We start from the raw sequence: 71,475 nt of genomic DNA on the forward strand, positions 1-71,475 counted from the left end.
GAAGAAGGTGCTAATCTAGACTCAAAACAGTTACTGAAACAAGTGAAGAAGCATCATAACCTTCAGTAATATGAACTTTTAATGACATGATTTACTGAACTCTGGCAATATATTGTCATCTTTGATACTCGCTGTAGATACCGACATGTGTGGCAGCTGCAAGAGACACTTGTTAATTAGTGATGTTTTTTATACTTTAGAACTACAAGGGGTTTATTTCTAATTTGTTAAAGATTTAATTTTTACAGGTAGATGTTCTTCTTGCTAGGCTCTACACCAGCCGCACCTCCACTGATGCCCACTTTGTTAACTGCAGGGTCATTAGCCAAGGACCGCTGCTCATAGATTCAAGATTCAGGATTCTTTATTGCCGTATGTAACAAGTACAATGGAATGCTTGCTCCCCACTCACTCCTGCAGTGTTACCTCTAGACATAAATACTAAATACTAAGTAATATAGCACAATAATAATTAGTACAAAAAAAGAGTAAGTAGGTAATAAAAAGTAACAGTATAATGAAAAGATAAAATGATGTTTGCCCCTGATCCCGGATCATCTCCTGGCGGTGGGGCAGTGAATAGGGACATCTCCCTGACACCCCCTGCAGCTAACCTTCTTCAAGCCAACAGAGCCAAAAGCTTGCCTTCTCTGCCTCCTCCGATACTTTCCTGGTTGCCTTGTGAAGTCTGGCTCCCAGTAGCCCCAGGTCCTTGAGCAGATGTGTCATTGAGTCTCCAACAAAGCCTCTAGCACCGGCCTCCACCGGTCAGGGCCTCACGCTCCATCCACCTTCCCTGCACTCTGCAACCAGGTCCGCATATTCTGGCCTCTTCCTTTTGTGGGCTGCCTCCAACCCCTCTTCCCATGACACTGTCAGTTCAACCAGCAGTTCTGATTTTCCGGCTGTGGTCCATAGCACCATGTCTGACGCAGTGTGGTGCTGCAGATTTCTCCTGGAAAATGGAGCTGCCTGCCCAGGTCTACCTCCATTCTCCACTCCAACCCTGATAACAGGAGCTTAGGTGCTGGCCTCCTGTTGGTGCTGGCTGCAGGGTCCCCCTGCCCAAGAAAGTGGATCCTCTGTTGGCTCCCTGCTGGACTCTCATTGTTTGCCTCTTGCGTTCTTTTCTCCACCACCTCTGCCAGCTTCCCGAGCACTTGGTCATGTTGCCATTTAAACCGACACTGTGTCAGTGCTGTTTTGCAACCTGACAGAATGTGCTGAAGAGAGGCATTGATGGTCCTGTAGAGGCCACAGGTTTGCTCTGTCCCAAACCACTGATGGAGGTTGCAAGGGTAGGGTAGGATATCTTAGGTTGCTCTGATGAGAAAGCTGAGTCTAGGCCAATTGATCACTTGACTTACGACACCCTCCCATGTTGTCCAGTGCCCCCGCTGCCCCTGTGCCACAGCCTTCACTCTGTACTCTTCCTGCTCCATCCTGGTAACCTCAGTGACAACAAGGTCCCTCTTCTCCTTCTTGCTTGATCTGGACCATAAGCTGGGTGGGTCGCCACTTTCGAGGCCTGCCCGCCCTGTCTGGACCCTGCCCACTAGCTTCAGGTGTGGCAGTCTGCTCACCACCTTCTGCACTTCTTCCTCAGCCCTCCATTTCCTTCCAGTCACCACTTGGGCATGCATATCCTTCACTGCCTTGTTAGAGGAGTCCCTTAACTCCATCATCAGCCGTACCTTCTCTTGCCTGTGCCTGAGGGTGATAGATTTCAGGGGTAGATGGAGTGGATTCCATCCGTACAGACTTGCTGCTGAAAAGCACCGTGGGACTCCTGGCCATTTGTGGATGAAGGACTTGGCTTTGGCATCCATCCTGCTTACGACTGATGAGGTGGCTTCGCACAGCTTCAGAGGCCACATTGCCCTTGCACTTTAAAAAAAAAATCTGTAATATAACAGCTTTTTTCCTTTTTATTTTACAGATTTTTACTGTATTTTTGAAAAACATGGAAATGTCAATAAAATGACAAAAATAGACTGTGTACTTACATATCTAATGTAAAATAATGTGACAATTTTGTAACCGTTAATTAACACAACATCCATATTTTTAAGGGAGAATGTTTTTTTTTCTACATCAAAATATTGTTAAAATACAGTTTCACTGTCACAGCTTATGATAAGTCTAGAGAGACATGAAAGGTTGTAGGCTTTCATACAGGATTAAAGAGAACTTGTCATGGTACACTGTAAACCTGAACACTCAAATAACTTAATTTTATTAATTTATGTAAACTTAAAAATGTGCATATAAACTCTACTGACTTGAAATTTTTGAGTTGTTATAACATGTAATCCAATTTTAAATTAAGTAAACTAAAAACTTTTGATTAATTTCAAATCATTTTTGGATTAAGTAATATGAAATCCACTTTAATTAAACCACTATAACTTAAAATTTTTTTCCTTTCTTTTCCTTCATCATGCCATGGTGCATTATGGGGCGCCTCCCCTTACTTTCGACCTAGCAAATATTCTACAGGGATTTAAAAGAGTTTTTTTTTTTTTTTTTAACTGCTCAGACAACGGTCACTACAGCAGTCATTACAATTACTTTGCATTTGGTGCAGTGCTTGGCTGAAAAGCCGATGGTGCGAAGCTAGCATCTGTGAGACAACGAACGTCTCTAAGTCAGACATTACTGAATTGGGATGATTTTTATTTGGTCACGACTAAGGCCAAATTGGTTAACTGATTGAGTTTTTGGCTCTCAACTTGCAGGGAGCTAAGGAGGTTGTGCCTCTGCTCAGCAGCTGAAATTAAGGCAGCATGTTCTTCCCTCCATGCAGATCTCACCCGTTCTGCCATATATCCGCATCTTCTGATAAGGCTCAAACACAGCCTCATCAATAATGTCTCCTACTCCCAGGCACCACAACCATGATTTGATCAGTTTGTCAGTGGGCGTGGTTTTTTATTGACATTTTGGGCAGACGTAACAAAAATTGCTTGCTGTAAACTATAAGTGGAAGTAACCGAAATTGCATGCTGTAAATGATAAATGTCAGTCGAGTTGATTATCAGAGCCACACTGTTTCAAATAAAATATCAATCAAATTTATGAAATTAATTGACAATTTATCACTCTATTTTTCAGCTCACATACATTTTTACCCCTCTATTTTTCAATTCACAGGCATTTTCATCACCTCCATTTTTATCAATGAATTTTTGTTACTCCCATCCTTGAGGTTACTTTCCTTTGATGATAAATGGCAATTTTATGTTGTGAATGATGAATGATGAATGAAACTGAAGAAACATGGCTCTGTTTTCATCATATCACGACTGTTTTAATCAAATCGGCCTTAAAATAATCAAATCTCTTGATAATTTATATCTCTATTTTTCATCTCACATACATTTCTACTTCTTTGTTTTTCAGTTCACATGCAATTTCATCACCTCCATTTATCAATAAATTTTTGTTACTTCCACCCCTCATAACTTAGTGGCGGAAGCCTCCGGCCTACAGGCAGCCGGACTCCACCCACCACCTGCCTTGCTCCAATCAGGATGACTTGAAATGCTGCTAAGAAGAGGATGGGGGAGATGGAACATCCCATTGCAATCCCTACTTCCAGCTGCTTCCAACCAGTGGTGATAAATCTAGATCTATAGAAAAATCTATAATCATTACACATATTACCATTTTATACTATGTGTAGTGATTGAAAAGGTGTGTGATTTATTGTATTTGTAGCATGCATGTGTGTTGTGTGTGGTGTGTGTGTGTGTGTGTGTGTGTGGTATTTAACTGGGTGGTTTTGTAGCTGTGAGATGTGCTGCCAATAGAACTCTGGTACAAAATTGTACATCTATTTTGAGTAACAGTTCTGTTTTTCAAAAGATAATAGGAATGGAAGGATGAAAGGGAATATAAAACAGGAGTTTGTAGGTGTACACATAGTCATCTAGATATGTATTTAAGATATTGATTATAACAATGTTATTAATGGATCTATGTATGGATTAAGATCCATAAAATAAATAGAACCATTATAATGGGTCTCTATATGGATTAATTAAGTTATTGAACAGACTGTAATATGAATGACTGTAATATGAATTATCATGTGGCCTAACATGATAAAGATCACTTATAACGAATTCTTCGCTAACATTATCTTTGAACTCTTTATTGCCAAGCTCTTATATTGATTTCAGGAATACATCAACAAAATAATTCAACCGCAGCCTCCCACAGATTTATCATCCAAACATCTTTTTGTTGTCCTCATGACGTACACCGTTACTGGTTGCCGCTATAGATATTTCAGCGGTGAATTACACAGTGTCCACATGCATCATTAAAGGCACATAAAAAAAAATATATATATATATATATATATATATATATATATAAACACAAATCCACCCAAAGAAAAAAACGCAGTCTGATCAGTTCCCTCAGTTCAGGAGCGGCATTACCTAAGTGGTCAAGAGTACATTTTCTTTTTAATGTCAACGCTTTGTTGTATTGTTTCCACAATGCATTTACAGAGCCTAATGACTCTGAAACAACCTACTCAATGCATTGACTTGCTTGTAGAATCTGTAGAATAAAAAGCTTGTGGAATATGCTACAAAGCCTATAGAAACACAATTGAACCGAATGCTTCTTCTACAAAAGACTATAAAAGTGTATAGCTTGCACTAAACAGGCCCTAGGTTAACTCAGATTGGCCTTAAAAGGATAAACACGTCATAATGTTGTAGGCTACGTTAATTTTACTTCTACTACATAGCATTGCCTGAAATGTGAAACAGCTGGATGACCCTCGTCACCACTTGATTCCCACCCAGTCTTATTCGGACCGGGTCCCGCATGAGTCCACTGCCTTCGCATGACCTTACTGATAGTACTGTGTCTATCTGTCAAGATTAAAACATTCCTGAAAGGACTTTTGTCAGCAAAAATGTTAACTCATCATTTTCGCTAGCTAACTATTAGTATGCATCAACAGTGGATTCACACAGGACTCTGTGTTATGTCCCAAATGGCTTCTAAGCTAACTGGTTTCTGTACGTGTCCACACGTTATGTTAACAGCAGTTGTGGTCTGTCACCAGATTCGTCACACATTCACAAACATATTAATCGCGATTCTCATGTTGCATCTCATATCTACTAGGGTGAACATGATTGTAAGTGAGCTGTGAGCACATCACAGTCACCTATGAAAAAAGTTACACGTACGAGAAGCAGTTAGCTTGAAAACCAGTTGATTTAAAATATCTCAAACATAGACTTAAGATATGACCATGGGTGTTCTGGTGAGGACTCTTTATCTTTATCTGCCATAGTAGGAGCCATCAGTGAGTTCAATTATTAAAGAAAAATGCAGCACGCATTTGACTGACAGCATTGGAGAAGTTTACTGTGATTGTTTTTTATCCCGTGACAAACACAATATGGCCTATTGCATTTTAGAAAAGAACATTGATCCGCTGACCTCAAAGCTTCAAAGTAATGAGTGACGAGAACCTTTGGAGTGAAAAGTGCAATATTTGTCTCTCAAATGTAATGGAGTAAAAGTCATAAGTTTCCAAAAAAAAAAAAACATAACACTCAAGTAAAGTACAGATGCTTGAAAAATGTACTTAATTACAGTAACTTCGTTACTGTCCAACCCTGGTACCACAATGATTGAAAGATGCCGTTTTCATTTCAATACAGATTTCAAAAGCTGTCATGTAATTTGAGGAACAATACAGGAGAGCATAAAAGGAGATCATTTAAGGTTCTTTCAGTATTGTTTAGCTGAAGTTTGATTGAAAGCACAGCAAAATTAACTTGACTTTAAGACCATCATATAAAATAATCCTGCTCTCAGACAGAATCAAGGCTATGTTGCAGTATTTGTTACGCATGTAGATCAGACAAGGTAGCATGAATATGTAAATCTTGATCTAAATTGATTCATTTGGGTCAAAGTGTAAAAAATGGCGATAATTTACTTGACGGAGAGTTAAATACAGCATAAAGGTTTTAGCAGAAACCAGATCGACTGTATCTTTGGAAAAACTGAGCTGTAGAAATGTCTCGCTTCTCATACTTTACTGGAACTGCAGCACAGAAGATTCACAATATTCTGGCATTCCTGGACCATATATTTAGGACTGAAGAAGAAACTAATGAGCTAATAATGGACTGTCGAAACAGACAAGTGATATCGCTATAAGAGAATTGTTAGTAAAGGTCAATGAATTTCAGGACACAACAACTCCAATACATGCAAGCACAATGTAAGAATACACATGTTACCAGCACTGTTTTCTTATGATCCTTTTTATTGAAAATAAGGCTGTTTGGATAGATAAACGAACAAATAAACATCAAACATCAAGTTCTTCTACTTGTACTTATATGTATAAGTACAAATATAAAAGTGCTATGGGAACTCTTATTTGTCATGGCTCTCAGCCAATTTGCACATTTATCTTCAAGGACTAAGGATAGTGTGTGCTGTTTTTTTTTTTTTTTGAAGAAAAAAAATTAAACATGATAATTATTGCATTCTTTTCACTTTAATCAAATAATCAAATTTGCGGGGTTTTTTTTTAAATCCTTGATGATATGCATGATATGCAGCATGATATGCAGTCTTTCTCAATATTGTGACACTGATAGGGATCATATATAAGAGGCTACATTGAATATGTATGTTTATACGTAAGCCAGGCCTTTTGGCTTCATAAAAATACCCAGCTGTTGTGTTTTTTTAGCCTTCTCCTCAGTCAATGCACATTGACAGCGGGCTTAATCTTTTTGGAGCTGTAGCAAAAGTAATATCGGAATAAGGGCCGGACAGCATCGTCTCTCAAGCCGTAGATGAGTGGGCTCAGACATCGAGGTAAAATAAGAACAATAAGAAAATTTAGATAACGCAGATCTATGAATAGACTGGTACTCCCAACAGTCATTAAAGCCAGTATTCTCTCAATAATTCCATATAGAAAAGAGGCAAGACACAGGCCCAGCTGAATGAGGTGTAGTAATACTGTCCTCTGGGCTTTCTTAGCAGATTCTTTATTGGTGGAGACAGACCTGGCTGTGACCATGATGCTGATGTACGTCAAAATAATGATGATCGTCACGGTTACAAAATAAAGAACATTGAAAACTTCAGCTTTCATAACCTGCCACTCAGCAATGATGATTTTCTCCCTGGTGCAAAATATCGTTTTTGCTGGAGAGCCAAAATCAGACATGAGGACATATATCAGATCGATAACAATGTCCAGAGAGCTAAGGCACCAAATCACAGCCAAGCCAATGCTTGTAGATTTTTTTGTGATGATAGAGGAGTGTCTGAGAGGGAAACAGATTGCCACAAAGCGTTCTATTGACATCATTGCTAAAGTCAGAGGGGCATTTTGGAAAGTGCAGCTAGAAATCAGCACTAAGAGGGAACAAATGGCTCTGGCTATGTTGAGAAGAGCAAGGGACAAGGCATACATCACTGAGGTGACACACAAGAGGATGGAATCATTGAGGAGCATGTGGGCAAAGAGGATGTACCGAGGTTTTTCGTGAAAGATGGGCTTGCTCCACAGCGCGAAAAGCATAATGCAGTTGATGTAAATGAAGAAGGCGGTCATCAGGAACACCACCGTAATCTTAATCAGGGTGACGCCATCAAAGTTCACTTTGAAAATCTGATTGTGGGTGAAAGACATCTCCTCGATTGTGTCATTGGTCGTGTCCATGTAGCTTCACATAAACAAAGAAAGACAATTAGAGCACATCACAGCAGAAAACATTTAATTTTTACATAAAGTGGATTAATATGCAACTTATGTTTAACATGCTTCCAACATATTTGGAAATAAAGTGATGATTGTTTATCTATGTGTTTAAATAATTCAAAAGATAAACTGTTGAGAGGGTGTGATAAAAGAAATATGAAGAAATCAGAGATCTTAGAGACAAACCTCTGCCAGTGAAATGAATGATACCGACTACTATGCTTCCATGTGTTTCAGTGTGTGTCTGAAACTCCTTGTCCCTCACCTTTGTCTTTATAGCCTTGGTGAACTAGATCAAAGTGCCAATCACTGCAGTAGTAAGTTCATCTGCGCGTGCACAGTCATGTCTATATATTTACACGTGTGTGTGTGTATGTGTGTATGTTGTTTGTCTCTGTGGTAATTCTGAGAAACTAGATCAAGGTGCCAATCACTGCAGTAGTAAGTTTATCTGCGCATGCACAGTCATGTCTACATATTTATGTGTGTGTATGTGTGTGTGTGTGTATGTGTGTGTGTTTGTGTGTGTGTCTGTGGTAATTCTGAGAAACTAGATCCAGGTGCCAGTCTCTGAAGCAGTAAGTTTATCTGTGCATGTTGTTTTGTCTCTGCATGTCCTCTTACTCTCACTGCGTCCTGTCAATGTCATGCCCAGTTCTTCAGGAAAATTCTGCACACTGCAAAAAATCCTTTTTTACAGATGGTGTGTTTGAGTAGTAGCAAATGCTATGCTTTCATTTACAAATCAGAGGGAGTCATGTCTGTACTTTACAGCTTATAACCATGACAAATAAATCTGATGTTTGTCATATTACGTCTTTCTAATTTGTTGTCAGGAAGGCAATAATACAACACCTGCAAAAAAGTGCTTCAGTGGTAGTCCTGGTTTGTTAATGGTTTGTGAGATTGATGCTCTGGCATAATTTCCAAGTCAGAAACCAAGTCAGAGGCAAAGATTAGATTAAATCGGAAAACTTAAATCACAAAAATACTTTTGAAAGACACATACGATGCACCCACAGCACTATCTTTCCCTTTGCCTTCAGTTTCATAGTGTTTAGTAATTATAGCTATAAGCACTGCTATACTAAAGACAAAATAAAGTGACCCCATATATCCCATTTCACAGTAGCCTGGCATTAGAGATTTGAGATTCTAGGCTGCTAGAGTTGCATGTATTTCAAATACCTAACATTTTGGGATTTTGGACTGTCCATGACAGGTTACATAGGGAACTGACAGAGTGACAGAGTAGTGAGAATTCAAGAACTGTATGATTGTTCATAGCCATTGTGATCCACACTTTTTATTTATGTTTTCAGTCAGATGTGTCTGGTATGATTGATCTAGTTAAAAAAAAATAACAGCATTAACAGAGGATTTTAATAGCATCATTCAAAACATTTTTATCTACTTCTGTTTACCAGCATAATACTAACGGATACACAAACTCAGAGGTCAAGACCTTGCCTTTAGACATGTGAAACGTTTAATGATATTAACAACCCTGACATCACTCCCAAACTACTTTTGCCCTGTCATTACATACCACCCTCGTGAATCCTTAATGATTCTCTTTAATGATCATGCTGTTGATTCAGCTGAGGACAGAATTCCACTGAGAAAATAAGGAACAGAATGATGGGACACAAAGGAGCCAGCAGCTATTTGAGGTGAGTTATACAAACAGCTCCACCCAGGGGTTCTAAGATGTTGATGAGCCAATTGATGAGTGGCTTGGTGCTTTACGTCCAGCAACTAAGAAGTTTCTCTATAGTTGTGGATAAAAGTAAAATAGAGTTGTGAATTATTTTTTGGACATTTTGTTCTTTTCATAAACATGTTAATATGTCCGTATATTGTGCTGGCTCTAATATTGTCTCAGGATTTGAATCGCAGTATCTTTACTGCTAGAAACAAGAGGGGTTATGAGGCCAAGAGTGGAGCAAACCAAACCTAGCTGTGTGGACTCCCACTGTTTCAGGCTAAGGATGCTAATTGTTAATTGTTGTCTTGAAACTCCTACTGATAGTGTTAAAAAATAAAAACCTTTAAGACAACAGCCATCATTATACTTACAGAAAACTGGATATTTAAACAGACAGAAAGAGTGAGTGCAAACATCTTTTATAACCCTACACAATACAACAAAATTATAGGTACAGTAGAAACTCTAATGCTCTTATGACATGTTGTTCTGTGTTGTTTTGGGAGACCTGTGCAACCCAACACCTCAACACACAGTGTCTAATCTCAGTGGATATGTACTGTTTATGCACTGTGTAAGGACAGAAGACATAAATGCGCTGTAGACATTGCAGGGGAATGATGAATATTTAATGTTTGTCTTAATGACTTGGCTGTTGGTTTGATCTGAAGGGATATCTCGACTTGGACTTTCGAGTCTTCCTATCTCAGGAGGTCCTCTGTCACAGTTTTGATTTTCCCACTGGGCAAATGCTTGTTTATTATAATTTGTATATCTTCAGAGATTTGGACTTCGTGAGGACGGTGCCGGTGCAATCATTCGTTTTCTCAGGCAACAACTTAACAAGATGTTATCAGCGCAACATAAAGCCACTGATTCGACACTCGTTGTAAAAAAGTGTGTATTTGCTAGGCTATACATGCATAAGTGTTGTAAGGACCCTTATTACTTTACCTTTATTTGTATGGAGTACCTACTTTTAATAAACACCTACACAAAACTTACGGTAGTCTATTTATTTACCTTTATCTGTATGGCGCATCAACCTTTAATGAGCACATACACAAAACTTACGCTAATCTATTGATTTATCATGTAAATTAACACGTTTAAGTGGTTCTGCGTGATGATGTTTTGGGAAATTAGACACGTTGGCAAGTTGCATTGTCCTGTGTTGCGTTGTCGATTACTTAACGCTTATTAACGGCGTATGATAGTTTTAAACATCAGACATCTCCTTAAGATGGAGAAAGAGATCTCCTTTATGTTAACCAACAACCATGAAATAACATGACTTTTACAAGCATGCTTAACTGCGTTGCTACTTGTCGCGAAAGGTAATGTCCTTTGTTCCACGATATCGAAATAACATTCCCACGCTTTCACCTGCGCCAGTTCCCAGCTGTACAGGAAGTTACAGTACATTACCCCGGTAAACTATAGACGGACACACCCGGAGTCACCCGAAACTGCCCGGAAGCTAACTCGATGCCTTTACCTCTGAGGTGCCTTACCTTTACAGTAAGGTAAACTTCAATACTGCGATGAATTAAGATAGGTGTGACATTTCAGTCTGATTTTTAAAACTTGCTAGTACGGTGAGATAAGGCTACTACTACTCGTGTTGTACGAATTTAAATGGGAGAGGCGCGACGAGATTTCTGTGCAGGTGAAAAAAGGCCCTTGCCGTAACAAACGGCGCACGGCAGACGTTGCTGAGACTCAGAATTACGAGAGAACACGGATACCGCAATAAAAATATGGATTCAGTGGAGTATGGAATGAAATACAGGCCTAAGTCTCTGGTACAGTATTTGTTATGCTCTTGTTGACAGCTGATAACTAATCTTGAATTTGTGTAGTTTACTTTAATCGTAATCGTAAATGTTTAGAATTTTTTGTTCCTTGATTTTAGGTAAGTAAACAGGCTTTTTGTTTTTTGAGACCAACACGATTTCAGCTATGGTATCAATAATTTTCAATCAAATCAAACAATTTTTAGTCAAATTCCAGTTGCTTTCCAAGTCATTGTAATATCAAAGTCAGTTATCAGTCAGTGTGACTAAAAACATGGCTGGTTAAGGAAGATGCCAGCAGGTATACGTTTTGCCTGGGTCACTATGACAGTTTTAATAGACACAGCAAGAACCGTTAAGTGCCTGAATGTGAAGGATAGTGTTTTTACTGTTTTTACTGTTTACTAAAGAAGTAAACACCAGCATATAAATCACAACTCTACAGTATTTGTCAGTGTCATAATCAAATAGGTTAATGTGGATAAAAACAGGTTTTATCCTTATGCATAACATATTTTAACGAATTTTCGAGGTTTATACAGTGTTGGTGTGTAGAGTTGGATGGCATAATAGAGAGAAATGTATTGTAAATGTGTTGTGTAGGCTGTACCCCATTCAACAAAGTGAACTCAGAAACTATTCTTACAAACTACACTTTCAAACAACTTAATATTACATCAGTAATACATCAGCAATACATCAGTGATCAGAAAGCCCAGCGAGGATTCATAGGTATGCGGAAAGTTTGGAAATGAATGTTATAATATTGACTTTGGAGTGATCCTTAGTAGCCAGTTTATTACTTTTAATAACTGTTTGGATCCCAGCATTCTCAATGGCATGAAGTCTTCAAGGCCTCAGAAGTGGCCCTCAAGGATGCAGATTGGAGTGAAGTGCATTCATTTGCTCAGAACATTCAACCCATCTCATCCCGGAAATTCTTCGCCGGATCAAGGATTTGAGTATCATACAGGTCACTCGGACTTGCTGTGATGTTCGTGGGGCTGTTCAGAGACAATATGTGCTTTGTGACATGCCACGTTATCCTGCTGGAAGTATCGGTGTGATGAATGGCAAACTGCAGCCCTCAAGGGATGCACCTGATCAGTAACAATGTTCAGGTGTGCTGTGGTATTCAGACCTTGTCCAGCCGCCGTCAAAGAACCTAATATATGTGGGGAAAACGTTCTCTATACCATTACACCGCTACCACCCATGTTTACCATTGACACTGGGCAGGATGAGTCTATGAAATAGACCATCACCAACAGGAACCTGGAGTTCCAGAACCAGACGATGGTTCTCCACATCTCAGTTACCTAGTGTTGGTGATCATTGGAGTTGTTTGGAGATCTTTTTTTCTTGGGAAGTGAAGCTGTGTTTTCTTTTTTTTTTTTTTAGCTTGTAGAAGTTTAACCGAGCGTGGGGACCTGTAGTTACAGCACAGCTGTGATGAGGATCGATGAGCTGTGTGTTCTGAAATGCCGTTCTGTGCGCCACCGTTGAGCTGTGTTTGTTGCCTTCCTATTTACTTGCATGATCCTGGGGCCTCTCCTTTAGCCTCTCTCGTCAAAGAGTTGTTTCCGCCCATAAGGCTGTGAGTGGCTTCCTGTTTTTTTGGTTTTCTGTTTTTCACATCATTCTCAGCAAAGCCTACACACTGTTGTGCCTGATAATGGCAGGAAAGCAGGTATTGCTGAGGTACCCATTCCAGTACATCTGGTATGGAGAATCAGACCGTAATCAAGATTGCTTAAGTTACTTGCTGTCAGTCAAACAGTATATGGGTCCCTTGATACCTGTCTGTCTACTTTATTCAGAAAGCCACAGCCCTGTGATTCATGGTCTGTAGGAACTATCCATTTTTTGTAAATGCAATGACGTACCTTATGGAATTGTCACTGAGTCGACACTTTTATCAAAAGTGACATCCAATAGAGGCAGAATACTAACCAAGCATTATGGAGCTGTGTGTTCTGCTGCTAAGTTCAGTATTAGACCGGATTCAAGGGTAACTATGGGTAAATATGTAGTGCCCTGAATGTTGCTCTATGAAGATCTTGGATTAATGTTTTTTTTTCCTTTGTTTGTGACACTGGGAACAGAAACCAGTACGAATCAGCAGTAAACAAACATGTTCCGCCCATGTGCGTTCAGGTGACAGGTTTTCGATCATGTGAACAGAGGATAAATTTTCCTGTGCATTCTTGATGTGGGAGTGTTCTCTGCAGCTGTCTTCTAACAAGGCGTGAATTCTCAAGTTCAAATTAGACAGTTGAGAATTCTATAGTGCCTGTCTCCCATGATGAAACTCGACGTGTACAAGGCACAACTTGTTTTTTTTTCCAAAGCATTTTGAACTTGGTTACTCTGATTATTTTCCATGTTAAAAAACTGCTCACGTCATGGGTGAAAGTAACGTATGTCATACTAATATGTCACACAACCTGTTTATCTACCTGTTTGTGACTTTGATTTGGATTTCATCAGAACATTGTGGGCCTGTTTTACGTAAAGTGTTAATAACAAAATTATATTAGCACACATTAGCACACAGTCGTGCACATTATGTTACATGGCATTTGTAATCGTCTTGGGTATCAATAAGAGCAATGTATTGTGTAATGCTTGTTAAACAATATGCATAAATTCAAACGTACATTTATTCAATTGGTCATTTCATATATAATGTTTTCTGTCTGCAGGATGATGACCTGGGCCAGGCTGTGCAGTTCCTACCAGTCTCTGATGACAGAGGGCTGGAGAAAAAGAGAATGTCAAAAACACCTGGCTTTTGGATAGGTCTGGGGTTAGCAGTCATAATATTGGCAGTTGTGACAGGACTGCTTGTGTGGCATTTCCACTGTGAGTTCGGTCTTGGTTTTTTCTTACATTGCTATTAGACTCATATAAATTGTTATGTGCTTCAATGGTCCTGTGTTCATTTTGAGCTCAAAACTTCTCCCTCTGCAGTCAGGAAAACAGTGGTGAAGAAGATATACAGCGGCTCCTTGACGATAACCAACCTTAGGTTCTTTGATGACTACGAGAACTCTGAGTCTACCAAGTTTAAACAACTGGCTGCTGATGTTTTGAAGCAGGTTGTATTCCATTGATGTACTGTTGATATACTGTATGGTTTGCAGAATGATATCGATCAATATTTTGCTTAGCAAAAACTAATTCATATTTGGGGCTTTTCTGTGCGAGATTTACTTATACACTTTTATTACATGCTCCTATACTACACGCTTCAGTTAATTTCTAAATACTTTCATAATGTACTCTTATACTGTTCCGTTTCGTTTATTTACTAGATAGAGAGAGCTTATGTTATGACTTGCTTTATTTATCTGTGTGTGTGTGTGTGTGTTTCTTGTCTTTTAGCTGAAAATTTTATACAGTAAAGATCCATTACTGACCAAGTGCTACCATGCATCCAGTGTACAAGCATTCAGGTGTGTGTGTTTTTGTTTTTCATGGTCACAAATTGTGCATTCCATTCCTATCTTTATAGACAAAATGAACAAAGTACTGATAGGCCACACCAAACATACAGTGGCATTTTTTTCAGTATAACAAGTGGTCGTTATGAGTCCAAGTCATAAAACTGACCAGTAGAAACTGTGCGCTATAGTCTCTCTTATGTCCTACAACAATACAGTATCAGCCAACTTACATAATAACACAACAGCAGTGAACTTTTTTCTTTGGTTTCAGTGAGGGGACTGACCAGCATGTCATAGCGTATTACCTGTCTGAATTTGAGGTTGAGGTGGAACGATCATCTGAACTGGACAAGGCCATCAGCAGTGTGAAATTGGGAATGGACGCGCAGTCGCTTGGACGAGGGCGCAGACCGACCGCTGAGCTGCGTGTTACTAATGTCACGTCTGGAGGTACGTCACCATGGAGTTACCAATGCTCACGCTCTGTGTTAGCTCTGAACATGAAGTAAGTATGTCATTTGGATGTTATTAAGTATCATCCTTCTGTAATGAAATGGGTAATGTTGACTAAAACTACACTAAACTAAATGATGATTTGATCCCAGTTTGAGGTGAAGAGTCCTCAAACTTAGATGCACTGATTTTTACTCAGAAACCCTGAGCGTATCTGACCCTGTTCTGTTCTTTCATTTGATTTTACAGCTGTGGACATGCGTCTACTCAGTGGAATAAAAGGTTAGAAATCTGCTTATTGTTCTTCATCTTCAATTTATCACAGTCTACTCTCTTTCTGGCGACTATTTTACAGAGCTGTTTTTTTCATTTCTTTCTTAGGACGGCACAAGGAATCTATTCGCCTTCGAAAGGGTAAGAGGGAAGAAATCCGGTCTCCCGGATTCCCCAACTCTCCCTATCCTCCCAGTATCTTCTGGGAGTGGGAGCTCCGTGCAGACCCCGACTACAGGGTCAGACTGCAGTTTGAAACCTTCAGCCTGGAGAAGAACTGTGAGAAGGACTTTGTCAAAGTCTATGATTCTCTGGTGCCCATGGAGAAAAAGGTCTTGGCTGAGTGAGTGATTCCTTTCTGTCATACCTGTAGACAACATCATCTTTGTTGTCATATAGAAAGGTGATTGAGACATATTAAAAGTTATTTTTGCATTATTGTTATCCTGTTACCTCATTTTTCATTTTTTTATGATTTATTATTTTAGACGTATTGTATTAATTGTTATTTATCAATAATCAGTAATCAATAATCATATCACTTTGTGTCGTATCATATCACATTGTATATGGGTTGAAATGAAACCAGTAAAATTATGATGAAATTCATCATTTCACCTGTTCTGTCAAATCATCATTTTGGCAGGGCTATTGTTATCTTTCGACTATTAAAAGTAATTGTTTATTTGAATTGCCTTTATAATCATATCACATCCACGCACATTATATAGACAAATGTGATATCTTACAGAAGGGTATGATTTAGCTCTAGAGGTGCCACAAACATACATTTGTGTTTGAGAGCTTACATTTACAGTTATTTATTCAACTCTTAAACAGTGCAAAAAAAAAGGAAAAAGAAAAAGAAAAAGATTTCCTAAAATCTGAAACTGTGAAGTTGGACTTATATTGTGACTTTCAAATTGATCTCTGACTTGGTCTGAGCAAGACTGATTATCTAACTGTGTTTCCTGAGCAGGAAGTGTGGATCCTCAGCCAATCATAAGATGTCTTTAGTCTCCTCTGGAAATGTGATGTTGGTCACACTGCTGACTGACAAGGAGGGAAACTACCCTGGCTTCAGGGCACTGATCTCTCAGATTGAAGCAGAGAGGCAAGGTGTGCTTTTCAGAGTTATTATATAGATATTGTCCATATGCCAAAGTAATACACCGTTTATACACCTTTTGAACGGAATGCTTTTCAGTCACATTTCTGCTGCTGTTCTGACAATGAAATATGCAGTTAAATAAGCCATGCCTTGTCACTCACTCATCTGTTGTCCGACCAGAAACCCATTTTGCTTTTTCTTACTGGACCTTTGTGTTTCCAAGCAACCAGTTTATCACTTCCTTTTGCCAATGCACTGTCACATTCATTTCATTCTTTTGTTTTCCTCCTCAGTCTGTGGTGGAAACTTGACAGGTCTGAGTGGCAAATTTACCTCTCCTGGTTACCCCTCTTACTACCCTCCTCAGACACAGTGTGTCTGGAATATTAAGGTACAGTCAGTGTGACGTTTTAAGTGTCTGTAGGACAATGCGTTGTATTATTCAAAGCAAAGGATGGTTTGTTTAAATGAGAAGTTCATCCTTTTAAATATATGGGCTCAAGATGAAACGTATTAGAGCGTTTGTGGATACCTCAGACTGTGCTTCCAGTAATCACATGGAAATTTTGATTTTTTTTTTTAAACAAATATGTTCATTGTCTGTAAAAAAATATAAATAAATGCAAGAAACAACATACCATAAAATGAATGGTGGTGGATATTTCAGCTGTTACAGGAAGTCTCTGTAAGCAACAAAAGGAGGAAAGCTTACATTGCCTTCAGCATAGATAGAGTGTGTGTTATAATGTATAACATACATTAATCTAACCTCCAATAGAGTGTGTGTTATAATGTATAACATACATTAATCTAACCTCCAATATCTTCTGTCCATCTCTGGTGTCTCTCACAGGTCCCATAGATAGAGTGTGTGTTATAATGTATAACATACATTAATCTAACGTCCAATATCTTCTGTCCATCTCTGGTGTCTCTCACAGGTCCCATAGATAGAGTGTGTGTTATAATGTATAACATACATTAATCTAGCCTCCAATATCTTCTGTCCATCTCTGGTGTCTCTCACAGGTCCCATAGATAGAGTGTGTGTTATAATGTATAACATACATTAATCTAGCCTCCAATATCTTCTGTCCATCTCTGGTGTCTCTCACAGGTCCCATAGATAGAGTGTGTGTTATAATGTATAACATACATTAATCTAACCTCCAATATCTTCTGTCCACCTCTGGTGTCTTTCACAGGTCCCAGCAGGGAAGAAGATTAGGGTGACATTTAGAAAGTTCTCCATGTCTGAACCTCGACAGGGTTCGGGTGCCTGCCTTAAAGACTATGTGGAGATAGGTGGTAAAAGGTCAGCGCTCTGATAACATACAAACAAAAGGAAAAACCTTTAATATGAATTTTTATTTCAATAAGTAGAATTTTTGTTTGTGAGTTACTTGATTTGTAGGATCAGTAATAGAAACACAGTATCGCTGATTTAAAAAAAAAGTAGATGAAATGACCAATAATGTTGAATGGTAAACAATCTGTGTGCGTAGCTATAATTCTGATTCATGCTTTTTGTTTCAGGATATGTGGAGTCCAGCCTGACAACAGCGTACATGACTTTCAGAGTGACCGGGTTGTTGTCCGGTTTCACTCAGACATGTCCTTTGTGGATCAGGGCTTCTTAGCCGAGTATGAGGTTATTGAGCCTAAAACCAGTAAGTCCTAAGAGCCTTTCTGCCATCCAACACATAATCATCTACTACAAAAAATAACAGATTGTTTCATAAAGGATACACTGTTTACACACCTTTTGAACAGAATGCTTTTCAATCACATTTCTGCTGCTGTTCTGACAATGAAATATGCAGTTAAATAAGCCATGCCTTGTCACTCAACATCCGTTGTCCAACCAGAAACCCATTTTGCTTTTTCTTACTGAATGACAACCAGTCAGTTTTGTGGAAGGCAAGGAATAGTAAGTGCTGTGCTGGTGTGGCTTAATTTGGACCTTTGTGTTTCCAAGCAACCAGTTTACCATTTCCTTTTGCCAATGCACTGTCACATTCATTTCATTCTTTTGTTTTCCTCCTCAGTCTGTGGTGGAAACTTGACAGGTCTGAGTGGCAAATTTACCTCTCCTGGTTACCCCTCTTACTACCCTCCTCAGACACAGTGTGTCTGGAATATTAAGGTAGAGTCAATGTGACGTTTTAAGTGTCTGTAGGACAATGCATTGTATTACTGAAAGCAAAGGATGGTTTGTTTAAATGAGAAGTTCATCCTTTTAAATATATGGGCTCAAGATGAAACGTATTAGAGCGTTTGTGGATACCTCAGACTGTGCTTCCAGTAATCACATGGAAATTTTGATTTTTTTTTTTTAAAACAAATATGTTCATTGTCTGTAAAAAAATATAAATAAATGCAAGAAACAACATACCATAAAATGAATGGTGGTGGATATTTCAGCTGTTACAGGAAGTCTCTGTAAGCAACAAAAGGAGGAAAGCTTACATTGCCTTCAACATATATAGAGTGTGTGTTATAATGTATAACATACATTAATCTAACCTCCAATAGAGTGTGTGTTATAATGTATAACATACATTAATCTAACCTCCAATATCTTCTGTCCACCTCTGGTGTCTCTCACAGGTCCCAGCAGGGAAGAAGATTAGGGTGACATTTAGAAAGTTCTCCATGTCTGAACCTCGACAGGGTTCGGGTGCCTGCCTTAAAGACTATGTGGAGATAGGTGGTAAAAGGTCAGCACTCTGATAACATACAAACAAAAGGAAAAACCTTTAATATGAATTTTTATTTAAATAAGTAGAATTTTTGTTTGTGAGTTACTTCTTGATTTGTAGGATCAGTAATAGAAACACAGTATCACTGATTTAAAAAAAAAGTAGATGAAATGACCAATAATGTTGAATGGTAAACAATCTGTGTGTGTAGCTATAATTCTGATTTATACTTTATGTTTCAGGATATGTGGAGTCCAGCCTGACAACAGCGTACATGACTTTCAGAGTGACCGGGTTGTTGTCCGGTTTCGCTCAGACGTGTCCCCTGTGGATCAGGGCTTCTTAGCCGAGTATGAGGTTATTGAACCTAAAACCAGTAAGTCCTAAGAGCCTTTCTGCCATCCAACACATAATCATCTACTACAAAAAATAACAGACTGTTTCATAAAGGACACACTGCCATTGCAACTCTTTTTGCATTTTAGCCTTTTCTGTACTTAGAATCGAATTGAATTGAACTGAACTCCATTCAGTTCAGTTCAGTGCTGTTCAATTATAATTAAATTCTGTCCAGTTCATTTCAGCTGAGTTGGTCTGAGATGGGATGGGCTGAATTTAGCTGTGTGGAGTGGGGCTGGGCTGGGATTGGCCTGAGGAGGAACAGATTTGTCCCAGGCCAATCTTTAAATGCTGACCCCAGACACCTCGGAGGTGAGGTGACAGGTCATACTGTCCAGTGTGTCTTTCTGATGAAGGTTAACCCACAGTCACCCCCCCTGAGCCCCACTCCCACTCATGGCACCAGTACAGAATGCTTTAGCCACTAAATCTGTAGCATAACATATTATACAATAATAACTGGAGGTTTTATATTTTCTATTCTATCACATAGCTAGTAATACTGAAGCATAGGATAGGGTTGTATATCAAATTCATATTAATTAGACAGTGTTACATTTCACTTCACTTGTCATCATGAATGCAATATATCTTTCAAGAACTTCTCTAACTTACATGAAACCCTTACTTTATCAAAATGCTCTCAAAAGAACCCTATCAATCATAAAAAACCAACGCACAATATCAGACTGAATCCTCGAACAAGAACCGTTACTTCTTAGAATGCAGTGCCAGTGTGCCAGTTCATCTGAAACCATTCACACTGTTGAATGAAGTGGAATCCAGCCTTATCTTTAAGTCAACTCATGCAGTGAAATTATAGTTGTTATTCAAGCGCCTTCCTCTGCATGTTGGCACAGGTCTGATGTCTCTTTATAGCACGTTTAGTCAGCTAAACTACTGTGTGGTTTGTGTGGAGTCCTATGTTGCCTGACTTGTTTGTCATGAACATATTTCTTCAGCATGCAATGCATCAGAGATAACATGTAAGAACGGCCTTTGTAAATCCAAACTCTGGCGATGTGACGGGGTCGATGACTGTGAAGATAACACGGACGAGGAGAACTGCGGTAGGGTAGCAAGTGTACCGGTCTCTTAACTCATTTAGAGATTTTATGTGAGTTCAGCTGACTTTATTTTGTAAATGTATCCTCTTCGTCTGCAGGGGTCTGCAAAACTGGAGAGATTGCGTGTCGAAACGGCCGGTGCGTCCCAGAGCAGAAGAGATGTGATGGGACAGATAATTGTGGCGACGGAACAGATGAATCAAAGTGTGAGAAAGGTGAGTCTCACCAGACACAAATCTTTGTCACAAATCCAGCTGAAAATCAGATAAAAATCATACACTTACAGTCTGAAGCTTGTAGAATGACAAATATTTTGACTCTACCCAGCCATCGTCTTGAGATGTTCTGAGCACACTTACAAATGCAAGAACAACCAGTGCATCAGCAAAGAGAACCCAGAGTGTGACGGAAAGAAGGACTGCGTGGACGGTTCTGACGAAGCAGAGTGCAGTAAGATGACAGCACTAACGCAGAGAGGCTCTCCTGCTTTTACTGTGCCTCTAAGAATCAGATCCCCTGTAGCAGGCTTAACAGTGGTTAAAGTGTGTGTGTGTGTGTGTGTGTTTCCTTAACAGATTGTGCTACCAGAGAGAGGAAGGCCTCGAGGATTGTTGGTGGGGAGGACTCTAGTGAGAGAGAGTGGCCCTGGCAGGTCAGTCTTCATATCAAAGGTCAGGGTCATGTGTGTGGAGCCTCCGTCATCAGCGACCGCTGGCTCGTTACGGCCGCTCACTGTGTACAGGACACAAACACCATCAAGTACGTTCGCTTCTCTTCTCATCTCTTCTCTTCTCTTCTCTTCTCTTCTCTTCTCTTCTCTTCTCTTCTCTTCTCTTCTCTTCTCTTCTCTTCTCTTCTCTTCTCTTCTTCTCTCTTCTCTTCTCTTCTCTTCTCTTCTCTTCTCTTCTCTTCTCTTCTCTTCTCTACTTTGCCTTTATTGTTAATCACTGGTTCCAGTGCTCAATAATCACTGCTGTTGTCAACACTTGTCTTAGGTAATGTAAATCAACCCATCATAACAGTAATGGAAAATGAGCAATGAACAGTGAAAAATATATTAAATGCAGTTAAATGTAGTTACACTTATTGACAAGCATAGAGCAACACACTTTCTATCGTTCAGTTGATGCAGCCTTATGGCTCCGATATACTGCCATCTGTTAGACTTTATGTGCTCAGAAAATAATGTGCGATTGTGTTCTGTTTGGAAGTCTTCATCAGTATCATCATTGTGAATTATGGCTTTGAGATCCTAATGCAGCTTGTCAAATTGACAGGCAATTTGAAGCATTCCTTGGAATGAAAAGATATTGAGGATATTGATTATTTTAAGAATACAAATTAAATGGCTGTTAACAATGTGTGTGTGTGTGTGCGCGCACATGTAAGCTTTTGTTTTTCTTTTTAACCAGGTACTCCCAGCCTAACCAATGGAATGCCATTTTGGGGTTGCACAACCAAGTTAAGTTTAACAATTGGACAGTCACAAGGAAAGTGAAGCGGATCATCTCTCATCCAGATTACAATACTCTGACATATGACAATGATATAGCGCTGATGGAGCTGGATCAACCTGTTACCTTAGACGCTAGCATCTTCCCCATCTGTTTACCCTCTGCAAGCCATACCTTCCCCGCCGGAAAGGAAGTCTGGATCACCGGGTGGGGCAACACTCGTGAACAGGGTGAGTGATCAGAAATGTAAGGATTATTAGAGGAAATGCTTTTCTTTGCTCATCCAGCTTTTCTTCGCATGTTAGATTAATAGTGTTAGTGCATAGGCTTGATTAGATTGATTTAAAAAATTCTGCAGTTCAGTTAAAACAAAGACTCATAATAGACATTTAACGATACACATTTACTTTTCAAGCCTAAAGACAACTACATTTAAGGGTGCTTATTACTTTAAAATACCCCACTAAGGCTATGATTTCATGCTGGCTGATAAGAAGTCAGACAATACGCTTTAATGATGTAACGGTTTAAGTAGCCGTCTACTTGAGTGAAATGTTGTCTCATTCACTAATTGTGGGTGTGTCTTTGGCTCAGGTTTCCTGGCGACAGTGCTGCAAAAGGCTGAGGTTCGTATCATCAATGACACCGTGTGTAACCAGCTGATGAATGGAGAGATCACTTCACATATGATGTGTGCTGGAGTGCTGAAAGGCGGTGTGGATGCATGCCAGGTACAAAAAGAAAAAGAAAGAGAAAAAAACATGCAGTTCAAGGTTTTGTTTTTTTCTTTACGTGTGGCACAAAATTTCCATTGAGTCAGAATTGTTCAGAGGCCAAAAGGATTTTCAATCATTCTTTACAGACTTTTCTTGTGATAAGCTAATCGTATTAAATGATTTGTTGAGAAATGTTGAAAAGAAAAGCAGGAAACACTGTGGAGGCCACTTATTTTCAGCACTGTCAATGTAGCCATTGTGTTGGACACAGTGCAGCAACAGAAATTAAGTGATGACACTTGGAATAATAAATAAATATCTAAAAATCAAATAAATGTGGACATCGATAATAAAATGTAGTAATAAATACATATACGTTTAAAATAAATAATTAAATGTCTCACGTCCCCCAGGGTGACTCAGGTGGGCCAATGTCGTCCGTGGAGACCAGTGGACGGGTGTTCCTGGCTGGAGTGGTGAGCTGGGGGGATGGGTGTGGCCGCAGAAACAAGCCTGGTGTCTACACACGAGTCAGCCTTTACCGCAGCTGGATCAAGGCAAATGCTGGGGTGTAGTGGAAGAGAAAGAGAAAGAAAGAGAGAGAGAAAGAGAAAGAGAAAGAGAGAGCGAGAGAGGGAGAGTGGAGCAGCCAAAAGGCGGAGGGACTAAAGTTTGACCGAGATTTGTTCCTGATGTTATCAAAACTTGAGGTTAAGCCTGTTTTAGTGATGTGTTTACACCAAGCCTTGTTTAAATTGAATTATGTGAGACTACTCGCCTGCAGATGCTTACTTCTGGTTAAAATATGTCAGGTATGAAATAGCTTACTTGATGAGAATGTGTGAATATTCAGGTGTTTACGCTGCTGTTTCTATTGCTCTTTTTTAGTTATGAAAGCACACGTCATAATGTTGTAAGAATCTTTGTTTGTTTTGTTGACTTTAGTGAGTTGTGCATTAAGCTTTATGGATATTTTTCTCCTTTGACTGCTTCTAATGATTCCATTTTGAGTTTCTGTTTTTTAATTTTGAATTTTTGACATCTGAATTTGACATGTGAATTTGTTGTTTGAAACTTCAGAATTGTTTCAGGAATTTTTTTAAACAAAGAATGTGTTGTCTTCCTACCTTTTAATCATATTGGGTATTTCCACGGTTTTCTTTCCAGTCAGGTTAATTCAGTCAATGAATTTGAACTCAGTCATGTTCCTATCAGGTGCTGCATTTGCCGTGTGTTCCTCTCTTATGAAGGGGTACTGTACAGTATTTTGTTTCCTTAATACCACAAAATAACATATTTTAGTTACAAACCACTTAAACTCTTTTGGGATACATCTAAAATGCTGTGTCTTTATATCTGCAAAATAATATTCAAATGTACATAAGCTGAACAATGCATTTGTATACAGATTTCAGTGTATGTAGAGGGGTTTTTGTCTATATTTCTATTGCTCTTTTTTATTGTAATCTGCACTGCACTGAAGAATGTAGTGATTTACTCTTTTCATTCATGGACTATATGAACTGTTTGGAAACTTGGAAATTATGTTAATTGTTTGTAGCTCTATTTGACTTTATCTGTTTTTGTTTGTAATTGTGTGTGTCTGTCTGTGTGTGTGTGTGTGTGTGTGTGTGTGTGTGTGTATTTATTTGAATATATGTTAATGTAATTGTGAAGCTCCCTCCCTCCCCTGGGTTCGGCATCTCCACAATGTGCCTTATCTTCATTGAACTTCCCTAAACATTTGAATAAAGTGCAAGTTGTAGATTTTTATAACTGGTTTTATACTTGGTGTACATTTACATAACATTTTTTGAGACATTATGGCCTAAAATAGACTGACCACGTTTAATGGTCACAATGTTGAGTCTATTCTCATATTTATTCCAGCCTTACTGGGTTTGGTTTTCAGTTTTGTAAAAGTCCGAAGTATGCTCTGTGCAGAGTTCTAAGGGAATAAGTAGGTTGGCGAAACGTCCGGATGTTATATTAAATGATACATTTAAATTCTAATTTGCAGAATAAAGTTATGTATCCAAAATAGATTATTACCATACTGGTTGCATGGCTCTAAGAATGTATTAGAACATCGGAACTACGTGACATGGGGGAATCGGAAGACGTCGGCGTACTTTAAAAAACGAAACGGAAACGGAAAACGGTACGTCGTTGTTATTGTTCCTGTCTCGTGCAAAGAGATCAAGCACTTCAATTATCATAACGACATGGTAGGGCTTGCTCTCTTTATATGTGAAAATACGTTATTCTCATTATAGGTTAATTTGATTAACGATAAAGAGAGGTGCATCTACCACTTGTTCAAATGGACCGCCAACACCGTAGAATGAGTCAGATAAAGCCTTGCCAAATGAGCTTCTTAGCTAGATTTACTTAGCCAGTTGAATGACTGAAGTAACTCTTAGGTTGGCACTATTATGTCGGCAGTTTCACTTGCTACAGCTAGAGTTTTGAGTAGTTTATTAATACTGTGTCGATTTGTACTCCCAAACATATAGAAACTTCACTGCTTTCCGTAGTGCAAGAGGATAAGCATCTTTGTGCAATGACTCAACGCTATAAGTGGCTCAGTGTTATATCACTTTTTCAGATATTTCTAAGTAGTCCACGTGTGTGTCCTTATTTTAAGCTAAGGTGAGTTAAGGATGGAGGACGCTTTGAATCATATGCTTACGGATCCTTTGGACTCAGGGATGAGCAGTGACGGCCGTATAATGGAAGAGTGCATGTTGGGGAACTGCAGAATTCGGTTACCCGAGGATTTGCTGGAGGACGTAAGGGACTTAAACGTTAATGAACTCAGATAAACTATATGAAAATTTTCTATTAATTACTATGTCAGGTACTCGGTGTGCTAGAAAAGTTAGTTTGAGAAATTTTGTGTTTCATTAGTAATATAACCAGAGTGTCTCTCTCTCTCACACACACACACACTATATTGAAAAAACACATTTCTATATAAATGTATGTGTTAATGCACTTTTCTATAAATGTATGTGTTAATGCACTTTTCTATAAATGTATGTGTTAATGCTCTTTTCTATAAATGTATGTGTTAATGCACTTTTCTATATAAATGTATGTGTTAATGCACTTTTCTGCCTGTGGGCGTAGCCGGAGATCTTTTTTTCCGTTCTGAGTGAGAGTACATGGTCGGAGGTGCTGACGGATGCTCAGAGGCAGCGACTCCGTCAGCACTTGCCTCATTTCCCTGAGAATAACGAATCTGAGCAGGACCGTATCATCAGCGACCTCTTCAACAACCAGAACTTTTGCTTCGGAAACCCTCTCCACCTGGCACAGAAACTCTTCAGAGGTAACTCTCCGTCCCCGTCCGCCTCTGCTGCTCAGCGATGGTCCTGTGAGCAGATGATAAAACCAGATTGCTAATCTGTCCACAGATGGCTACTTCAATCCAGAGGTGGTCAAGTACAGGCAGCTCTTTGCCAAATCCCAGAAGAAGAGGTGCCTTTACTCTCTACAACAGTACTACCACAAATTACTCAAACAGATCCTCGTCTCCAGAAAGGTACCGCACTGATGTTTTCAAACAACAAGGATTTGTGATATTTGTATTGTTCTGTTTTGTCTGTATCATAGATAATCATATTCTCAGGACGCATCTGGAGTCATACTTGTCTATAAGTGTACTACATACTTAAAAATGATTGTAAAGCAGTGTTGTTGTTTTTTTTATGGCTCTGTATATACTCATTTCTGAAACAGGATTCTTTCTTGCTGAAAAACCAAACAGGGCCAATTACAAGTAGAATCAGCGATGATATTATTAATTGTGAGAATACCCTTCAGAGGCATGCCGCTATTAATGTGCCCTTATGTTTATTGTTGTTGTTGTTTTTCTTGTGAAGGAGTTGCTGGATCTGGCAGTTCGCAGTGGGCCTGAGCTGATGGCGAAGCGTCGTTATCCGCCACCGTCACACAAAGAGCTGCAGGAGCAGCGCGTCAGACTGAGGGTTAGCCGGATACTGCGGGAGGTGAAGAATGAATGTGGGGACAGTACCGCCTTGTCTGACGAAGACGGTGAGTTTTCTAAATGGAAGGGGGTTTGCTCTGAAAATTCCATTAGTTACATTGTATTTCCTCACTCCGAAGTAGTATAAATGTTTAAGAAACATACAAATACTGTCATTTGATGATCTGTTTTGGAAAAGAGATACACATCTCTGTCCACATCTCTACAGCTCATACTGTCATAAACCACATACTTAAAGTACTTGATAATTATCGGGAATATGACGATGATTCTACATTGCCCTCTAGATGGCAAAAGTGTACCGCCCAATGGTGCCCCTGTGCTTTATGTCAAACAAAACTGGCTTGAACCAATCTAGCTATTTCTAGATTAGCTAAAGCGTCCTATCAGAATCCACCGAGAGGGGATTTTGGTTTGACTGTAGAGCCGTCTTTCAGACCTAAAATCACAGCGTGGTCTGATCTGATCTCTTGAGCAGAGACAGGGCCTTGGCTGCCTGCCCCGCAGTCCCCTCCCTCCCCTACACCCACCATCTCTCTGAGGGTCCTACCCAGCCTCTCCACGCAGGACATGAAGACCAGAGGTGGGTTCGCAGGCAAAGCCCTTAGTAAGGCCAGGCCGTCCGTGGTGCAGATAGAGTCTTTAAAACGGTGTTTGGTGATGTTTCTCTACACAGACAAAATGGAGCTGGGAGAAAAAGAGATGAGAGACATGCTCAGAAGACACAGAGAGAAGAGAAAACTACAACCAGTTAGTTCATCTCCCTGACTTTTTTCACCCCCTTTTGACATATGGGCTCTTTATAAAACTGATCACACTATTCGTTGATCCGTCAGAAACTGTTTTTATGGAAAATTGGGATTTTTTATTTCTTTTGTATTTTCCAACAAAAGTGCTCATACTGACTAAAAAAAAAACACATTCAAAACACCGTTGATTTACCGGGCCATCACTTACTTTGATTTCTTTGAGAGCAAACTTCCATAGAAATGACTTATTGCCAGTTAAATGGGTCAAAGCAAAGGAGTGTAATTTTGACAGTGTCAGGTTCTCTGAGTGATGTGTTTGTGATTTTCAGTACTGTGTGTACTCAGTCTCACAGGAGGCAGGACAAATACAGTTGGGTTTTAAGAGAGGACTGAAAGTTGTTTATTCTCTGTCAGCTGTACAGCAGTGCACTTGCGAAAATATTCAATTTAAACCAGCAAACAAACGTTTGTACATATTTGTCTGCTGAAATAATGTGTCTGGAAAATTGAATTTATCATTTAGTTACAATGATAAATTGATCAAAATAACCTCATATGTCAACAGGGGGGAACTCCCCCATATGAAATTTGTGAATGCTACCATAACTGCTTGGGGTATTATAAGAGCATTAGTGGGGGGAGAAAAATAGGTGTTGACCTTTTTTTTCCCCTTTTTTTTCCTTTTTAAGAGTATGTATACAAGATACACAAAGTTGCTTTATAGTCTCTTTTTTCGTCCTCTTGTGTAGGATCACCCTGACTTGATGACCTCTGATCTCCACCTGGGTGACATCATGTCACGTGTGAACATCGGACGGAAAGGGTCCATGCTGGGTGAGAATAATAAGACACAAACATTGCTCAGGATTCACACTCTCCAAAACGTAAACACAGGGCATGTTTGTGCATCTGTGAGCATCAAATGCCATGATCTCTGTTTTTTTCAAAGAAACTACAAATAGAGTTCGAAAACACATTGAATGGTTTAAGAAATCAGGCATTTGGAGCATGCGTGCACAGTACGCTACTCTGTTAGCTTTAGCACTAAGTACTAGGCAGCTGTTGACCATGGGCCATTCTCAGTAGAAGTGATACTTCAAAAGTCAGCTAAATAAGTGAGGGACCCAAGGCAAAAAAGTGACGTCCATCCAGTCCTGATAATAAAGCACCAAGATTAACCTGTATCAGCTCGTCTTGGAGGATTTTTTTTTGGTCTTTTACTATAAATATTGCCACAACATATTTATCTATGCCACAGGTTATTAGGTCGATTGTGTGTCAGGAAGACAGTTAATCCCACACCAGTTTACACTAGTCACTTCCAGTCATTTGTGTTGGATCCATGTACTTCTGCCTGCTTAATATCCGTACCAAATATTCTGGCCACATTAGAGTTTTAATAAAACTTTTTACAGCAAAAAAACAGACTTGTGACTCGAACATCTTTTGGAACAATCATTACTACTGCATTTTTTTAATGAAATACAGTGCCACATTAACCGTTCTATCAACACCTAGTCATAGGAAGTTTGTGATTTTTTTTTTTAAATATGTGAATTATTAATTGTTCCAAACAAAGCACCCTCTCGCTAGCATTTATTCACTCAGACATTATGTGTGTAGCCTTATTTGACTTGGCTTTGCCCAAGAAGAAACTGAGAGAGGAGAAGAGGAGAAAAAAGATGAGGCCTATCAAAGTGGAAACAGATGACTTCGGCGATGCCCAGGTGCCAAATGCCTCCGCGGCGACCGGCTTGACTGACAGCCAAGCCCCTCCCCTGCCCAGCGTTAAGGAAGAGTGAGTCTGCGTGTGTCCGTAATGATGGCCGGTCTTCAGGTACAAGCTCTAAGCTGACCTGTTTTCATCTGGTCTTTTGCTTCAATCACAGGCCAATGGAGGAATCTCACAACAGCCCTGACACAGTGGAGGAAATCACCGGAAGCTTTTTCAACCTGCTCGAAGACATCCTTCGAGTCGACTGTCTCGCCACCACGTCCACGGTACACACACACACACACACACACACACACACACACACGCTCATCCTCCTTCAAAACAATGCCACCATGCTCCTGCTTTTTTTTCTAGGGGTAGAAAACTTATTTCCATCTATTTTGAAGGTTAACGCACTTTAATTTGACATTCAGTGGGGAATTTGGTTAGCAGAGTAAGGTATGGTTTTTGCTAAGGGGTTGGAGAAGAAGCCTTCATCTCTGGTATCTGGGTGTCTGTTAGAACAGTGGTCTGCTACTGTTGCAACAGTGTCATTGGACATAATCATAACATCCCTGCTAAAGTCGAGCGGGGCTTAACCTTTGCTTGGACATCTGACACAGCAAATAAATCCCCAGAGATACAGTATGTGTCAGAGGTGAAACAAAATACAAGTTCATTTCCTGTAATGGGGAGTAAAGGTCATATGATATTGTATTTATCTATATGACAGTTTGCTAAATGAGTGATGAATATGCCATAGAGCAGATAATACTGTGATAGTGGCTCACCCCTGCACTTTCGTGGTCCTTCTCCACGCAGATAGAGGACAAAGTGCAGCAGTGGCAGGCCGCCTCTGCCAGCACGCTCAACCCCTGGTACTCACTCTCCCCCTGCTGGTCAGAGCTGGTATTGCAGGGGCTGCAATTTCTGTCTGGAGAGAGCAAACGTGAGTAGGATGCTCACTCTTTCACACTCGTATGATGATAGTGAAAAAAAAACATGCATTGAGACTTGTTTTCTTTTCTTTCCTTTGTTTTCTCTCACTCTTTTCCTTGTTTCTCCTTTGATCATTTTTAGGTTATGAGTCTTGATAATGAGTCCAAATTTTTGGTTAATTTCTGCTTCATGTTTAGTGTTATTTTTAATAATTCCATGTAAAAATCTCTTTCTATCTTCTTACTCAAGTATTTTATGATGTGTCTCATCAGACAACATAAGAATCTAATACGGTCACAAAAATGATCATTTTTAAGGTGAAAAACTCAGTCCTTCTATTCTATTCATTTGTTTAATCATCTAATCCTGTAATAGCTGGTGTGATGGCTTTGCCAAGTGGCTTCACTCCTTTTGTGGAGTTCAGGGAGTTGTCCCAACAGTGGAAGTGGATAGGTAAGGTGACACTCTCACTATTATACCCTTTTAAACCTGTTTGCCTCCTCTTTTAAAGTAATAACTGCAGCTGTTTCATTATTTAAAGGCTCTTATTCTCTAGCCTTAGTGACTTGGTCTGAACTCCATGTAGTTCCAGGCTTAGTACTATTTGGGTGTGGCACGCCGTTAAAGTTTAGCCTCACAAATGAAAAATTTCAGCCTCACTTATGAAATATTTGCTTTAATTCTTTCATTACTATGCTCTTTGTGTGATTCAGGTCCGAGTCAAGACGCAGAGAAGGATTTGAGTGCGCTCTGTCAACTCTGGCTGGAGTCCAAAGACCATGTGGTAGTCAAGGTATTCCTCTGCACGTACCAGTCTGCCTAGCTTTTCTTCAGGCTGTCGCGATTCAGGAATGTAACTCTCTGAGTGACTGCGTGTGTTTGTTTTTGTAGCAGGAAGGTGAGGAACCGGCCGAGCTAACCCCTCCTACACCCAGAGTGTGAGTATAACCAAAGGTCACAGCAAGGAGCCTAACAGTCACTGTTAAAAGCATCTGTGCCAGTGTAGTCAAACTCTCTGGCCTATAGGATTGTACATGGTTAAGTCTTGACCGTTACTGTAAACACTGAAACTGTCAAGGCTGATTTGCCCGTGGACTTTATTGTTTGCGGTTCTACCTCATTCCATTGGAGGTTTATGGTCATAGGTGACTCTGTTGGGTAAATTTACCAGCAGTGTGGGAAAAATTTTGTAAATATGTTATGAATGCCTGCGATGGACTGGCGACCTGTTCAGGGTGTTTCCCCGCCTTTCGCCCTATGAGCGCTGGGATAGGCTCCAGCACCCCCTGCGACCCTTATTAGGATAAGTGGCTTAGGTGATGAATGAGTGGTGAGTGTTATGAATGCATACACAAACTCAACCTAGAATTGCATTTTGAAACAAAATCTTTGAGGCAGATGCCACGTACTGGCTATACCCACCCCAGCTGCTCAGAGATGACTCTTTGTTGACCGGCTTTGAAGGATATTTGTTGGTTATGTCAGCGTAAGTATCTATTCATAGGAACTTTCCTGTCATTTTACAGCTGGACAGATTACGTGGTTAGACCCAGCACTGGAGAGGAGAGACACGTCTTTCAGGAGCAGGTTGGTCTTGTACAGTCGAAGACTGCTGTGCCATTCAGTCAGGACGGCTGAGTGAAGTGTGTGTGTACGTGCACTTGTTTGTTTGTTTGTTTAGTGTGAAACTAACCCCACGGTGTGACACATTCTCTTCTTTCAGGAGCAGCAGCGTTATGATCAGCCTCATAAAGCCTTCACTTACCGCATGCATGGCTTTGAGTCGGTGGTGGGGCCCGTAAAAGGTGTTTTTGACAAGGAGACGTCACTGAACAAGGCCCGTGAACACTCACTGCTACGATCCGACCGTCCACCTTATGTCACCATCCTGTCCCTGGGTAAAAACCCTCTGCCCTCATACACTGTACACTGGTCTGAGATCTGTGTGTGTCCCCTCACTGATAACATCCAAGTCAGAACATGCATATTATTGTTAATATAGAAAGGAATGATACATGGCTTTGAGTTAGTGTTTTGTTTTGGGGCCTGATCTGAGATAAATGAATGAATATTACAGATAAAGTATATTGACTAGCCCATTCACAGTCCTGTCTAAAGTCCTTTACTTCAGCCCATCAGGGATTCAATTCTTGAATGTCTTGCTTTACAAGAGAGGATTATCATGCAGACTGTAGTTTGTCAGGCCAGAGTTCTCGTAAATCCAGGGCGAGTTAGCTATGGGGTGAAGTTAGTGTTGTGAGGTCTCTGTGTGACTGCTTCATCCTGCCCTGAGGGAGTGCTGGACTGTGGCCTATCACAGAGAAACAGTTTACCATGTGAAAGTCAGTGCTCAAAGGTATTAGACTTGGTAAGTGAAGTGATTGCTAGAAACAAAGCCATCTTTGTGTGTGTGTGTGTGCGCGCATGTGCGTGTGTGCCTGCACATGCATGTGTTCGCGTTTGTGTGTATGTTTGTTTGTGTATTTGTGCGTGTGTGTGTATGTGTGAAGATGGCCTGGTCTTGTCAGGTGTTTATACTGTAGCGTATATGGCGTTTATAATGTATTGGTTTGCTCTCAGTGCGGGATGCAGCTGCAAGGTTACCCAATGGAGAAGGGACCAGAGCTGAGATCTGTGAGCTACTCAAGGACTCCCAGTTCCTGGCCTCTGATGTTACAAGTGCTCAGGTCTGTCAGTCAGCGTCCACACATGTTTACACCAAAACAATAGTTTTTGTCCTGTCTCAGAGCCCCGTGTTTAGGTTTTGTCCTTCTCCACATGGTTTTAAATCCACTGTCTTTGGCTTATGTCCTGCACAGGTGAACACGGTGGTGAGCGGGGCGCTGGACCGGCTCCACTACGAGAAAGACCCCTGCGTCAAATACGACATCGGTCGCAAGCTGTGGATATACCTGCATCGGGACCGCAGCCAGGAGGAGTTTGGTAATCCGAGCTGTGACTCACCATACAAAACAAAGAGAGAATTAACTTAGGAGAGGTCTCCTAGCAAAGACCAGATTTGACTAACAAATAGGCAACAGCGCAGGTTTGGCCTGTGGAGGGAAACTGTGCCTCATGCAGGACCAAACAGGCAAAACTGGTTTAATCCCGAGGAAAGACAAAACGGCGTGACAGGATCTCTGCCTCCTCTGACAATAGAGGTGATGAGTCAGTACCTAGTGGAGTGCAGTAAAGACAAATAAATGTAGGGGAGTGTCCACTAGGTGTTATTCAGGGGTGAGAAAATGAATATATTAATCACCAGTGCCTGTCATCTAAATCCAACAAACTTGTGTTGAGTTTGGAGGAGCAGTTTTTGTTCAAAATTACCTTTTTTTTTTAGCATAGCTAGTCTTTTGGTTTTCTTACATTTGGGAAATAACTTGTCTTTGTTCTTCTTTTGAACCCATTTTTGAGTCATTCAGAACTGTGCACCTTTAAACAGTTTACCAGATGCACCCAAAGGATTGAAACTTTGGGGTTAAATAGTGAAATAGTGTCTGGGAATTTCGAGAATCTAATTACACTGCAGTGGAATTTCAGCAGCTTGTTGCTTTTGATGTCTTGTTATTGTATATCTTTATATCTTTGGATGGCATAACCTCTGCTGTTGGCATTACTTTGAAATGGGGGGGGGGGGGGATAAAAAAGAAAAAAAATAAATATATATATCTGTTTGTAAGCCTGTGAAAGCCGTGATCTCTGATTGGACGACTGTCGTTTGCTCTTTCATGCAGAGAGGATCCACCAGGCCCAGGCAGCTGCAGCCAAGGCCAGGAAAGCCCTCCAGCAGAAACCCAAACCCTCACCCAAACCTGTGAGTCCCATTCAACACAGCACATGTGTGAACGCACGCTCACACTGTACACACCCTCCCCACACCCTGCCCGCACAAAACGCAAACAATTCCCTGAGTTATTATCGTCTTGGAGAACACGACTGCTTCGTTGAGAAAATAACGACTCTGAAAAAGACTATCAAAGCCGGTCTTTTTTTCACGTAAAACTAGACAGTAAACGCATTTGAATTGTGTATATGGATTATACTGGTGTGTTTTCAATTGAATCGCCCTAGTTTTAGTGTCTGGCAACACTGGCATGTATCCTAAGTGTGCTCTCAGTTGATAGTGAAGGTTGTTCTTGCTTTGTTCTGCAGAAGTCTGGTAACAAAGAGGCAGGTGGAAAGACCTCTGGTGGAGGGGAGTCAGGCCAGGGTACTGGGAATGAAGGTGTGGCTACTTCTGCCTCCACCACTTTACCGCAAACGCCCATCACCCCAACACCAAGCACCCCGGGTACCCCCAAATCACCTCTGGCCCCAACAGTCACCACTCCCACCAAAGCAGGGCTGCCTGACCCTGTCAAATCCAACCCAAGGTTAGTACACAGAGTCAAACATTCCACCGACTAACATGTACCACAAGTTACATCCTGAACCAATAGAATGTGCAAGTTTTCACTCAAAATTCTAGTCAGTATATAGAGAAAAAATACCCTCATTTTTTTAATTTTAATAACCCACAAGTTGTATTTCTGAACAATTTAAGTTATAATTACACTCTAAGACTCTAGATTTAAGAGTCACCAAACACTGTCTTTTTACATAAAAACTTTATAAAATGGGTAGATCTGTTTCTTTGTCTTAATTGGTCAGTTTGAATGTGAGGACTTGTGGAGAAGTTTCTCAGGTCTAACTTCTTCTCTTAATTTCAGAAAACTCATCTCTTATTTTATTCCACTGATTTATCAAAATGGACATATGGTTCCATTTTGTAATCTCAGAAACAAACTAGAGAGCTTGTAATATTATGAAGATTAGCATTTCATGATGTCACATAAATCCAGCTTTTCCTGGTTCCTAGCAACGCCTCCAGTGTTAAACATTTTCTAAGTCGGTGTTTACAGTAATGCTGAGCTAATGGCCCTCTCTCTCTCTCTCTCTCTCTCTCTCTCTCTCTCTCTCTTTCTTTGACCATGCCATCTCCCTGCAGTATCTTGCTGGTTTCACCTCCCTCCATGCCTCAGCTCGGTGCTCTGTCCGCCGGGCAGTCCGCCCCTCAGGCCTGCCAATCTGCCTCTGTCACTACGGCAGCCAGGGCGGTGGCCCACTCCACATCCGGGTCTCTGCCTCAGGTACGTGTGGTCACATCCCAGCCCCCCGCCCAGCAGACCGCCCTCCTGCAGCAGAGCCCGCAGCATATCAGAGTCCCCGTTACCATGGCCCACGCCAAGAGCCTCACTCAGGTAAGTCCCTGCTTACCGCAGTAAGGTCGACGGTACAGTGGTCTGACTGGGTCTGTTAATGCCAAGCAGAGAAAAGAATGGAGAGAAATTGGAGGAGCTGAACGTCAGATACAGAAGTACTGAAGACAAAAGAAAAAACAGAATGAAATGAAATGAAGAGAGGAAATAGGAGAGGAAACAAACGAAATGGAGATTCAATGAAAAGGAGTCAGAAATATGTATTTGCTTTAAAAAAAAATCTACCACAAATGGCAAAAGCATGTAAATGACCAGTTTTAAGCACACCCAGCTAGTCCTAGGTCTTCCTCTCCTTTCCCTTACCAGAATTACAGCCAGGTTTGTTCAGGATGTGAAGCAGTTATTGCAGAATGGTATTGAGAAAGTGGGAGGGTATGATAAAATTGAATTTACTTTTGATCTTTGTCAAAAGTCCACATCTTTGACCAACTGTACAGCGTGCTGTGTTCTCCATTTTCCTCTTGTATTGAAACAAGACGGACGAAATAAACATTTTCTAAGTCACTAATAATACCCTGAAATATAGGCATGTGATGCCATATAGTGCACCAGAGACATTAAAACTTTTATAGGGGAAGAGGTATATATGTATTATATACATTTTCCACGTATTTTCTCTTGAAGTACACAGCTTTATCAGCCTTGAGTACTCATCACATAATGAAGAATATCTTTCCGTCTCTGCTTGTGTGTGTGTGTGTGTGTGTGTGTGTGTGTGCACGTTTGCGGAGCAGGCAGTGGTAACGCTTCCACTGAGGGCCCAGTCTGTTGGAAGCCCAATCCAGGTTCAGGCCACCAGAGGTCAAACGGGTCTCACCGTTTCCAGCCTGGGCTCTGCTGTGACGGTCACCAAAGCTCAGACCAGTCCTGCCACCCCAGGCAGCCCCGCACACACCCCACCCTCCCAGGCAGTGGTACAGGGAGTCTCCAGCCCAAGCATCATCAAACAGGTTAGTACTCCCACTAACAGGCTAACCCTTCCCCTACTGGTCTCTTTCACCGGTTACATTTGGGAGGTTTGAGCTTACATTGTCACCTGATATGAATAGAGGATATCTGCATTATTTAATGCAGTGATTACTTTGAACTGTATAAGAATCCTTAGTCATAATAAATTTTGTAGGCTTATGTTCCCTAGATATGATAATGATTTGATGTCCCTTGAATAGTCAGAGAAAGGTGTCTCAAGTTATTCTTCTTTGCTAACTGTCATTCTTTCCTGATACCTGGTTTTCATTCTGTCTGTTCCATTCTCTTTCTCTTTCTCAGGTTGCCATAACTGGTCAGTTGGGGGTGAAGGCCCAGGGTGGGGCGGGTATCCCGTTGACCGCCACTAATCTTCGCATCCAGGGCAAAGACGTTCTGCGTTTACCCCCATCTTCCATCACCACAGATGCCAAAGGCCAAACTGTACTGCGAATCACGCCCGACATGATGGCTACCCTAACCAAATCGCCCGTGGCAACCGTCAAACTCACGCCAGACATGCTGGGCGCGGCTACCACTGGCGCCACGGGCACCAAGAGCATCTCTGCCACGCTGCACGTGACCCCTCCCCATCCCTCTCTACCCACATCGTCCAACCCTGCCGTTTCCGCCATCGTCACGGAGACCAAGGCCACGTCTTCGTTGGGTACAGCCATGGGCACCGCCGCCACCCTGGTGAAGGTTCAACCCGAGCTAAAGGCAGCGTGCGATACGACCATACGGCTAATGCCAGCTTTGGCGGTTACCGTGGCCGACCCGAAAGCTCGCTCTTTCTCCACCGTCACCTCCACTGACTCTAAAGCGGGCACCACCATCCGTATCATGCCTGGGTTGGGGGTGATACCGCAGAAACAGGGCCAGGCGGTCACCACCGCCGCGGCTGCCACCACCACCAAACCCGCCACAGCCTCCTCGGGAGCCGCCACTGTTACCATAGCGACCAGCGGCGTGGTGGGGGCCAAAGGCGTGACGATCAGACCCCCTGCCGCCGGCTCAGCCATCACACTGGGCACAGGAGCCACCACTGTTAGACAAGTGCCAGTCAGCGCCACTGTGGTGGCCTCACAGCCGGTGAGGCTTCTCCTTACGACTCTGATGACTACATAAATGGTTTCATTTAAATCTCACAAATGAGTTACGGATTAACGTCGTATTTGTGCAATTTACATAGTTTTCATTTTACAAAACGTCATATTTTATCACAGAGATGATAGTGGTTTAGTTCCGTTTTTAAGAGAGAATTAGTCATTGAAAGTAACGTTAGACTCTCAGCTCCTTTCTTTTCAAAATTAGAATTTAAATGAACACTTTTTTTTTTCTTTTTTTGTGTCTGTTACCTTTACTCATGAGACACTCACTGTGGAAATCACCGGTCTTATTTTTTTTTTGTCTCTACAGGGAAAATTACCGGCCAGGATCACTGTTCCTCTCTCTGTCCTAAGTCAGCCGCTGAAAAACAAAAGCGTGGTCACTACACCCATTCTGAAGGGGAACATTGGCACAAAGTGAGCTCTACTCTTTCTTTCACTCCCACCTCACTCAGGCTTGTATTCTATCAGGTGTAGTTAGGCTCTATCATGCCAGTTTAGCATCTGTTATTGCTACTGTATACGGCCATGCATCATATGACGGGGACATAACTGTGTCTTTGATTTAATATAATTAGCACAACATGTCTTCGCTACTTGTGTCAAGTGATAGAGTGTGATTATGACACAGGCTACGGTTCAACACGTGGTTTTTACACAAGCTGTTGTTAAATGCCGGACCTTTCTCCATACGTGTTGAACAACATACGTGAGTGTCACAACTGTTTCACTTGCCTGTATTTTTAAGCAGCTTGGTACTGTAAAAACAAACTTTGAAAAATTCTTTTGTTTGACTTGGATTAAAAACACTACGTTGTAGGAATTTTAAACTATTTTGTTTGTGGATTGTGCAAAACCACATTAAACATGCTAACATGTTCAAATACCAAAATGTAACAGCAGGCACATCAAAGATAGGAGCTGATCTTGATAAAGTATGTCAATCAGAAGTATTCAGTAAAATATAAAACAATACATAGTTTTGGTGCATGTTTATTCGTGCATCAGTCTCTCTCCTGTCATGCTCCAGTCGGAATGTATGGTCAGCTCCACGTTACACAGCAAAAACTCAACGCTCATTGACAGTTTTAGTTTTAGTTTTAGTATGTTGTGTAGAACCAGCCCTCTCTGTCCAGCTCTGCTGGAGGTTTCCATGTTGTTTACTGCAGATTAATGATCTACTGAACTGTGCATACCAACATACCAGGGCATATTCTAGCAGGTGTGTCAAACATGAAGCTCAGTGTTTGTTACAGCTGTGTTATGTCACTTGACTAGTGTCACTTGACAGGATGTGATAGGAGCCAGATAAGAGTTATACTGAGTTTGTGACTCGGTCATGTTCATGTGTAGGGACCATGTCAAATAAAAACTTACCATGACTCTATCTACCAACTTGCCAACCAACCTGTTTTCTCTCTCCCTCTCTCTCTTTCTCTCTCTCTCTCTCTCTCTCTCTCTCTCTCTCTCAGTATCAGTAGTCTGGGCAGAAACATTATTCTCACTACCATGCCAGCAGGCACCAAACTCATTGCTGGGAACAAGCCTGTTAGCTTTGTGACCGCTCAGCAGCTCCAGCAGCTCCAACAGCAAGGCCAGGCCACACAGGTCAGTACATCACCCATCAGCTTTCTAGATCCTTCTCATGCTCATAGATATGAGGCGGGAAAAAAGTTTCAAAAAATCAATTACTGATGGATATCCACATTGTCATATTTTATATCACTGATGAGTATAGCATGAAGAATAGTGGATCTTGTCACAAATGCTGGATTTGTGGCAGAATTTTTTTTTTCCCCTGGATATTACATCTATATGTCTGTGTTGTCCCCCAAAAAATCTAGGGGGGTGTACTTGGGATTGTTATGTGGTCTAATGATACAAGTTATATAAAGGTATTACAAATGTCATGTCATGTGGTCTAATGATACAAGTAATATAAAGGCATTACAAATGGCATTACAAATCGCCAGAAAAACATAATGCTACAACACTTAATGCTATGAATACTCAGTCAGGCTGAACTCAGAGGTCAGTGTTGCTCAGTTGGCATATCAGTGCCACTGTCTACTCTTATGGACAATCCCATTCAAAACTGCTGAACTGAACTGTACTGAATGAGCTCTGGTCATGCCCTGCTGTTAAAGGCAAAATGAGCACAAACAGATGATGCACACTGTGTTTTAATGAATGTAACCTGATACCCACAGCCTTTAGGAACACTGAAATGTCTGCCGCTCTAAACAAGCCCTACTGAAAGGCAGTTTTTCAACTAGAATTTCCGTCGACAGCGTTAGCTATGTTAAATAGTCGACAGTACGTGAGCTGAATGACTTGTCGTTCAAACAGGGATTACCTGGGTTTGTTACCTCACAGCCCTGTCCTTCTGTGGCACCATACAGCTATCTGTGAATTCTTATCAGGAATAAGAACAGGTCCATAAAAATCCTTTTAAAATGAAAATAACAAAGCAATACAACTGTCAAGTGTGTGTTGTAGCAGTTCTTAGGGCACGATGCATTCCCTCTGTTTGAGGTGAAGAGCCAAAAATTCTAATTATATATGTCTGTGGCTTTGGTTTTGTGATTATAATATGGATCCACCATTTTAATGCTTATGAAATAAAACCGTGCTCAAACTGAAATGAGAGACAGTTTATGCAGAGTTTCTATATGAAAACAGTTAAGCCCAAAAAACAGTTCACTTACGTATCTGCAAACTACCATTTCTTAACAGTTGCTGTACAGTTGACAAAAAGCATACAGATTCATTTTAAAGGTAACATTGAAGATGTGGTTTTGTGGTACTCCAGCTTGAAGACAGAATTGACCAGTTAAGACCAATCAACCAGATCTGTTTTCTTATCACAGCCAGAGTTCTTAGTCCACAAAACGTTACTACATCTGATGTAGGGCACAGCTTCTCCACGGTAACAGTGACCTCACCAGAGGAGAGCTTGAAATCCACATTCGACTGAGTCATTTTCCATGATTAGCTCAGGAGCTATTGCAGTCAGCCGTGCGCAGTTAGGTTGCATGTTGTCCGTGTTTGTGGACATACTATGTTCATTTAAATAATTCTTATGTTTGGATAAGTTTTATGTCACGGATGGTTTATAAGTGTCTCTTTGAGTTCACGTTGTTTCGTTCAATTGTACACACATGATTTGTTTAAACACACAAAAAAAAAACAGTGATGGGAAGTAAAGGCTGTTCTGTTTGTCGACTGGTTTTCTCGTGCCGTTCTGATCACGGTGTGCAGTGCTGATGCAGAGCAGATGAACCTGGTCTTTTAATGACACACAGGCGCATAAAAAGAAACTTTATTACTGTTTGTTCTGTTTATGCTGGGTGTTGTCATTGAACTGCTTTTTTACCATCAGGAACAACTTGACTGTCGTAGTCTGTCAGCCCAGACAGAACATCCCTCTGTCCAGTGTGATTTTTAGTGTATCGTTGAGTCACAGTGTCTGTTTACTCTCTCACTGCGATGCAGGTTCGAATCCAGACTGTCCCAGCTCAGCAGCTGCAGCAGCGTACCACGGCTAGCTCCCCAAAATCAGTGTCCACTGTGGTAGTCACCACTGCCCCCTCACCGAAAAGAACACCTGACCCCCAGTGAGTCCACCAGTCAGACCTGAAGGACGTTTAGTCAAACACTGTCTGTCAGAAAGTTCTGGAACAACATCTCACAACTTGTCAACTGACCCCCAGTGAGACCACCAATCAAACCTGAAGGACCTCTAGTCAAACTGATTTTCAGAAAGTTCTGGAAGGGTCTCAGAGGGTCTGTCCAGAACATGATGCTTGGGGAACCCATCACTCAGTGGTTTTGATTGTGACATCCTCTATGGACATTGGGCTTTGGTTTGTTCATTACCATTTAAGGACTCTGATATGAAACAGTAAAGCAAAAGGCTTACATTACTTTTCACATTCATGTCATAATGGACCATTGTTCCCCTTAGGCAAAGACTGGTGTTGTTGTGTGTTGCTTGTGTCAGGGATTCTCAAGGGTTCCAGGATAAATGTTGTTTGTTTTTGCATTGACAAAATCTGTTGATATTCATGTTGGTTTTTGTTCAAGATGAAACTTTGTATTTGACTACTTCTGTTAATATAGCTTGTGTAATTGTGTATACTCAACGGAGATTTCTCAACTAATAAGAATTGTTAGATCAAAAATGGTGTGGAATTAATGGTAAATTCAGTCATTTGATAACAACAAAGAAATTGTTAACCTGGGTGTACTTTTTTCCACCTGTCTCCTAACTTTTACCTCCTAACATCTTTATAAAAATGTTTTAAAGCTATGTTCAACGTTGTTCATTTAAAGCTTCGCTTGAGAGTCAGGGTACTTGGCTCACTTAAGGATGAAAACCATTTATTTGCATTTGGACTATCTCACTTTTGTTTTGCATGTCAGCACCAATGCTATAGGTCAGCTCACCACTATCTAGATCAGCTCTAAGGATGTTAGGGGAGCAACAGTTGAGTGGGAGCAAAAGTTTATGTATGCTACAGCTTCACAGCCTAGCCCTTACCTAGCACCACGGGATTTCTTAGCAGCAAAGTATGTCACATTGAAAAGCAATATTTCAACCTATACACAGTGAGTCGTGAAAAGACAACGCTTTTGGTAAACATAGTATGGCCCCGCACAAAGCAGCAAATGGTAATAAGTAATGCTGGCCACATGTGAGTAATTTACAACAGTAAGTTTGACTAGGAGGCCAGGGCGCCGTTTTGGTTAGGTTTTTGTTTTAAAAATAACCCTGCTTCATTATTTATTGAGGCATCAAACAGGTCTGTCTGGTTTTGAAAGGGTAGTGAAGCCACAGAACAACACACTGACGACCAGCCACACATCTTGGATGTCACACACCAGCTAGGACACGTGCCGTTTTGAAAAAAAAACAAACTTTATTTACATAAACCATTCATTCAAACCAGCATTTTCATCTCACTGCACTGAGGAATATAGGATTGAGAAGATTCCACAATGATTTTTTTTGCTGTCTTTATTAAATAAAATCTAATGGTTGCATAATATTAGGAAGCGAGAAAAGAAGAAATGTCTTGTAGTCTTTGGCGTTGTTCATGACTTCATTCGGGTTATTTGTTTTTCTACATCGGAAGGTCCTTCTACTCTTCATCAGAGTCCTGGAGCAGAGCCTTCTGAGTGCTAGTGTCAGAGAGAGCGCTCTTTCGAAGTCCGATCTCGATTTGATCTCTCTGCCCCGCACCACGTCTCCTCATTGCACTGTGGAGAGTGAAAAGAATGAAATGATGTTTTAGTAGAAAGAATCTCCTGAATGCTATTATTATTATTATTATTATTATTATTATTATTATTATTATTATTATTATTTCCACAGGCTAAACAGAAACTTAAGGAACAACAGGATGGTGGGCAGCTTTAGTCTTAGTTTCACTAATTTCCTTTAGTCTCTGTCGAGACGTTACAGCCAATCACAACTTAGTAGATCACATGGATTTCACAATCATTTTACGTCTGTCCTGAAGGGGCAAATGTGCATGTCTCTGGAGTAAAACCCTCAGCAGCGTTTCCACTTAGCATGATGTGTGGCAAATCAGCCTTAAAGCAGTTGTGATTTTCCTCCTCTGGGCTTCAAATTCAAACACTGTTGCATAGCAACACACGCTCACCAAAAAACAATGCTGTAGTTGATGCCAACGATGAGCAGTGCCACGGCCAAGTGCCAGCAGTAACACATGGTGATGAACATGAGGTTTCCATGATCTTTTTCGTTCCATTCAGGTCCACGCAATGGGAATAGCACAAAGCCAATCTGAGAGAGAGAGAGAGAGTCACCTTTCATTCAAATCCTGTTTTAGCTGTAGCTGACACGTAATGAAAACAAAGAAATACCAAATTCTGATCTAAAACAATGTGAACCTGTTCCCTCCCTGTGACCATTAGAACAGTGGGCCAATGAGCCAGTAAGTCTATGTGTTTTTTGGAAATCTATCAACCAGCCAGTAACTAATGCTTTGCAACTTATTCAAAGAACCAATCTATGGTCACAGATTAATGTAGGGGTGCCATGAAAACCACCTGAGACTTACATTGGCCCCTCCCAGACCGAGTCTGGCCCTCCCCATGTAACTGTTATAGTTATAAAAGCACTTGCTGTAGCATTGACATTACTTGATAAAACCAGGTTCCCTGGAGGATGGCCAGACTGCTCCTGGTCAGCTCTAGGATTGGATGGTCCAGGATAAACACCTCCAGCATGGTGCTTGCCACTCCGCCAAACACGGCAAAAAGCAGCAGAGAGTGTATGTGTGTGTCCAGAGGGGGGCGATTGTGGACGTGAAAGTAGAAAAGGAATCCTGCAGCGAGTGAACATACACAAAGTATTTAGTTCAGCCAGAACGACAACAAAGAGTCATTAATCACATCAGCACTTTGGTTAGCAGTTTTGACTTTAGCTGGAGTACATATGTGTCGTCGCGGTACAAATTTAATGTACAAAAATACATTTCAACAAATCAACATTTTGAATCATTTTTACACTTTAAACATATGCATTTTGACATTTTCATCATAGACTGAGATTTTGTTTGGACCGAATGATAGACATCACTGCAGGGTTTTCTACTGCTGCACTTGGACAAACAATTTTCATGGAAATAAATACAATTGTTGAATCAGCACCTTCCACAAAGAGAGCCAGAGACAGAGCCATGCGATCCAGGCCTTTCGGAACTGGGAGAGAGGACGCACAGAGGACGTCTGCGATGCCAGAGATGCCAAAGAAAAGGTACATGGTGCTGTGTTGCCAGTTCATCAGTTTCACCCAACCGTCATTGTACAGGTGGGCGTGAGGTCCGTCGGGCACAAACTGCTCTGCCATGATGCCTAAAACAATGGCACCAATGTCACCATCAGTCAAAACCTAACCCACATAATGCCGTGTTTATTAAAGTCATTTATGAAGCAATGCGTAATCGGTATGTCTTTAAAATAAGCAAATCTTTTTTTGTTGAGTAGAAGGTGCACCCCTTACTTGTTACTATGTAACCTGTTCCATTATTCATTATTCCATTATTAATTATTAACTTCACAACTGCATAACGTAGAGGAGAAAGATTTTTTTTTCTTTATAACTAACTATTTCTTAAATGGCTGGTGATCAGTAAAGGGGCATTGGCACAAATATGTGATCTCTAACAGGTGTGCAGGAGGAATGAATAATTATTGCTGTGGGGACAGCCTTCATTTATAAAACAGGCACATTGCGTCATTGTACTACTGCCTGTGCAGGTTGCCTGTCTACATTGCTTTCATATTTCTGTGCTCATGGAGGTGTTGTGGACCACGGGTAAAAACTCTTGTATGTGACACCACACTTACATGAAAAGTGTGTTTCTTTCATGCAGAAATTGTATCTTGACTGTACGTCAGCTGAGAAAACGGAACCGGGAAATTTTCAGTGGACAGTTCACACTCACCGACAAAGGAAAAGAAGATCTTGATAGCTCCCTCAATGAGATCTATCCTGGTGAAGAAAAGCGGAAGTTTTTGTCTTCTCCCATGCAGGTTATTCTTCCAGCACTGACGCATGGGATACTTCACCGACCACCACAGGCCAAAGAGAAGGAAGAAACTTCCGGGCAGTGCATGTCCTTTAAAGTTAGCCATCTTCTCTTTCACCTCTGCACCTGAGATACTTACAGTGAAACAGGGGAATTAAGTCAAATGAGAATTCTGAGTGGTCAAACATAAGTCAGCCACTCTATCATGATCATAGCTGGTTGGGGGTAGGAGTCAAGTAGGTCATTTGACCTACCCCCAAAAACAAGTCAAAGTAAAAGTCAGTTCAAACAAATCATTTAATAATATAAAGGTACCCTTGGGGAAAAAACAAACAAACAAAAAACAAACCAAAAAAATGCCTCACTCCTTTAAGTAGTCTGGCCACAGCCCTGTCTTTGTCTAATAAAAATTTGAAAGTACACAAAACTTCATAAAAGCAAGATGATCTCACATCATCAGTGAACCACAGTGAATGATCTGTGACCACAATACCATTCACAAGCGCCTTTCTCTGTCAGAGGAGGAAGTTAAAGAACAACAACAAAAACACCAAAAAAAAAAGTGGTTCACTACTTTTAGTAGACTGGCAACAAAATGAATAAATTTGAAAGTACACAAAGCTTCATAAAAGCAAGATGATCTCCCATCAGTGAACCACAGTAAATGGTCTGCGACCACAACAGAAGAAGAAGAAGAAGAAGAAGAAGAAGAAGAAGAAGAAGAAGAAGAAGAAGAGGAGGAAGTGGAAGAAGAAGAAAAAGTACTTTCATTGATCCCTGTGGGGAAATTCATCCTCAGCACTTAACCCACTAAATACACACACACTAGGAGCAGTGGGCAGTCACAGTACACCGCCCAGGAACCAGCTCCAGTTCTTTTTTCCAGTGCCTTGGCCAAGGGCACTGACAGGAGTATTAACCCTAACATACATGTCTTTGATGGTGAGAGGAAACCGAAACACCCGGCGGAAACCCACACAAACATCGGGAGAACATGCAAACTCCACGCAGAACGGACCTGGGGTGGCCGGGATTTGAACCAAGGGCCTTCTTGCTGAGGCAATACCCCACTTCCTTTCACGTGCCTTTCTCTGTCACTACTTTTTTGTGTAAGGTTTAGAGACAATTTCTAACCAAAGAACAGTGAAACATTTCAGATGGTGTTAGAAATTAGTTGTGTGTTGTGGGCACACCAGGAGATAGTCGACTTTCGCTGTAAGCGACAGACTAATTCCCATCCGTGAATTTATGAACAGTTCTTATCTTATTTTCATGTAGGCTAAAATCAGCGCGTCTTTAGCTTCGTGTCTGAGATGCGTGCGATCAGGGCGCACGCAGAAAAAAGCATTCTAGTCAGTCGAGTTTTTCACGGCAGGTAGGATCCGGCAGTCCTGTATAGTCTACCTTACGTCTTTTCAATTACAATCAGGTTTAACGTGTTCATCTCCCGAGAATTGAGTCTGTGTCTCTAACGAAGACACGCTACATTTTCAATAGAAATAATTAATTAGGAGGTAAAATAATGCTAAATAATTATAAAATGTATACATGAAGCAGTACATGAGTTAATGAAGACGCAGATTCCAGAACAAACAATCCAGAAGAGTTAACGTCTTATGTAGCCTGTTGCGGCGATGAATACGAACTTTTCTATTTAATACGAGTCACTTCAAACAATTAAAGATATTTGTATCCATCATTTTGGCTGTTTAAATGGAAAACAAAGCGCAAGCATTGTATGTATTTTAAAGCTTGCATTTTCTGTCCTCGTGTTTTGCCAAATATTTGTCATGCGCCTATTTGCTAAAACACAACGAATCAATCACAAACTTAGAATTAACGACTTTAAAAATCTTACAATGAGCTTTAAGTTTTCTTCGCACAAATCTTACCTTGGTTAAGGTGTTGACACGGACGGACTCAGCCCTTATTGTCTTGTGGCGGAGATCACAAGGTTACCTGCATACTGCGCATCTACCTGTTCGCTTACTGCCTCTATGTTACAAGACTAGATGCCGCATTTCCTGTTCATGATATGCTGAAATTGACAGTCCTAGGCTTCAAGAACTGTTAACTGCAATAGAATAATTAACGGACTCTACTTCCTGTTACTACATTCAGCAATCGGATTAGGCCATCCATTTAAAATTAAATCGTTTCAAGACTGTTGATGAGATATCAAACATACATATAGCTGTATTATTCGAACACTTGGGATCGTGGACTTGTGTTAGAGTTTCACATAGCACCCGCACATGTGTTCACAAACCAGTTATAATGTAAAATATCAGTAAATATGCTGCCTGTCGCTACCTCACTGACATGATGAAAAACAAGGAAAACCTATGAATATTAGATCCAGGCTAACTGATTTTTCTCTTTTAACAGCGTTTAAATTGGATTAATGTTGTTCTTTTAGTTAATCAATAAACCACCTCTAAAGAAGTGAATAGACATGGTGAGGCTGGCTTGCAGAGAGGACTTTGCACTCCCTCCCGAGATATGTTTTTAATACTGCCATTACATCTGTCACGAAGTCTCAACATAAACATGTTCTTTTTTATTGCACAATCCATATACAAATATTAAACCACACCTACAGGTATGTAGAAAATGTATTTGCAGTACGAATGAGCCGTATGATCCAGAATTCTAATAATGCTTGAAAGGTAGTTTAAAAAAGAACAAAAAACAGAAAAATAAACAACAAACAAACACAAGGAAATATTGCACGAATAACTGAAGTGAGTTTATAGCGTGGTTACAAAATAACACAGAAAATCTTCTTCTCTCTGAATGGGTTTTCGGATGAAGGCACTGGGGTGACCAGGGGGTCCTCTTTGGCATGGGCTTCACAGAAGGCCAGGAGTTCTGCAGCTGCTTTGGACACCTGCACAGAGAGAGAGAAACGCTGGCTACGTATGTCCTCTGGTTTTACTGAGGCATTTTGGCAACACCAACTTGTAATGACAGAAAAAAGCACCACAAAACTAAAGTTGATGGCCTTATGTCATATTCTTGTATATGCCCACTTTGTTATGGTTAGTTTGTTTGTTATAACAATTACATACAGGTGTAATTTTAACTCAGTAGATATCAGAGGTGAAGAACTTAACATTACATCTGGAGCAATAAAGGAATGAGTACAATTAGATAACTATAAATAATCTGATTTGGATGCCATTTTCCAGTTATGATGTTTACAGTAAAACACAGACGACCATAAAAAAGACACTAGAGATCTCTATGACTGGTCACTAATATACCGCATAACAGCATGAAAGATCAGATCAGATCAGAACCTCTCTCAACTTCTCCATTTATCTTGCCATTCATTGGTTGCTCAGTTCCTGACAAAATCATATGATTATGAGAAGAATATTGTATTCCTGATAATACTTAAAATGTTTCTACAACTGTCTGGGCACATTCTTTCTTTCTTTCTTCCTTTCTTTCTTTCTTTCTTTCTTTCTTTCTCTCTCTCTCTCTCTCTCACCATCATCCTGTCGATGTTGACCTCCAGTTTCAGCTGTTCCACAGTTTTGCGAGCGTCTGCGATCTTGGCCATGTTGTTGGACATCCTGATCTTGTTGGAGCTGTTTCTTCAGCCCTGAACACAGTACCTTTACTGATGAAACAATGTATTTGAAAAATTTCCCCAACACCAATTGAATATCCTCTGAAGTGTTTACCCCCCCAAGATCGAGATCATACTTTGCTGTTAGACTCTAGAGTCTGGGTGGCAGTACTTTAAACAGTAATTGTTTTTTTTCCTTCTAGCTGGGCCTCAGCTGGTAAATGCACAGTTGTACCCTCAGTGGGAGATGGTACAGGACTGCAGTTGTACTCAAGAGACTGAAACTCACCTGCTTACCCTGTCCCAGACCTGTTTTTTTCACTAACCTTCTCATTAAGGCCTGATTTGTGCTGTTAGCTCAGCATGATGCCACTATTCAGTTGCGAACACCATTTCATGGCAGAATTAAACCAGAAACCCAATAAAAAAAGAGTAAGCAGCATATCATTGAAGGCCATTGTTAACATTTATGGACCATTTTACCCTCCATTTTAAATGAAAGAATTCTTGCAATGTTTTTGTCACAAGTAAAATTATGGTAGCATACTGTGCTAACAAGAGTTATCGTAGGGATTGATAAATACAAAATGATAACGTTTCATTAATCACACAGCCATGCTTGAACTATCCCATGCTATCCGTAATCTTGTCTGGCAATAAGAGAACAAGCAGATACAGATAGACTACTGTTTGCTTTGCTCACAAAGGAGCAGTGAGTGTGCAACATCACAAATCTATCACAGATACAGCCAACAGAAGTGTGTGTATATAGTATTATGTGGGTTTCCCGATAAAAGACTTACCACGCTATGTGAAGAAGATGCTAGTTCCAGGGTTCGAGCCGGTGGAATGGGTGGATTTGATGTTGGTGTCTCAGGTACACTCCTCCAGCCCCCAGAATGGAATGAGAGGAGACAGAGGAGTATAATGGAAGGAGGAGGGATGGGAAAGGTTGTCTGCTCTCCTAATTAGCTCTCTTTCCTCCCCTCATATCGCGCTGAATAGTCGAGTCCCTGGCTACATGGGGTGTGACCTTATATCTCAAACGCATGTCAGGATGTGTGACAGACATGTGGCAAAATGGGATCTGCTATCTGCACCATTCATTTTAGCCATGCCGGGTGGTTTAAGAAGATATTAACAGCTGTTTTCACCAAATTATGTTCTGTGAAAATTGAGTATTAGAGTAACTGACGTCCTTAAGCCCAAAAGTGATGGGCACAGTTTCATCTAAAAGGAAAAAGCATAAATCTAGATTTAGAGAAGAGTGTTGGTTGCAGGGTTGTGAATTTAACCATGAGGGCAATGGTTTAGAGTCTTATGCCATGTTACCAAGAGCCCCAGGGCTGGAAAACACCACCAGAGACGTGCCTAACCCCTCATCCCACACACAGTCTCTGCCAACAGTTATTTCCTTCTAACAACATGAGGCATCTGACAAGATTCAAGAGCTGCTCCTTTCCAGTTGATCAGTACATGTACAGATCTCAAATATGGATTTCATTCAGCCATTTAGCAACGTTCCTATTTATTTATTTATTTTTTTAAAATTAAAACAAGAGAGTTCTGGTACATGATTCTAAAATGATACTGTAATGTGCTACCAGGTTTCGAGACCCTCCCTTTTAGTACAGTCCTAACTAGCAGTACCTGCAGGGTGCACGGGCAGGGTTGCTGAAGCCACTGCAGGGGGCTGAGAGCTCACCTCAGGGAGTTTAATGTCAAGAGTCTCATTAGCGGCTCTTCTGGTATGTTTTTTAGTCTTTATGTCAACATGGGGTGGGGGGTAGGGGGGGGCACACACTTCAGCCATATCACTAAAAAAAGACTGATTTGGGCACTTATTGTCACTTACCGTCAAACAATTTTGATTGGATGATCTAAACTAATACATGATTGTACATGATGAGAATAAACTAATTCCACCAACAATTCTTAAAAGACCAAAAACGATTCAGAAATCTCAGTACATAATTAACTGAAATCTTCTCGTAATCATAAATTTGGCCGGGGGAAAAAATGGCTTGGTCTCTCACCTCTGATATAGCAGATCCTCTTTTTGGCATTTAGTGGAACACTTGAACGTCACATACAAATAACCTTTATTTCTTTCTCAGCTTTTTCTTGAAGCAGCAGATCTAAAAGGACCAAATTATAACTGAGTACAACATCAGTTCACCCTGGTCTCCGATCCAAATCACAGAGACATATAACTGAACCAATTTAATACTACACCAAGCATTTGAAGACTTGGAATATATATTTGGGCCAGGTCTGATTTTTGAGAATTTGTTTTGACCCTTTCTTCTCACAGCAAGTTATTCAATAATCTACTGTGTCAGTCAGTCACACTATTTTTAGTCATTTTTCTGGGAGGTAGCTGATAATATAACCTGTCAAGTAGCTGATTTTTTTTTTTAAGAAATACATAGCACGACACACTTGTACTGGGGAGTTATACATTATATTTTGAACAAAAAACAACTTAGTAGCTTTTTCTTTTTAATTATTTTTTAATGTGTGTTTCAGACATGGTTCGACAGCTGTTATCCAAGGTTGAAATATTTGTATTTGATTTTAACTGTTGGTTACAAAGATACCAATCTTTGGCCAATGTACATTTTTTTTAATGGAGCAATTGTGATATGTCCTGTAGAATTCGCATGATCCTGTTTTCTCAAGCAGTAAGTTCTCTGTCATTCACAGCTGCTTACTTCAGTCCTGTTCATAGCTTTTCGCCTGAATCGGTTTGGTTCACCTTCACTGCATCTAGCAGACGCAGTAATATGCAGAGATGTCGTTATTCCAGTTTCCAAAGAGACCTTGGCCTACGTCTCTTAGACGGGGCTGGATGCCCGCAGTGAACTTTCTCTTGCTTCCCTCCTTCCTGGCAAGGGACCAAACAGTGAGGGTACAGGATCTGGACACCACCAATGAGGAGATGCGGTTGTTCCAGCGCCATGGGATAATCGGCACGTCATCACCGGGGTAGGCGTCCAGGTACTCTCCTCCACAGCTCTGCTCGTAGTAATAATTACTGTCCTCAAACATACGGGCACAAACTTTGGCACCGCTGGCATCTACCAGAGTATTTGGTTCAGGGCACTGGGCATAGAGGCCCTGAATGCTCGAAACACAGATTAGCAGAGCAATGAGCAACCTCATGTTTTCGCTCGGACGTGTGAGTAATGCATTGCAACTACTGCTGCCTTATATAGCTGATCCTTGAGGCGATGTGGGAACAGAAAAAACGGCGACAGATGTCATGAAGGTTAACATTTTGGGGATAATATGCTGCTTTAACTGTTCAGATAAAGGTCATTATGAAAGAGAAGTGACGTGAATGAGAAGAAAAGATACCGTCTACTTGGAAGAATACAGAAGTTACGCAAAACTAAGTTGAACCAAGAATGAAGTGAGATAAACAGGCTACCTTAGTACAATATTTGGCTAGTGTGTGAGTAACCCATTGAAGAAGTCAAATACCTGCAACATGGACAGAGTATTGCACTTTCAACATATGATACATTTACCTTGTATTTTGCACAGCATAGTATTATTCAATGTCAATTTTTAATTTTGCAGCACAGTGGGTAGTGCTGTCGTCTCACAGCAAGAAGATCCTCGGTTCAATTCCTGGCCTTTCTGTGTGGAGTTCTTTGTTTCCTCCCACAGTCCAAAGAAATGCAGGCCAGGTGAATTGGAGATACTTAATTGTGTGCATGAACGTGTTTGTCTGTGTGTCTGCCCTGTGATGGACTGGCAACCTGTCCAGGGTGTTTCCCTGCCTTTCGCTTAATGAGCACTGGGATAGGCTCCAGCACCCCCGTCACCCTGCTTAGGATAAGCACCTTAGAAAATGAATGGATTTTGAATTTTTTTGGTTGTGAAAAATAATCTGTGCATGAGAACAGGCTGCACATCATCAGTATATTTCTGCTTATAAACATTATGAAGTAATCTTAAGAATTTTACAACAGCACATATCGTAAATATAAAATGCTCACAAATCATCTGAGGTAAAACACATAATCATACCTAGTATTCTAACTTCTATGATTAATATTTGAATAGGTGCAAATTATACAGAATGATGGGGAGTATTTCACAAACCAGAATTTCTCAGGTAGTTGGATTCTTGAGCCAATAATCAAGACTGTACAATAGGAATCCTCTTATATTAGACCTTTTGGCTCTAGTTAACTGAGAAAGCCTGCATCACCAAATCCACCCCAACATACATAAACACTGAACTGCAACAGGGGTAGTTTGGGGATATATTTGTAGACAATAATATGTCTCACTTTTCTATCTACAGGGTGCTTGTGTTTTGATAACTTTGAGGCCAGATTCAAAGGGAAGCTATGCCACTACTCGTTCATGCACTGTGTAAATAAGATTGGGGTGCAAACATTTCAAGGGCATCTCTTGAGACTCCACAACCTGTAACTGAAGACTGGGTGTTCTCACGGGGTAAATCTAAACAAGGTTAATTACCCTAAACCAGCCACACTTTCATCATTCTGATGTGAGACTTTCATAGACTTCATTACAGTAATTTTACTTGGTTTGAAAGAACAACAAAACATGAAAATAACAGTAAATTAAAATAGCTAGCAGAACTATGTTAAAAGCAACACAACACATTCTCGAGGACAAATACTGAAAAGACAACATATTCATGCAGTGGATTAAACCATCATTTGGTGACAAGTTTTTAAGTATTAAATTGTCAATGCCACTCTTGCTGTTAGTACAGACTGAAATGAAGATGACAAAGACAAGAGGACTGCTTTATTATCATTATTATTATTATTATTATCATCATCACCACCATTATTATTATTATTATTATTATTATTATTATTAATAATGAGAAGAAGAAGAAGAATTTTATATTGTAATATTTTTCCTACTCTTCAGCTGCGCCTTATAATGAGAAAGCGGTTTGCTAATTTTAGAAGTGGGCCTAACTGACCAAAATACACATCGTTTCTAGGTCTATTTATCTGCCGTATATCTTTCTGAAGAGGATCTCTGTAAATAATTTGTAACCATTTCCTATGATCAAAGAGAAAATCTGGAATATGAAACTAGAGGAAAGGACAGGAAAGCTATAGGATTGTGGACCAATGATGTTTTTTGGTATTGAGACTTTTGCATTGCTGCTGCCACTTATTTCAACCATAGGACTGTATGATAAAAGACCACACACTGTACAATCATTTGTGACAATAAAGACTTGGCTTTGCTGGACAAAATGTTCACTGGTGAAGAACAACTGAGCCATTCAACAATGGCTCAGAGGATATACTAACTGTCTTCCCTCACACACGACGAATACACTCTGTTGGTGTGTATGGTCCTGCAATGCCATCTAGTCAGAGGTGAAACTAAAAATTCTGAAAAAACTTCTGAAACATCCCATTGCAAGAGCGGATACAGACCCTAAAGATATAATCACAAAGGAAAATTCCTGACATCAGAGTGAGGCTGAGCGGCCTGTTTACTTAAATGTCACGTCCATTGTCAAGTTGCAAAGCTCACTATGTGTTCTCACACAAAAGTATGTATGTATATCCATGTATATGGATTTGTTTGTTTAGTTAAGTATTATGGCTAATAAAGGTATAAGTCCCTTGAAACCTCTCCTCTGCAAGAACAAATCAGTTTCATTTCACATGTACCTGAGCAACAACTTAATGTAGCAGAAGTATTTAATTATTTCTTATTTATTAATGGTGTAATGGATTTCCATCTAAATTTTAATTTTAATTTTTAAGTCATTTCCACTTTTGTCAAGGTGCAGGATGGTTCCACAGTATTGTCACTTACAGCTTGAGGCAGGTGGATGAATTGATGGTCAGATGAATGTAAGAGGGCTATCTGAAGGGTTGAGAGGCTAGGCCCACAGAACAAGGTGCAAATAAACAAATTATAAAGAAGTTTATAACAGTACATTACGCAGAAATTTTCTGTTGTGCTTGAAATTTTCTGTTGCGCTTGAAATTTTGATTGATTGATAGTAATAAAGCTGAAATATATTTTGTTTCAGTTGTTAGCACTGACCATGCTACTTCCAAACATTGGCAAAACTGGAGAAAAAAAGGTATCAGATTCCCATTAATTTTCTACGTTCAAGTTTACTATTTCACAACTGACCACAAGGTGGAGCTGACACAAAAGTATCAGTCCTAAGGGAAACACTCCCCAGTACACTTAAATAGTTTTAACGATAGTTTTTTCAGTTCCAGCCTCACAAATGGAATCCACCATTTAACCCATCTGCACCCAGTGATAGGGAAGAAGTAGTCTGTTTCATACTGTGCTTGTCTATAGCCATTCTATACCTGCTTTACAGTCATTTACACATTTATATGTCAGATTAGAATTCATAAGGTTTAGAGATAAGAGTTTGACGAATGATGATTAACAAAAAAGCTAAAGCAATTTACGTTCACTTTTATAATCTGACATTGAACTCAAATTGCTCCAAAATGTACATCATTACCACATGGTAACATGGCGTGAGGATCATGACAGAAACAGGGTATTACAAATGGTTAGTGTTCATCATGATCACACTGTGGTGATTTGTGGTCAGGTGAGAAATAGATATGGTCACACATCCCAATGATTTAACAGTCTGCGGCAGCTGGGGCTACGGACAGACTCAGATAAGCATCTTATGACTAGGAAAAGCTACCACTGCTCAGATATAAACTTTTGACACAGACCATCAGAGATATTCAAATGTTCAAATGTTCAGAGATATTCAAATCCGACGGTGGTCAAATAATGACACTTTCCAAAGTGCCACTTACTGCCACCTCATTATTTTGTACAAACACAACCACAAGAAACACATCATGGAAACACAGCAGTCACGAATGGTCTTATTTTATCTGTTGTACACAGACAGACTGAATAGTCACTCAGCAAGCACTAAACATGGCAAGTCATTGAGCTGACCTTTAAAAAGTTTACAACAAGCTAAGATGGACAGAATCTGCTTAGAGAGAAAGGAATGTCTTAGAGGAATCACTGTAATAACCATGACATTGGTACTCCCATTGAAAGCATGAGCAATTACAGATTAAAGCCTGAAAAAAAAAAACATACTATGTAACTGGACATGATGGACAAAAGACGAGTTGGACGATGGCCAGACAGGAAGAGACGGAACAGAGAGCTAAGTGGAGGCAGATGTGACACTTGTCCTCTTTTAGAAGCCAACACTGCCCACCATTGTTTTTACTTATACGTAACCCACCCATACTGATTTGCAGTGATGGAATGGACTCTCTGCAATGGAAGCATTAACTGCACATCTATCTAAAATGCCAAATGTCACTGCAAGACACTGCATACTAGCCATCTACGGCCATCTTTTGGGAGATCTATCTTCTCAAAGTGCTCTACTGTGTGTGCAGATCAGTCTTGAAAGCTGCAAATGGGTGAAATAAAAGTCACGGACACCAACGGGTTCACTGGCTGAACACATGTGTCTGACTATACCTTCCTACTCCCCTTGATCTCTGCCATTGATCTCCACCACAATAAAACATATTCAAAAACACTGAAACCCTTTTCTGTTCGTACACTGTACTTTTATTTGTCCATTCTTATTCATTTACTTATTTCTTTATTTTTACATCTGTTCATTTCATTAATATGTATGTAGGTCACAGCCACTTACCTACAACCAATGTTTCTTGTTCTTCTTGCTATCTTCTGTGGTGTGTCCAAAATAGTTACCTACATACATACATACACACAGGTGTAATTAGAAATTCTGTGACTGTATGTTGTGGCGTTGATGTAAAAATCAGCCATATAGCTTTTGGGAGTATACAACATTAATGTTTGACCATAATAATGCATTTGTAATTAATTTTACTGAATTATTGAAATGATTATTAACATATGTACATAGTTTTACAATCGCAGTTTTCTCCATGATTCTAGTAAATCATTCTTAAATCTACAGTCAAATTCGGCACTGGTAAGGTTCTCATTTCCTGTGTCCCACCGTTATTCTGGCCCGCTTCACAATCTCTCAATGGATCAATTTCCTGAAAAGCAGATTAATGCACTGACACTGACCATATGAACACCGACTTGTTTTTGTGAATTTTATGACAAAGGCTCCTGCAGTCAATAAAAGCACAGCTGGGAACACACATGCTACAAAGTATGATGTAGCTAGAAGGCTTGGCTGGTGTGACCCTCCTTCAGTCAGATAAAATCTCTTCCATTCTATTTAGTTTTTTTTTTTAATAGGTCGCTGTTACATGTGACTTTCAGTTTGAAATAATCCAGTGTTTACAGTGGGCTGAAAAAAAACAACTCGTAATGGAAATAAATCTGTGAGTCAAAGGTTTAGAAGTATGCTCATCATTGTTGTTTACGTATCTCGTTCATTGTCTATAGTGAGCAAACTGGAAACATTGTGTGGCGGCGTGAATAAACATGGAAAGTCTTGGGGGCTGAGTCCTCGACGAACAAACACATAAATACATATATATGACATGGAAATGTATACACACAGACACACACACACACACTCACACACACACTCACCGTACTCCTCAGCCATGTGTGAAGGCGTTTCAGTGCCCTAAATTAGCACACGCAGCAATTAGCTACTGATGTGTATGTTAAAAGCAACCTGAAATATCCATTTCAGTGGTGGAAAGATTAGTGGATCCAAGAGCTGGTAAACCTAACACAGGTCAGACATGAGCTCAATCACATTTTTCTGGAACAAGTAGTTTCGGGTGACCAGCAGTTCCTCTGGATGTAACCGAATTATGTAAGCTTTACAAGAACAACTGAAGAAGTTGTTTGGCCAACTTAATAATACAAACTGTGTTTCTATTTACATTCAGGAGCACTGGTACAGTATATTTCCTTAGCTACTGGCCATGACGGCAATGCATGTGCAGATTAATTGGTGTTAAGAAAATTGCTTATCAAATACAGGTCAGGGCAAGGCAAAGTTTGGACACAGTTATCAGGGCTATCCAAGGCAAATCAGAGAGCAGTCAAAGAACAGTCCAAGGGTAAGAACACACAAAAATAGCAAAGAATAAGCAGAGACAAAACTATAATCATAAACCACGGACCAAACCAAAGAACCAGACATGGGAAACATGGTAGCTCAGAGAATGAAAGACTCCAAAAAGAAAATGAGAATGACAGTGAGTGTTGAAAGATAGCAGGAAATGAGTCTATGAGTCAAAAACAGTTGACAGTCATAACTGAATGGTTAACAGCAAGGTTAAGCCGATTACTGATGGGTGAGAGCTGGTGACCAGCAAAACTGAAGGAGTGACAATCAGCCTAACAGCCAAGTTTTCTTATAAGAAACAGTAACTCACTTAGGAGTAACTAAGAATAACTAAGTATAACTGGTGTAATGCTATGTCTTTTTTTTTCAGACTTTTATCTTTGTTGTTCAGCTTTATACGAACGTATGCCTTGATTTGAGATGCTGGAACACTGTTTCTGTTGTCTGTGGTCTGCAACAAAGAACAAACAGAGAAAAAGGCATACATTTCAGCTAATGTTCCTTGCTTTAAATTGCGCTGAAATTAAATTATGAACAAAGATGTTGATGAGTTTGGGAAGGTAGTGGGCCTACATGAAATGAACATTCAAACATACTAACATTTGAAACTTCTTTACAGAGTTAAAAAAACATCATTAGAGACTAACTATTAAGGCAGACACTGGTTAGCTGGGAGAGTCTCCCTGATTGTCTGTTTTATAGCACTGGCTGCCTTTTGACCATTTAGAGAACGTGTGGTAATTTTTAAGTATGATTAATCACGTATTTTCAGACATTAGTGTGACACACTGGTGGATACATACTGACCTTTATCTAACAGGTTTGTATGACTTGAGATATTCAATCATATGTGTGATGTGTAATGTGTGAGACCATAAAAAGATGGTGCCATAGATATAGCTAGTAATTCTAGCAACATAATTGTGTAAAAGTAAGTTGTACCTGTCCCCTTTCCTAAGGAGCACTATTATCTCTATGTCACTGGCCAGTGGAATCCTTGTGCGGTTATAAGTTGCAGGGTTTGAAATGATTTGGTTAATTGTCAGGTTTCAGTGTGTTTGTCTCCCACCGCACCTATGAGCTCTTGGATAATGCCAAGCATTTCTACTGGAAAGCAGAGTGATATATGAGCCAATGATATGTTTTTTGTACCACTTTTGTACTCTTAAAGTCAATGATGTGCTGTTACATCCGTTAATGCTGAATCCAATCAAGGGAAGGGCTCCAATAAACCTATGTTTATTCAGAAAGTCAGCAAGTGGTTTACTAATGGGCTGCTGAATGAGATTTAAGATTGAGATTTGAGATTTAGTCTGAATAGCACATTTAGCACACGCATATTTTTGGATTGCATGGAAATCAAATTAAGATTTAGGATGTGAATTTTGTAGTGGGTTTTTGTCTGTTTATTTGCTTTCACACTCAAGGAAGACATCAGTCAGGCATCCTGCGAACAGAGACCATAATGACTGCTTTTTTAAACAGGCAAGTGCAAAGGTAAGAAGGAAGCAGCCCGAAGACTGATTTTGAAACTAAGCCAGAGGGCACACACACGTGAACAGTGAGGACCACTCAGCCCTCCAACAGAATACAATGGTGGGTGAGCACTTAACCTAAAGGTTAGAGAACCGGGCTTGTGACTGGAGGGTTGCTGGTTCGATTCCCAGGCCCAACATCCCCAGCTGTGTGCCCTTGAGTAAGCACTTAACCCTAACGCTCCCTGGGCGCAGAGGAATGCTGCCCACTGCTCCTGCGTTGTGTGTGTGTTCACTACTGGTGGATGGGTTAAATGCAGAGACAAGCTCACTGTTCACAGTGTGTGTGTGCAATCACGGAGAATTTACATTTAAATCATAAAGCACAATGATAAAGAGCGTAAAGCTTCTGTAAGCATTGTTAAGGCAGATCACCAAAATCAAGCAGAGTTATTTTGCATTATACTTGATACTTGATAGTAACTGCAGTTATTTTTGTTAGGGACATGGACAAGAGTGACTGGGTATCAGTTTGATGTCCAGACTAGACCTTTTTACCCCATTTGCTTTCAATAAAATTACTTGTGAAGAAACTCTCCTTTGGTTAAGGAGCAAGATGTTAAGTTTTTGCCACATTAGTTATCCATCGATTTCAGCTCATAACGTCCCAGTTTTTGTCGGCTGTGGTCGCTAAAGAGAAACATGGATGTTGATAGGGGAAGTCAGTGCTAGGTAAATCAAGGATGTTACAGCAGAACTGTTGACCATAGAGACAGAGCGCAACGCGTCATCGGAGGGAAAGCATTCCATGAAGTTGAATGGGAGTGAATGGGAAATTGCGGGACACCGTGTCTTGAAACAGCTTTAACATAAAATGTCAACACCAGCCTATTTCAGTACCCTTCTGCCCAAAGAAATGGATAAATATATAGAAATACTAAGGGTGCTATACACTTGCAGCCTTTAGTCTGTTTGAATCAAATCGTAGTGCGTTTGACCCGTTGGTTCGGTTCGTTTGCGTAGGTCTGAACGCAGTAACTCAGGTCCGCACCAAAATAATTGACCTGAGACCCCTAAAAAGAAGTGGTCTCGATCCGCATCATCTGGCGAACTCTGGTCTCACTGGTGAGAAAGCAACCCGAACCAACCAGCACCAAAGCTATCCAATAGCTATGAATCGTAGGGCATTGAATTATGGGTAGGATTATAAACGTTTAAAAGCAGAACTCAAAATTTCACCAGACAACATTGCTTCGGCTACATTAAAAAAGGGCCTACGCATACCCTCTCTATTCACATGAGTGCTGAACAGGTGTAGGCTGTGTTGAAGACCACGGGCATGCCTGTTTGATCCTCGGAAATATTTTCGGCTAATGAGCATGTCACAGTTCAGGAGGATTAATGCGCGCCTACTCCTGAACTGTCTCGATATGTGACTTTATCCATATGTGTCTTTATCCAATCTAGTGCATCCACACATTGTTTTCCACAGCTGCGCCTCATTTTCAAACTGTATCATTTGCCTATAGGTGATAAATGCAAACGATGTAATCAACGATGATCAGGGCCAAAATCTGTACGTCGTTGTGAAACTATCAAGTTGCGCGTTAATCTATTTCTGAAACATAAACACCAAAGTGACTGCCCAAATTTTGGACCGTTTAGAAATAATGTCATGTGACACCGAACCGAACCGAACCAAACCTACGTCATTATACAACATTGTAATATTTTTTTCACTGCTGCGGACCAAAGCTATCCAACTATAGGTCTGAAAACGCCGTAAATCTGAACGGACTCCCTCCTTTTCTGTCCAAAAAATCAATGCGGAGACCCCAAGTTTCAGAGTAGCTAGCTGTCATTTATTTTTACTTGTAGCCTACCATTACTTGATCGAATCACCAGGTAGGCTAAGTCCCCGTGGCTAGGGAGCCCTCATGTCTGTTAATAGCTTTGAGCTAACTATTTCATCCTTTTGGCTGCGGTTTGGAATATTGCGAAAGCTTAAATCAGGGTTAGCTGTCTTATTTGCTGTGCAACCCACTACACAACGCGTTTTTAGCATGGTTGCGATTTCAGTTTTAAGACAATAAAGAGAGCGGCAATGCAGATCAATGGAAAATGCAGCACTGTTTTCCCCCACGACGTGAGCCCTTAAGGTGTAACGCAGGTTTAACGTTTTACCATGCATCATAACGTTTAATCACTTTATAATCAGTAATCAGTTCGGCTTATTTCGCTAACTTTTTTATTGGATTCAGACATTAAACTGATGCGTATAGGGTTAGTATTTTTTAAATTAAACATATTGTGCCTGTCTTAAATCAATATTCTTAACTATGTTCTCTTTGAATGACGATTTCCACATCGGCTATAGACTGCAATTTCATGTGGTTAACACATCTGCGCTCTCATGTAATTGCTATGTTAACCCTGTTTACACACTGCTCACCTTCAGATCTAAACTGAGCTGCTCTGCCTCAAACGTCTTGTCGTCCGGGGAAACCGCTTGTCTGATTCTCTGTCAATAGCAGAAAAATATAGACGAATAAGGCTGAACGTGGTTTTGTCAGCAAAGCCGAGGGAGGTTTATCTTTGTTTAGGTTTTTTTGTTGTTGTTTTGTTTTTTTTTGTTGTTGTTTGGCTTCTTTTAGGTTTGTGCCAGAAAGGTAAGTGTAGCTGGTATAATTTTCAGGGTAGTAATCTGTTTGCAAACTGAGCTTTCTCCAGTTCCAGTGAGATACGGTAAAATGATTTGTAAAAGGCTTGTGCAGATGAAGAGTTCCTTTTGCACTTGAAATACCTTCATATTATGTGTTTTGCCCAAGCTCATGGTGCAGCCAAAGGTACAGCTCTTGAACTGTTGCTCAAAATAGCAGGTAAAACTACAATACAATACAATACAATAAAAAAAAATACAAATACAATTATGAGTCTCATATGAAGTACATCACACAGTCTATTTTCTTCCACTTCCCTTTTTTTTAAACTCACAAACCAATAAGGGTAGAGGCTAGGGCCCCACAATGACAACGATTTTGAGTCAGCAAGCACCACAGAACTACAGCAGCAGGTTTAAGGAGCATTAATCTAGATAATTTATTTTACAAAGTTAACTAAAATGAACAGTTTTTTTTTTGTTAGCTATCACAGTGCAAAAATGTTGTTTAGTGCTCAGAGTTTAGTGTTTGTCAGTATCATTGTATTTGGGCTTTGCAGTGGCTCAGTGGTTAGCACTTTTGTCTCACAGCAAGAAGGCCCTGGGTGGAGTTTGTATATTCTCCCTGTGCTTGTGTGGGTTTCCTCCAACCATCAAAGACATGTAAGCTATGATTAATACTCCTGTCAGTGACCTTGACTGAGGCACTGGCAAAAGACCTGGAGTTGGTCCCCGGGCACCTGCAGCTGCCCACTGCTCCTAGCTCCTAGTGTATGTGTGTGCTCACTGCTGTATAGGATGGGTTAAATGCAAAGGCTGCGTTTCACTGCTCACTGCTCTACTGTGTGTGTGTGACCAACAAAGTACTTCTCTTTATGGCAGTTATATTTGGCCGCCCGTAAATAATTACTTGCCCCACCCAGCTCACCCCATATGAAATTTTCTTGTGATGCCTGCGGACGTGAACGGGAACATGCATAACGCCATGTTTTGTCCAATTCTGAGGAAATGTTTTAGTCATAATCAATACCTCTTTGCTAATGGAATAGCAATGATTTTTACAGCTGATGTCACCTAATGGAAATAGGAAGAGAGGTATACTGTCATATAAGCAGAGGTAATTGTTTTTCACCACCACTACTGCTAGACAGTAAGACAGTATGTCATAAATTCTAAGCTTGACAATGATTACACTTGACACATACCTATGTTTTCACACGATACATGGGAATATCTCTTGCACACGCACACAGAGAGAGGGAGAGAGAGAGAGAGCACACACACACACACACGTGTACACAAACCCTGTTTCTGTTTCACTCACACAGAAACCACAAAGCACTACATCAACCCTCTCTTTTCCTGTGTTGTTTCTTCACCAGAAGTCTCCCTCATAGTTGGTGCGTCATACCTTGCCTTAAAACAGTGTCATACATGTACACTTTGAGCTTCCGCTGCTATTTCTCATTTGATTCTAAAGTCTCTCTTTCTCTCATTGACACACAAACATTACAGAACCTTACCCCTCCAACCCACCTACACACACGCACGCGCACACACACACACACACACACAACCCTCACATTGGCTTTTTCTGAGATATGCATCATTCACCACTACACCTGCTATGCAATGTTCACTGTCATCTTCACACACATTCCTGTTAATGCCTGGGACTCTCAAACCACTGCTTACTGCTCTATATGTAGTTCATATATTTTTAGTTACCGTTTAGTGTCTTTCAGGTATTTATGTATTTAATGACTTAGATACATGAGAGCTATCCTTACTGATTTCAGATGTGTCTTTAAATATGATATGAGGTATGGTAATTCCCTTATGTGTTTTTCTCCCTCAGTAGATTGGATACCCTCATATAAAGGTGGTTGAGGGACTGGATTCTCTTTTGTGGCTGGGTGGGGACATTTGTGGCTGGAGTTTGGGGTCATCTCTACAGTGAGACTGTTGTCTCCGATATGAGCAAAATCTCAGGTCTACCTCACCACAGTCTTTCCTACCATAGCACCTGCCAAAACAAACAGTTTTTAACACATTGGGCTCTATTTTACACCCGGTGCAACACGGCGCAGACCAAAATGCAAGTGTCTTTGCTAGCTTCAGCAGGCTCACACAGTTGTCATTTTCCTATCCAGTGCCCATGTTGTTTAAATAGCAAATGAACTTGTGTCCATCTGGGCAATTGGTCTTAAAATGAGGTATGGTCAGGCGCATTGCTGGCGTGTTGCTATTTTGAATGCAACTGAAAGCCTCTGTCCTTAGACCAACAAAAAGCTGGTCTGAAGTTATGTCACAGTTGTTTCATTGTTATTTTAAGGGCGCAATTGAGATAATAATGTGCGCGGCACACGTACAACTCATTTGTTACACACACAGGGACGTGCAGCCACACACAAACTAATATATATTAAATATATTAAAAATAAAAGTAAAAAGACTACAATGTGAAAGAGTATTATTGGTTATGTGAAGATATATAAAAAAAATACATGTCATAATGGTTAGTCATAATATTGATGAGAATTAGATGGTGGCAGTAGTGACAAATGAAATTTGTTAATTATTTGCCCAGTCATGGCAATGCACACCAATATTTAAACAGGTTGGGAGTGTCTGTCGAGACTCAGTGATGCGCTCACGGCTACCTCCTCCCATGCCCGCTTCACCTCGGGAAGGTTAAGTGGAACTCTGCTGTTTCCATAGGTCTGTCTGTTCGTCCGTTTTGGTCTACTGCTAAGGCTGCTATTGTAATAGCAATCCGCCAAAGTGCCAGCGCAGTTGGCTTTTAAAGAGAATGGGAGCTGAAACTCCGATTGGTTTATTGCATGTTACGCCCAAAACACAACTTCTATTTATTAAGAGACCAAGCACGACCCCTTTGAACCTTGCGCCTTATTTTATGCTCAAATTATCCGCCGTTAAACTAGCAAAAGTGGATTTGGACGCACCCTAAATGCACTTACACCATGCACTTAGACCATGCACTTAGACCATGTGCTTAGATCGTTAAAATAGAGCCATTGACTTTGTGTTTAATATATGTCTGGATTTTCATTCATTCCTCTGTGAATGGTTAGGTGGACCTCCATGGTTTGTCCTTTGCCTCTGCTCATTTCTCTGAAGGGTTGAGTTGAAGTAGTGAAACAGCTTTTATAAATGTTGGATGTGAATCTCATTAGGATATATCAGTGCACACATTTTAAATTAATACAGATAATTTATTGACAATCAAAAACATTTCTCTGACAGCCTATTCATTTTACAATTATGATACATTCATCTTATTTTTGAATGGATTCCTCATGTACATGGATTGCTATGCACTGGTGTCTAAAAGGGCATATTAAAGAATAATAACAAGTTATTTAAATAGTATTAAACACACAATCACACATCCTCTGGAAAGTTGAAGGGCATCCTTAACTCCAAATGAATGACACTCAGGTCAAGTTAGGAATGAAGGATCAGTGTTCACATAGTCTGACTCATCTGTAGCAAAGATAAAGAACATTATTCCTCTTCCCCATAAACAACAAGCAGGCTCATCAGGTTATACAAAGCTATCGAACAATGAGTTGAAGAAAATCTTTGGCCCTTTGCATTATCTGAAGGTGTAGCCAGCAGAAACTTCCTAAAGTCAGTGTTAAGAGTCGGAAGAATTAACAACTTTGCAATGATGTAATAATTAAATAATGTGATGGTTAAAAAAGTTAATCTTAAATTAGACTGGTTGCACTTAGGAGGTATAACAGCACATGTATTTGCACTGAGACCTCAGGTCTGGGACTTCTGGTGTGGTACACTTTACATTACACAGTACACATTAAATACTGATTGATATTCTGCTGGGCCTTGATTAAAATGATGTATACCCTAAAACCACACACCAGCTTTGACATAATATTCAGACGGACCGTCACATGATTAAATGCAAATTGTAAAATTGTATTAGTATTATTGTTATTATTACACTCTCCGTAAGCTTCAAAAAGAGAAATATGTTCTTGCATATTTTACAAGTTAAAGCAACACATGTGGCGAACATTATTTCAGAGGTGCTGTCCCTGCAGACAGTTTACTTTGCCAGAACGGAGGCTGTTGTCTGATAAGCAAATTTTGCATTTCATTTTTATCCAGTACTAAAAGCGTACCACGCACTGACCCTAAAAGTGTGCGCGACAGTAAGTTGTATCTGTCAATACATCTGTACTAGCACCAGGATAGCTCTCAATAGCTTTAAAACGACATACCTTCCTCTTCCTTGTTTTCCAGAAAGTCTGTGTTCTCATAAGATCCATCTGTCAAATAATCACATTTATTACACTGCTATATGTAAGGAACAATGATTCCTAACCTGACAGTTTTAGTCTTTTTTAAAATGTAAAATATCAGCTTAAATACTCTTGAGTGAACTGCTGTTAACTGTCGGTTAGCTCCTGTTAGCTTTCTGAAATGCCTTGAGACATGAAATGAATAAAATCTAAACTGGAAAGGCAACATGACAGCTGTACTCCTGTTGACTCCAAAGCAGACATATGCTTATTATCACAGTCAGTCATGATATTGTGTGGCGTTTGTTCATTAATAATAGGTGTGTAATGTGAATGATGCGTGAACAGTCATAAAGCATAATGGTATATTAGAGTCCCTTTGTTTTAGACATTATGGACAAGCTTTACTCAGTACAATGTTTCTCAAGTTTACAAGAGAAAATGCACAAACACACTGTGCTTTACTACTTACAAGAGAGTGAAGAGACATGGAACTTATGATGGTTTAAGTAGAGGTATAAGAGACTGTTAAGATGGATGTAAAGAATTAAAAAAGCTACATTTATGCAATGCAGTACTTACCGGAGTCATATTTTATATCTGGAGTCGGAAAAACATTTTCATATCCACTTTGCTCGCTGCCTGGAATTTTTTGAAAAGGGCAACAGATTCAATGGGTTCCATTTAAATATTTATTTAACTTAAAAAAAGAAACACATACATACACATGCATACTCTGCTTGACATAGTATATAGTTCTGTAATAGGAAAACTTTGCTCACTCTAAGGTTCCTGCCTATCACAGTCTTCCTTCTTAAGTGCAGCCAGAACCCTTTTCATATTCAGTGTATACTCAATCTGTGGGTGTGTTTCCTTGACATTTGCCAAGATACAAAACATTCCACCTCTGGGTGGAAATGTCTTTTGACCTTAAACTGCCTTCCCCATACGTACAAATGTCAACTGTTCGTGTACGACGCTTAGAAAGTTTATTATTGGTAAATACTCACCTGTTTCTGACTTACGGTCTGGGTCTCTTATGTTTTCATACAGTGATATTGGAATGGGATGGCTGTGTACAGTATAAAATGTCAAAAGAATGAGCATGCTGATGCAGATCAATCAGTGATACAGTTCATTTATAATACAACTGAAATGTCAGAAAGGAATGTAAAAAGGGTGCAAGATGTCTTTCATTTTGTTCTTAAAACAGATCAGCGAGTATTGAAAAAATACTGACTTCAGAAGTTTAATAAACCTGTACCGGTGCATTCTTCCTCTGCATTAATGTATATTCTACTCTGATAACATAGGACGAAAACTGCTACTTACACATATGTATGTTCAAAGGTGCCACCTACAATTTTAACAATGGAAAAGAGACATCATTTCATGAAACAAATATGGCTGATTATAGTAATCACTCTTTTTTGAGTGCTTGAGTATCAGTTATTAATAAATAAATAAATAAATAAGGAAGAAAAAAACTTACAATTTTGATAGCTGGGTTGGTTATCTTCTAAAGATTAAAAAGAGCATGAAATGGTAAAATACACTTAGCACAGCAAAACTCATCTTAAACATATACCCGCATCTAGTGTAAAACCACTTTTTTGAGCTATTTTGTATTTTTTTTTTTTAAATTTTGTGCTTGGGAAATTCAGATTAAAATCACTTACCACATGATATGTGGACAGATGCCTCACCTGACTCCCTTTAGAAAAAAAGACACTTATATGTTAGCACTGGTTTATTCATAACCAAAGATTTTGTAGATAAAATATCTTTATAGTTGTATTTAATGTGGTTATATATATTGTTACTCATGTTTGCTCCAGCACCCTTTGGAAATTATTCACACGCTCGAACAAAACAAATTATTGTGAGAACCGTGCTAAAACCTCCAAAGCCCGTTATTTCCTGACCTGGTACAAACTATTGACTCTTTTCTGTATTTTGGTATACTATTTGGGTATTTTTGGAGACAGTTTTACAAACCGTTGGCATGAAAGTCTATGGAAGGCTCAAATAATCTTGCTGGACACAGAATATCAGCAGAAATGTAAAAAGGCCATCGAAAAGGAAGTGATGTGAAACATCTATCGCATGGACCTGTGTCTATCCTTTGTGTTCTTTAGATTTATTAATATTCTTATCAAGAAAATATAATACTCCACAAACCACCCAGCAGAAAAGCCCGTCCTCCACAAAAAAAATGATGCAAACTATTCGCAGATTATCTGGAGAAACTTGCATGAATACATTTATGCTTTTATTGGACACCACATACTCATTTGGATTTACAGTGCTGAAGATGATATTAAACATAAGTTAAATTTAAAGAGAATGTTTTTTTTAGATTGTTTTTTTGTCTGATAAATTCCTGCATGACTGAAGCTACATATGCTGATTAGAACAGACAACAGGTTCAAGTATATTCTATGTGGTGGTGAAAACCACAAAGCAGACCTAAGGGGCAAAAAAGCTTTAGAAAGAGAAGAGAGTGAAGCTAAAGCAAAGTAAATGATAATGGCTGCAAAAACCATTGCCTTCTCATTGTACTGGATAGAATACTTAAACAATGCATCGTTTGTTGAGCCAAAATTTGACGTTAAACTAAACTTTACTGCGTCTCCCTATGTAATTATGTACCTGAACAATCAATATATCGTACTTATTTAGAACTTTGCTGACAGACTTTGGGCTCATCACAACCACAGGTTAACTGAAAAGTAAAACTAACATCTGCGTTTTGATCCCATACCCTCCATCTAAGGCTAAGATAACTGTATCAGAGCATTGATACAGCACGGAACAGTCTGGGCACATAGGAGAATTGTCACTGGAATATTAGAATTTTGGCATCTATGCAAATGTTATGATTAAAAGATATCATCTGTAAAATGTGAATAACATTACACATGCCTGCAAATTCTTTTTCCAAGGTATTAAAAACCCATAAGAAAGTACAGTTGAAAATGTATTAAGTGAAAGTAATTAACTTCACTGGTAGATGTGTATGCTGATGAATGGCGGTTCACCACTTCCATACTGAGGTCATCTACCAGTTAATTCAGATCTATCTAATAAATCACATAAGATTGTGTTTTGTCTTTATGTAATTTTTTTGTTACAGAAAATGTTGCAGACTGATGAAGGCTTAGGCAAAAACAGTTTTACTATTTTATCTTGCTCCCCTTTGTTGCTAATAGTAAAAAAAGAAATCTTTGGACCTTCAAATCTCATCTTTGAACATTTTTTGTCCTTAGCTTAGGCTGTGTCTAGATGTATCTTTCAAATGACCTCATAGAGGCAAGACAGAGGCTTGGACCCTTAACCTAGTATGGATACTACTAACATAAACCGTGGGCAGCCGTGGCCTAAAGGTTAGAGAAGCGGGCTTGTGACCAAAAGCCAAAAGGTTGCCGGTTTGATTCTCTGGACTGGCAGGAAAAATGTGGGCGGTGGGAGCGGATGAACAGCCCAGCCCTACTCCTAGTATGTGTGTGTACTCACTGGTCCTAGTGCGTGTGTATAGGTTGGGTTAAATGCAGAGGTTGAAATTCACTGCTCACTGTTCCTAGTGTGTGTGATCAATACATGTTAGCACTGCACTTTGCCATCATTCTTTTATGAGACATTGTCTGGCGCTTGATGAGACAGAGGAATGATAGTTGTTTGAACTACCCTCGGTTTTTTTTCTTTTCATGTGCTCATGACTTTTGACCTTAAAGAGGACTCTCACAACCACAGAGTCTTCCACTACACACAATACCAACTCAGGTTCCAACGCTGCTCATGTAACTGGCACGCCGCTGTGTTTCACTTTAAGCCTATTGTCTGTAGATTTAAATCTGTCGTACGGTTTTCTACAAGATTGAGACTTTTGTGTTTTATTAAAGGTAGTTACAAGGCATTTGAATAATTGATGTACATGGTTTTTGATTGATTTATGAGTAGAAAGAATACAGTTGTCAAATTTTGTCTTGCATAAAAATATAGCGCATTTCCTGTATTGCTAATTTCACAGAGCCATTTCTGCTGCTCTTGCTTGTAGGTGTGAATCTTTTCGCACAGTATTTAGTACTTAGGGGTCTTTGCACATATGTATGTATATTTGCATATGAACTTCAGTGATACAGTATTTCCATCATGCTGCCAGAAACTGCTCTGCATTTAACATATTTGCAGCATGGATAATTATTCTTTCTTGCTCTTAATACTGGCATGCGGTTTTACAACACAACTGAAGTTATCTTCTTCCTTTGTGTAAATAAACAATAATCAGACTCCTAATAAGAAATGGATCCTTAATATTGTAGATGGGGTTACATTCACATGCATATAAATATGAAACTCTGAGGCAGTTGTTTTTGAAAGAGGTTGTAAGAGAAGCGGTTACCCTGATGTGGGACTCGGCCGTCTGGTAATCTGATTGGGTCTCGTCACTGGAAAAGGCAGATTCGCGTAGATCACTTATAATGCTAATAGTGAATGATTTATCAAGCCAACTGCTGCTCTTTACTCTCGTCTGCAGTCAGATGTAATCCAGACAAACATTTTTTTCTTGAAATTGGGTGTTGAGAGTTGGCATTTATTCCATTAATTAAGGGAAATTAATACCATGTTGACAAAAGATTCTATTTCAGCAGATTTTCTATATCGATTCCCTGAAATGTACAGCTAATATCCACTATACACACACTATATATACACGGTCTGAGTCTATGGTTTGGAAAAACAAGTTTAACATTTGCCCACCTGTTTTGGAACGCGTAACAGCAAATCTGCTATCCCCACGCCGCCTGAGTTAAGGACAAAATTACTATCTACCAAAAACCAAATTTTAGCCTTCATGTAATTCATACTTCATGTGTGACATGGGCAATTCCTGATTTGTCCATCAAATTAGTGAATTAATTTTGAGGAAGAGTAGGTCACTGATTTAAAATGTTTAAGACGTATTTGCATTTCGGAGTGAGTACTTACAATACTTGTTCATCATAAATCACGTTTTCCTCCTGAATTATCTCTGCAAAAAGAAAAAAAAAGTAAGTATATATATATAATTTATTTTCAGCACTTTCTGGAACAAAATGAAACGATAAGGAAGATTCTCTCTATCGTGAAAAGCGTTGCTTCAGTCCTGACAATGGGAGAAGGAGTAGGTCGGGAAAAGCGTGTGGCACTAAAA

At 40.0% G+C, this 71,475-nt stretch overlaps 6 protein-coding genes across 6 annotated transcripts; 2 read left to right on the forward strand and 4 right to left on the reverse strand.

Moving 5' to 3' along the window:
- Nucleotides 1-6,757: 6,757 nt before the first annotated feature.
- On the reverse strand, nt 6,758-7,729 carry LOC115819790 (odorant receptor 131-2-like). Its single transcript, XM_030783291.1, has one exon. The coding sequence runs from the start codon at nt 7,727-7,729 to the stop codon at nt 6,758-6,760; it is 972 nt and encodes a 323-aa protein (XP_030639151.1).
- A 5,218-nt stretch (nt 7,730-12,947) lies between these two features.
- Nucleotides 12,948-23,471, forward strand: st14b (ST14 transmembrane serine protease matriptase b). Its single transcript, XM_030783095.1, has 20 exons — nt 12,948-12,962; nt 13,978-14,137; nt 14,246-14,373; nt 14,660-14,730; nt 14,993-15,171; nt 15,556-15,790; nt 16,427-16,566; nt 16,852-16,949; nt 17,764-17,873; nt 18,095-18,228; nt 18,607-18,704; nt 19,169-19,278; nt 19,503-19,636; nt 20,622-20,729; nt 20,825-20,941; nt 21,054-21,176; nt 21,302-21,485; nt 22,139-22,410; nt 22,775-22,911; nt 23,310-23,471. Exons 1-20 carry the CDS (start codon nt 12,948-12,950, stop codon nt 23,469-23,471), a joined length of 2,715 nt encoding a protein of 904 aa, XP_030638955.1.
- Nucleotides 23,472-25,067: 1,596 nt separating this feature from the next.
- On the forward strand, nt 25,068-41,267 carry nfrkb (nuclear factor related to kappaB binding protein). The gene is made up of 26 exons (XM_030781735.1): nt 25,068-25,124; nt 25,544-25,688; nt 26,029-26,230; nt 26,316-26,443; nt 26,784-26,955; nt 27,387-27,491; nt 27,585-27,658; nt 28,407-28,491; nt 29,281-29,455; nt 29,547-29,658; nt 30,194-30,320; nt 30,686-30,763; nt 31,024-31,103; nt 31,202-31,248; nt 31,837-31,897; nt 32,034-32,208; nt 32,891-32,997; nt 33,130-33,253; nt 34,048-34,127; nt 34,466-34,686; nt 35,301-35,553; nt 36,306-36,521; nt 36,841-37,629; nt 37,957-38,063; nt 39,119-39,254; nt 41,142-41,267. The coding sequence occupies exons 2-26, from the start codon at nt 25,560-25,562 to the stop codon at nt 41,265-41,267; spliced, it is 3,909 nt and encodes a 1,302-aa protein (XP_030637595.1). The 5' UTR covers nt 25,068-25,124; nt 25,544-25,559.
- A 1,523-nt stretch (nt 41,268-42,790) lies between these two features.
- tmem45b (transmembrane protein 45B) lies at nt 42,791-45,314 on the reverse strand. The gene is made up of 5 exons (XM_030783283.1): nt 45,125-45,314; nt 44,328-44,531; nt 43,818-44,002; nt 43,316-43,458; nt 42,791-42,908 (listed from the first exon to the last, which is right to left on the reverse strand). Exons 1-5 carry the CDS (start codon nt 45,312-45,314, stop codon nt 42,791-42,793), a joined length of 840 nt encoding a protein of 279 aa, XP_030639143.1.
- Nucleotides 45,315-47,969: 2,655 nt separating this feature from the next.
- On the reverse strand, nt 47,970-53,589 carry gng8 (guanine nucleotide binding protein (G protein), gamma 8). Its single transcript, XM_030782057.1, has 3 exons — nt 53,576-53,589; nt 48,705-48,804; nt 47,970-48,098 (listed from the first exon to the last, which is right to left on the reverse strand). The coding sequence occupies exons 1-3, from the start codon at nt 53,587-53,589 to the stop codon at nt 47,970-47,972; spliced, it is 243 nt and encodes an 80-aa protein (XP_030637917.1).
- sycn.1 (syncollin, tandem duplicate 1) lies at nt 51,555-51,950 on the reverse strand. The gene has a single exon (XM_030782055.1). It carries the CDS (start codon nt 51,948-51,950, stop codon nt 51,555-51,557), a length of 396 nt encoding a protein of 131 aa, XP_030637915.1.
- Nucleotides 53,590-71,475: the final 17,886 nt, after the last annotated feature.

The sequence above is a fragment of the Chanos chanos genome, chromosome 8, assembly GCF_902362185.1.
Source record: "Chanos chanos chromosome 8, fChaCha1.1, whole genome shotgun sequence".
Taxonomy (NCBI): domain Eukaryota; kingdom Metazoa; phylum Chordata; class Actinopteri; order Gonorynchiformes; family Chanidae; genus Chanos; species Chanos chanos.

Coding starts and splice junctions, on each gene's coding strand:
- LOC115819790 (XM_030783291.1), bottom strand. CDS start 7,729: ATGGACACGACCAATGACACAATCGAGGAGATGTCTTTCACCCACAAT.
- st14b (XM_030783095.1), top strand. Junction 15,172..15,555: donor TACTAATGTCACGTCTGGAG/GTACGTCACCAT, acceptor TTTCTTTCTTAG/GACGGCACAAGGAATCTATT. Junction 21,486..22,138: donor CAGGACACAAACACCATCAA/GTACGTTCGCTT, acceptor CTTTTTAACCAG/GTACTCCCAGCCTAACCAAT.
- nfrkb (XM_030781735.1), top strand. CDS start 25,560: ATGGAGGACGCTTTGAATCATATGCTTACGGATCCTTTGGACTCAGGG. Junction 27,492..27,584: donor GCAGGACATGAAGACCAGAG/GTGGGTTCGCAG, acceptor TTCTCTACACAG/ACAAAATGGAGCTGGGAGAA. Junction 37,630..37,956: donor CTGTGGTGGCCTCACAGCCG/GTGAGGCTTCTC, acceptor TTGTCTCTACAG/GGAAAATTACCGGCCAGGAT.
- tmem45b (XM_030783283.1), bottom strand. CDS start 45,314: ATGGCTAACTTTAAAGGACATGCACTGCCCGGAAGTTTCTTCCTTCTC. Junction 44,003..44,327: donor TCTGGCTCTCTTTGTGGAAG/GTGCTGATTCAA, acceptor CACTCGCTGCAG/GATTCCTTTTCTACTTTCAC. Junction 42,909..43,315: donor AACTACAGCATTGTTTTTTG/GTGAGCGTGTGT, acceptor CACTCTCCACAG/TGCAATGAGGAGACGTGGTG.
- sycn.1 (XM_030782055.1), bottom strand. CDS start 51,950: ATGAGGTTGCTCATTGCTCTGCTAATCTGTGTTTCGAGCATTCAGGGC.
- gng8 (XM_030782057.1), bottom strand. Junction 48,099..48,704: donor TCAACATCGACAGGATGATG/GTGAGAGAGAGA, acceptor CTCTCTGTGCAG/GTGTCCAAAGCAGCTGCAGA.